Source organism: Cinclus cinclus, chromosome 29 (assembly GCF_963662255.1).
Source record: "Cinclus cinclus chromosome 29, bCinCin1.1, whole genome shotgun sequence".
Taxonomy (NCBI): domain Eukaryota; kingdom Metazoa; phylum Chordata; class Aves; order Passeriformes; family Cinclidae; genus Cinclus; species Cinclus cinclus.
The window spans coordinates 2318437-2390086 of NC_085074.1; the positions used below are offsets into that span (position 1 = coordinate 2318437).

Below are 71650 nucleotides of genomic sequence, written 5' to 3' on the forward strand. Positions count from 1 at the left end.
AGGAATTAAAGCTGGATTTAAACACGGGTATCTGGTGCCCTCCTGTGGAATTGAGAGGGGAAAAAAAATCCCATCTTTTGCTCTGGGGCCAGGCTGGGAGAGCTGGGGGTGCTCACCTGGAGAGGGGAAGGATCCAGGGAGAGCTCAGAGCCCCTTCCAGAGCCTGAAGGGGCTCCAGGAGAGCTGGGGAGGGACTGGGGACAAGGGATGGAGGGACAGGACACAGGGAATGGCTTCCACTGCCACAGGGCAGGGTTAGGTGGGATATTGGGAATTCCTGGTTGTGAGGGTGGGGAGAGGCTGGGATGGAATTCCCAGAGGAGCTGTGGCTGCCCCTGGATCCCTGGCAGTGGCCAAAGCCAGGTTGGAGCACCTGGGACAGTGGGAGGTGTCCCTGCCATGGCAGGGCTGGCACTGGAGGGGTTCTGAGGTTCCTTCCAAGCCAAAGCAGTCCATGGTTCCCTGGTCTCAGTTGCAGATGTGCTGTTCTCATCCCATGGGAACAGCCCCAGGAGGTGGGGGAAGGATGGCTCCAGAGATGAGCCCCCAGGTTCCAAGAGATCCCAGAGAACAGCCCCAACAGATCCCACAGAACAGCCCCACACATCCCACAGAACAGCCCCACACATCCCAGAGAACAGCCCCACACACCCCACAGAACAGCCCCAACAGATCCCACAGAACAGCCCCACACATCCCAGAGAACAGCCCCACACACCCCACAGAACAGCCCCACACATCCCAGAGAACAGCCCCACACACCCCACAGAACAGCCCCACACACCCCACAGAACAGCCCCAACAGATCCCAGAGAACAGCCCCACACACCCCACGGATCTTCCTTTTCTTGTGGGAATGCACAATGAGAACTGATGGCGAGAGATGCCAGCCAGGCCAGTTCAGATCAGAAGCAGGGAGAAAAATGAGCCATGAAGATGATTAATCTGTGCAATAAATTACCAAGGGATTTCCCACCATTTGAGGCTTCTCAAGTCACCACTGGAAGGGACTTGCCAAGCTTTAGTGGTTAATGGTAAAAAAAAAAAAAATAAATGCTTGTAGAAAAAACAACACATTCAAGCACAGAGCGAAATCCACAGCTGGAGTGCCAAAGCTGGAAGTCAGTGAGAGTTCACAGGAATTAGCAGAGGCCACCTCCTCTGGCCTGGGTTATAGAAGAGGAAAAATCTGCCCTTATCCCAGGCTGCTCCAAGCCCCGTCCAGCCTGGCCCTGGACACTTCCCGGGCTGAGGCAGCCACAGCTCCTCTGGGAATTCCATCCCTCACCACCCTCACAAGGAGGAAATTCTTCCCAATGTCCCATCTGACCCTTCCCTCTGGCAGTGGGAAGCCATTCCCCCTTGTCCTGGCACTCCAGGCCCTTGTCAAAAATCCTTCTCCAGCTCTCTTGAAAGTCTGGGGGTTCTTTGATGTAATAAATTGATGGGTAAAGTTTGTTACTCGCACTGTATTGATTTGAGACAGATCAGATGAGCTTTTTTGAGCCTTGTCAGGCTTTAACAAGAAGAGAACAAACTCAGGTGATTGATATCTCTTAAATATTAAAATACCCTCCAGTATATCAATGGCACCGACAGGATGTGTGTGGGTGTCACGTCACAGTAATCATGAGCCCTGTGCATGTTCCACATTTATTGCATCCTAAATCATTCCCGAGATGATCCATGTGCCTCAAGGGAGCTGGGCTTTTACATTTCCCCATGTCCTGCTGCCACCTGATGGCACTCAGCAAAACCGGCAAATCTGGGGCTAAAAAAAAAATAAATAAACTAAAAGGAGCGAAATGGATTCTAAAGCTTCTATAGTACAGTGACATTCATGCTCTGCCACCAAGGGATAAATCAGGCTGCACTGTCCCCGTCTCTGATAACCCCCTCTCCTCAGAGCTGCCAGCTCCTGTTCCAGGTCAGAGCCGCATTCATCACCGACTGCATTTCTTCTCCTTCCAGCCACAGAATACTCCACCGATGTTCAGGTCAGATTAAATCTAATTCGGGCTTTACACGAAGGGCACACAGAGAACCAGATTAGCACCTAATAACGAGCTGTGGGCTGCCAGATCAGGAATTGCCTGGGCTGAGCAAGTAAAACCATTCCTGTGCTCCTGTGCAGCACCAAAGCAGGGCTGCCCCACTGACCCCAATATCCTGCTGAGCTTTCTCCTGCCCTGCTCCCTCAGCACATGCCAGGTTTAGATCTGGCTGTTGGCAATTCTTCCTGACCTCAAAACCTTCTCCACTGTGCCAGTTTGAACAGCTTCCCTGAGTCCCTGACGTTCATTTCCTCGGGAACAGGTTTCTTTCGTTCCAATTCAGGTGCTGGAGGGAAATAATAATGATAGAATAAAAGCAAATGGAGATTCTGCAGATGTGTGTTAACTGGGTACCCGTGCTCCAGGCTGAATGCATCTTTCACTGGGATATTATCGTTGGGATTAGCTGGTAAATCTTATATACAGCTACCCACCAACCCTGCTCCATGGGATTATTAGCACAGATGCTAATATTTAATTTAAACTGCCAGTAGCCAAATAACTGCATGTCACTGGTGCCAGAGCCAGGATCCTCATGTTAACCAGAGGTCTCTCTGCCAGGGGATGACCACTGACCCCTTCTCAGCAGACAAAAAGGAAAAATCCTCTTAAAACTTCCCATGCTGTGGGGTGCCAGGTTTAAAACTGTGTAGAAGAAGCTCAATGTATTTCACAGAGCACTCCAACATCTGAGTTTGTTCAGATGAAAATCAAGAGCTAAAACTCTTCACAAAGTCAGTCACAAACTTCAGCTGTGCTCAGATTTGGGGGAAGATCCCCCAGAGGGCTCAGCTGGTGGGTGTAGGGATGCAGCATCCAGCACTGAGCAGCTGACAGGGATGCCTGTCCCTGTGACACTGCACCCCAAGCTCCACTGGTTTCCACCGGTGTTTTTCCTGTAAATCCCAACCACCACCACCCCAAGTTCCACTGGAGCTGTTCCAGCCAGCTCCAGCTCTCCCCAGTCAGGTGCTGCCTGTGGCTCCTATTAACAACTGTGGTTTTCTCCCCATTCCTTGGCTGGCAGAGGGTCCAAGCAGAACCTCACTGGGGGGCTGAGAGCTATGCCAATACTTCTGGGGCTTTTGCTCACATTCTGTCAGTGATCCAGTGCAGAGCCAGGAGTTTTCAGGCAACTGTCTGCTTTGTCAAGTGCTGTTTTAACCGAAGTGCCCTCAGTCACAGCTCGATTTTCTCCAGAGGAAATGACTCTGTGGCTCATCAATTCCTCTTTACCATCACCCCAGATGTTCCAGTCCAGCTGTGCCCCTGCACTCCTCAGCTCCCCCCAGATGTTCCAGTCCAGCTGTGCCCCTGCACTCCTCAGCTCCCCCCAGATGTTCCAGTCCAGCTGTGCCCCTGCACTCCTCAGCTCCCCCCAGATGTTCCAGTCCAGTCCAGCTGTGCCCCTGCACTCCTTAGCCCACCCCAGATGTTCCAGTCCAGCTGTGCCCCTGCACTCCTCAGCTCCCCCCAGATGTTCCAGTCCAGCTGTGCCCCTGCACTCCTCAGCTCCCCCCAGATGTTCCAGTCCAGCTGTGCCCCTGCACTCCTCAGCTCCCCCCAGATGTTCCAGTCCAGTCCAGCTGTGCCCCTGCACTCCTCAGCTCCCCCCAGATGTTCCAGTCCAGCTGTGCCCCTGCACTCCTCAGCTCCCCCCAGATGTTCCAGTCCAGCTGTGCCCCTGCACTCCTCAGCTCCCCCCAGATGTTCCAGTCCAGCTGTGCCCCTGCACTCCTCAGCTCCCCCCAGATGTTCCAGTCCAGCTGTGCCCCTGCACACCTCAGCCCACCCCAGGCTGGGTTTCAGGGCTGGCTGTCCCTGCTGAACACGGTGCCACACAACACGCAGCGCCTCGAGACACAGGTGCACCCACTGAAACAACAACATCTTGTCTTTATTAGGAGTTCCCATGGTAATATAACACAGAGTTCTTAAGGAATAAAACACAAGACTTGGGGTTGGGATGGGGGGGTGTTTTTGCCATTGAGACAATGGTCAAATATCAGTACTCCTCTTTGTCTACACACATGATCAGCTTTAGCACTTACAGCTCCTCCACTCATGGTTCACAATCACAAATCCAAGGGTTAAATCCAGCTAGTATTAAATCCTACTTTTTCTTTTATTATTTTTAGAGCTTCAAGTCACTGCGGTTAATTAATTAATTAAGTCTTTTTTTTTAAGCATTTACATATGACATTCATTAAACAGACACAAAGCGGACGAGCTCTCACAGAAAAAACATGCTTACATAGCCTGCAAAAATCTTTTTTTTTATGATTTTTTTTTCTTTCCTTTTAGAGAACAAATTAAAACTTTAGAAGTCATCATGAGTCAGTGAAAGAAAAAAAAGGAAGACTTAAGTGAATACTGAAGAGCCGCAAGTGTTTCGTAGAATTGAAACGGATCCACAATTCTTTTTTTTTTTCTTCCCAACTCGTTCAAATTGATTTTAACATACAGGTGACAAAGAAAAAAAAACTTTTTTAAAAAATGAAAATAGCTGCAATATATATATTAAGTTCACGGATTACTTAACAAACAAAGTGCAAACTCTTTATGCAAAACTAAAAGACCCAGGAGTTGAACCTAAATGCAAAATGCGTGGCAGAATATGGCAAAGTTTTTGTTAACTTTTGTGTTCACTGGGGCCTAAAGAATTTAGGTGCTGCAGCTGGGAGGGTTTGGGTAGCTAAGGAGCTCCCAGACACTTGCAAATACCAGTGCTGATACCTCGTAACAACAAATTTGGTACTTGTCTCTTGAAAGCCTTCACATATATATACACATACATATATATATATATGGATATGGTTTTTTCCTAAAAGAACCTGTAAACACCTTTTAAGAAAATACAGCTATGGAAAAACAAGGTTGATGGAGATGGCAAAGCACAAAGAGAAGAGGGAGCAGAAGATGCAGCCGAGTGCCAGGGCAGGCAGTGGAGGCAACGCCGTGGTAATAAAAGCTCTTTGTGCTAAGGCAAGTCCTTGGGACTGCTGAGCCCCCCAGCTACACCTCAGTGGGTGCCTGATGGTGCAGGTTTACCCTCCATGCTCCAAAAACAAGAAGCTCCAGTGCCAGAGCTAGCAGACCTTCAATCCCACAGGATGGTTGAACACCCAGACTGGCTGCCCCAAAGCTGGGGCTCCTCAGTTCCTTTAAGGACCACTGATGGTGTCTCAAATGCCAGGCATGTGAGGCTGGCTGGGGAACAGCCAGGTGCTCCCATGGGTGTGTGCAGCATTCCTGCAGGGCTGGGCAGCTGTGACATTCTGAACAAGGGATTCTCAGCTGCTGGAGACCCAGCCAGCTCCCAGTTACAGCAGCTGGGCCTGGGCTGGAACTGCCACAGCACACACTCCCTGACTGCCCTTTGAGAGCTAAAGATAAACCTTCAAAGCTTTAAATAACCTCTCCTTGATGGCCAAAGAGGGGGTTTCTGCTACAGAAACCTTTCAAGCAGCGTGCTGCCTTTTACCCACAGCTCCCTCCCCATCCATACCCACCTTCAGGGACAGAAGAAAAACTAACTGCTGCAAACTCTTCCAGACACTCCATCCCAGCAGCTCAGGTGGTGTCCAGCTCCTCTGTTTGCACCAGCTCAAGACCTGATGGATTGAAGATCCTTATGGAACTGCTCCATGCCCTTACTGCAGCTACGTGGCAAGAAATGGCTGGGAAATGCTGGGAAGTACCAGGGTGGCAGTGGCAGTGACACTGGTGGGACTCTGTGACTTGGATGAGGTTCAGAAGAACAGGGAGATTCCCAGTTCTCAGATAAGGCTTTGTAAACACAATGATACAAACATATTAAAAACACACACACAAACATTAAAAAAAAAAAAACTCAAAACTTTTCCTCAAGGACCTAATTTGCAGCAAAATACAGAAGAAAAAAGAAACCAAGGTAAAACCAACTCAAGAGAATGGAAGTCCCCAAGGAGTCTGGCTCAGCCGGTGGCTGGGGTGATGTTCTCTGTCATTCCTAGTGCTGGGTCCTGTTTCTCTCTCCTGGCAGCATCTAGTGACATAAGAGCTGGTGCTGGAGAATGGCCATAGACAGGCTGGGAGTCCTGTCCCTCTGTGCTTGCCTAGCTAATTCTGCTGGAACACAGAACCCTACAGAATATCCAATTTAAAACCCTTGAACTACTCTTCTGCTTGACATTAAAAAAAAAAAAAAGCTTTTTTGTATGTTTATTTTTATTTCTTTCTTTCTCTGTGTGTGTGTGTGTGTGTATGTCTTAAAGGCAGCTCCCGGGAAATTCACTTTATCCTTCCTTTATTAAAAGAAAGATGCTGAATAGGACAGAGACCACATATCTCAAACACCCTCTTTACATTTACTCTTTCATGTCAGAGGTGCCAAAACAGGGTTTATTTCTTTAAATGTGTAAGGGGCTGAGGGGGGGGAGAGGAGGAAGTGCGAGGGGTTGGTGAAGATGAGGAGGGAACCTGAGGGGACTGAAAGAGGCGCTTTGACTTCAGCCCCCCCCCGACAATGGGTGCCCGCAGTAACTGTCACAGGCTCTAAAAGAATCAAACAAGGGTCTCCGGGAGCCCCAGACCCCCAGGGGTACCCAGAGGGCACGGCAGGGCTCGGGCCTTAGCCCAAGCTGGTGATGTTGGCACGGCCGCCCGGCGGGGCCACGATGCGCTGGGTCGTGCGGCGTGGGATGTTGTCATCGATCTGTGCCCCTGTGGGAGAGAGAGGAGGAGTCACCAACCCTGCCAGCTTCTAAATCCTCCGTGCCTGGGGCACTTTGGTGCTGCCTTGATGGCTGGATTTGTCCTTAGAGAGCTCTTCCAGCATAAACCGTTTCTGGCATTCTGTAATTGGAGGAAATTACGCTGGCCCCCACTGCCTTATTAATTCTGCTGAAACCTGGTCTGCATTAACAATATCTCTGCCTTGAGCTCCTGAAGCACCCAGCCCTGCACAGGTAGGAGTTGGATCAATGATTATCCCTTAGCCAGCCTTCCTATCCCTTTCTATAGTCTGCCCTTCTTGCACTGGAGCACCAGCTGAGAAATCAAATCATCCACATCCTACACCCACAGCTGGTCTCAGCTGGCAAAATTCTCCTGAGGTTTGTGCCATCTTAAAAAAAAGATGCTTTCTTGCTATAGCCTCTTAAAATTCCCACTTCTAAACACATTTGGAATGGTCTTAAGCTGAAGGAGGGCAGGGTTATGAGATACGGGATATCGGGAGGAAATTCCTCTTTGTGAGGGTGGGGAGGGGCTGGGATGGAATTCCCAGAGAAGCTGTGGCTGTTCCATCCCTGGCAGCATCCAAGGCAACCTGGGATAGTGGAAGGTGTCCCTGCCCATGGCAGGGGGTGGCACTGGACAGGCTCTAATGTCTCTTTCCACCCAAACCATTCCAGAATTCCATGATCTGCCCTCTCCAGACACCCAGCCGAGCCCAGAACACACTGGAGTGCTCAGCATTCTGTTGGAATCGTGACAAGAAGCAGGAATTTAGGACAGCTCCTGTACTACTCTTCTTCCTCCCTAAAGGGAAAACTTCCCAGCTAACCCCCCCAGCCTCTCATCCCTCCCCCAGCAGAATGAACTCAGAGCACAGGAGCACAAACCAGCCGTGGTTTCAGTGCCAAAAAATCTCTCAGCAATAAATCATTCCCAAAATCACTTACCAGACAAGCTGAACCCAGACTGGTGCAGGTTCCTCACGGGGGGTGCCTGCTGTTTGGCAGGAGAGGTCTTGGCTGAGGATGCTGGTGTGACAGTTTTGGGTGTCACCGACACCTCGCAGACGGGGCCATCGTAGAGACCTCGGGGGACACCCCGCAGCTCAGCCAGCTGCAGGGAGAGAGGGAACAGAGCCTTAAAACACAGCCACAGAGCCTTAAAACACAGCCTTAAAACACAGCCACACAGCCTTAAAACACAGCCTTAAAATACAGCCACAACAGCCTTCAAACACAGCCACAGAGCCTTAAAACACAGCCTTAAAATACAGCTACAGAGCCTTAAAACACAGCCTTAAAATACAGCCACAACAGCCTTCAAACACAGCCACACAGCCTTCAAACACAGCCTTAAAATACAGCTACAGAGCCTTAAAACACAGCCTTAAAATACAGCCTTAAAATACAGCTAAAGAGCCTTAAAACACAGCCACACAGCCTTAAAACACAGCCTTAAAACACAGCTACAGAGCCTTAAAACACAGCCTTAAAATACAGCTACAGAGCCTTAAAACACAGCCACAGAGCCTTAAAACACAGCCTTAAAATACAGCCACAACAGCCTTCAAACACAGCCACAGAGCCTTAAAACACAGCCTTAAAATACAGCTACAGAGCCTTAAAACACAGCCACAGAGCCTTAAAACACAGCCTTAAAATACAGCCACAACAGCCTTCAAACACAGCCACAGAGCCTTAAAACACAGCCTTAAAATACAGCTACAGAGCCTTAAAACACAGCCACAGAGCCTTAAAACACAGCCTTAAAATACAGCCACACAGCCTTAAAACACAGCCTTAAAATACAGCTACAGAGCCTTAAAACACAGCCTTAAAATACAGATACAGAGCCTTAAAACACAGCCTTAAAACACAGCCACACAGCCTTAAAACACAGCCTTAAAATACAGCCACAACCGCCTTAAAACACAGCCACAGAGCCTTAAAACACAGCCTTAAAATACAGATACAGAGCCTTAAAACACAGCCTTAAAATACAGCCACACAGCCTTCAAACACAGCCTTAAAATACAGCTAAAGAGCCTTAAAACACAGCCACAGAGCCTTAAAACACAGCCTTAAAACACAGCCACACAGCCTTCAAACACAGCCTTAAAATACAGCCACAACAGCCTTAAAACACAGCCACAGAGCCTTAAAACACAGCCTTAAAATACAGCCACACAGCCTTAAAACACAGCCTTAAAATACAGATACAGAGCCTTAAAACACAGCCTTAAAATACAGCCACACAGCCTTCAAACACAGCCTTAAAATACAGCTAAAGAGCCTTAAAACACAGCCACAGAGCCTTAAAACACAGCCTTAAAATACAGCCACAACAGCCTTCAAACACAGTCACACAGCCTTCAAACACAGCCTTAAAATACAGCTACAGAGCCTTAAAACACAGCCTTAAAATACAGCCTTAAAATACAGCTAAAGAGCCTTAAAACACAGCCACACAGCCTTAAAACACAGCCTTAAAACACAGCTACAGAGCCTTAAAACACAGCCTTAAAATACAGCTACAGAGCCTTAAAACACAGCTACAGAGCCTTAAAACACAGCCTTAAAATACAGCTACAGAGCCTTAAAACACAGCCTTAAAACACAGCCACACAGCCTTAAAACACAGCCTTAAAACACAGCTACAGAGCCTTAAAACACAGCCTTAAAACACTGCCACAACAGCCTTAAAACACAGCCACAGAGCCTTAAAACAGCCACAACACAGCCTTAAAACACAGCCTTTAAACACTGCCTTACAACAGCCTTAAAACACTGCTTTAAAACACAGCCACACTGCTTTAAAACACAGCCACCACAGCCTTAAAACAGCCACAACACCCTCAAAACACAGCCTTAAAAACACAGCCACAGCACAGCCCAACAGCTGCCCAGATGTGGCTCAGCCAGTGACACACTTTTCAGGTTTGGTTGTTGGTTAAGAGGATTTAAAGCACACAGCATCTCCTCTGTGCTTGTCCCTGGGGAGCTGCTATCTGTACTTATTTTATATCTATATCTAGATTTTATCTGCATCTGTGTTACATCTATTTTATATCCATATCTGTATCTTTATATCTGTATCTAGATTTTATCTGTATTATACCTATATCTCTATCATGTCTATTTCTATTTAATACCTAGTTCTATATTTGTATTATACCTATTTTATATATCTATCTATATCATATCCATATCTATATATCTATATATCTATCTATATATCTATATATATATATATATATGTATCTATATAGAAATATATCTATACAGAAATATAGAAATATAGAAATATCTGTATTGCATCTACATGCAATATATAGATATAAATAGCAATATAGATATGGATATAAAATATTTCATTTAATACCCATATCTATATAAAACATGTCTGTGTCTTTGTCCAACCCAACCACTTTTGCATCAAACAAGGTAAATCTGCACTATTTTCCTGCAAGTTAAAACCAGTGTTTGTGCAGCTCAACACCTTCCACCATGGAGAGCTGAGGGGCTCTGAGTCCATGGGTGCCCCAAGACTCCCTGGTTGCTCTGCATTCCCAAAAACCCCACTGCTGGATCATCTTTACTGAGCTGGGACCAGGGTACATCCCTATTTTGGCTCTAGATTTTTGTGCAGGACAAGATGCCTACTAATTAATACGTGACATGGAATGTGCTGTGGCTCCAGCCAGTCTGTCCCTGCCCCAAAGGTGCTGTCCTTTAATGATCCCAACCGGCCTGCCACCGGATTAAAGGCTCCTGGCAGGTCTCAAATGCACTTTATTACTCATCCCCAAAAAGCCAAGCAGCGCAGAGACCAGCAGGGCAGCCCAGAGGAGCCAGCCCTGGAGCTGCAGATTGGGATAAATGCAATTATTCCAGTTGAGATGCTGCCCAATTGGATTTATAGGTCAGACTTGTATTTCTGTGGGAGGACACAGCAGAAACCAGCGACCTGTTCTCCATGGGGCTAAATTATACCAGGTTGTAATTTTGATAACTTGCAATTTCTTTAAAAAAAAAAAAAAAATCAAAGAAAGATGATTTGCATGGAGTGGGAGGATCACTTGTGGCCAGCAGAACCAAAAGCTCAGGAGTCGTCCAGGAGAGGGCAACTTCAAACAGCAAAATAATTTCTCCTCAGAAATTGTTTAATCTATAAATAAACTTCTTCAATTCTCAGCAACTGAGTTCAGTGTCATCTCTCCTGTCAGGCAAATTCAGGTGTATCAGAAGACGAGTTTGGTTTTGAATGGGTGTATTTTACAGAATCACTTTCCAACTGTTTTAGCATCTTAAAAATAGAACATTGTCCCTTTTAAGCAGTCTGTAGGCTGTGCCTGTGACTCACCAGTCACCAGACAAGAGCACCTGATCGGATCTGGCAGAAGGGAAAGCAGCATAACATAGCTGTAACAATAAATTACAATTCTAAATTGCTGCTGAGAGCTTTGATATATACATGCTAATGATAACTTCTCCTGGGACCTCTGTGACACGAGAAACCCGGTGGGTTTTATTCATGGCCAAACTGGAAGGTTCCTGGACACACTTTCTGTTTGGCTGTCCTCAGACAGAGAAAAACAAAAGACCTTAAAAATAAAACCTGCAGAAAACCCAAGCTCAACCCAAAGCGTATTCCCGCAGCGCCTTGAGCGAAGAGCAGCAATGCAAGAGGAATGAGACAAACGTGGCTCCATCCAGGGAACAGCAGCGTGGCCTGAGCCAGGGGACACCATCTGCTTTCCAGCCACTTAAACTCGAGCTTGGGAGAGAACAAAAGTGCAGCCAGCCAGTGGCACTCACCCTGCTCCTGGCTTTGATGCGCTTGTAAACGAAGTCAGGGAAGGGTTTCCTGGGGATGTACCTGCCCGAGCCCTCCGTGACGTGCAGGTTCCCATCCTCCAGCACGATCTTGCCCTGGCTGATCACCACCAGGGGAGAGCCACGGCACTCCATGCCCTCGAAGATATTGTACTCCAGAGACTGCAGAGAGCAAAACCAGCAGGTGAGGCAAGCACGTCCACCCAGCAGAGCCTGCTGGGCTTCAGTCGCCAATCGCCGGCCATGCTAATTGCCAGAACTGTAAGGACACGTGGCAGCAAACTCAACAGTGTTTACCTGAGCTGTGATTTCATTTAATAAAGCTGCTCTTCATTATCAGTCTAAGTTTAGCGGTTTGTTAATGCAAAATTTCCACTGAAATAAGGTTCATAAAGAATCCCAGAATGGTTTGGGCTGTGAGGGACCTTAAAGTTCATCCCATTCCACCTCCTGCCATGGGTCGGGACACCTTCCACTAGACCCAGTCACTCCAAGCCCATTCCAACCTGGCCTTGGACATTTCCAGGGATGGAGCAGCCACAGCTTCTCTGAGCAAGAGAAAAAACACTTTCAGATGAGAATATCTCAGAGCCTCCCTGTTTAAATACATTTAGGCACCTATCTCTGCTGAGCTGGGGGCAGATTTAGGAGCCACAGAGTTTCCCACTAAAAATAATAATTCTGAAAAATCTTTATTTCAAACCAGTGTTTTGGTTGATGGGTCAGGGACCAGGCCATTCTTATTTTATTCTAATGGGATTGCTCATCCTCAATTAACAGGATTGGAAATATCACACCATGGAAAAAAGACAAGTTTGAAAGAAATCACTGCAAATGTGAAACATCCTGGAATGAGATGCACTGTAACCATGTTATTTGGGGACTGTTACTCTAGTGACCATATCTGAGTCAAATGCAGATTTTTTTTACTGAGTTAATGATGGAGTTTGCCCTTGAAGTGTGTTATAAGTATGGGCAGGCCTGAGAGCAGCTTTGCAATTAGCCAGACCAGTGGTTAAACAGAGTCTGAACCAGGTCCAGCCTGAAAAAAACTGTGGTGGCAAAAGAGGAGGCTGGGTCAGGAGCTTATGGATTAAGCTGCTTCCAAGAACAACACCACCTCCCTGTCCAGCTCCTGATGCTTCCTCGCCAGAGAGCAGCAAAAGCAGTGTGAATTCTTGGAAAATATCTGTAAGTTGCTTGAACGTTTCAAAAAGTAACAATCATCCAAGGCCACATAATCAGAGGGTGTCCCTGTGCCTGACTGTCAAGGGGCCTTTTGTTTTCTGCTTGGCCAAACCAGGATGCCTGGATTCCAAGGGCATCACTTGCATCAGTTTCTCCTCTAACACAAGGCATCTTGCAGTGTGAGACCCAAAAAAATACAGAATTTCAGAATCATTAAGGTTGGAAAAGAGCTCCAAGGCCACTGAGTCCAAGCTGTGCCTGATTCCCACCTTGTCACTGGCCCAGAGCACTGAGAGCCATGTCCAGGCCACCTTCCCTGGACATCTCCAGGGATGGGGACTCCAAATCTCCCTGGGCAGCCCCTTCCCATGTCTAATCACCCTTTCCATGGAGAAATTCCTCCTGAGGTAGCTCCAGGTGTGACAGCAGGTACAGCAGGCGAAGCGATGACAAGGGAAGGAGGTCAGAGATGTGTTTGTAAGCAAACAAAAGCTGTGACTGCTCAGCTTTTCAGCTCTTGGGAATGGAGAGCCCTTCATCCTCCATGCTCTTGGCACAGATTAAGGATGCAGTTTCAGCCACAGCTGAGGCCTCTTACACAGTGTCAGGGTTTCAGGGGATCTGCAGTTCTCAGCACACAAAAATACTTCTGAATGGAGCTGGTTCTCCTTTGCCTTGCCCAGATCCATGGCAAAATCACAAAGCCACTCCTCACTGCACTGGGGCATATCCACAAAAGAGAAAGTCTCGGAGATCTGTGTCAGGAAACTGAAAGAGCCCAGTTCATTTCCCAAAGACAACAGCCACTAAAGAGCAATGACTTTCAAGCACTCCACCCAAACTACTTCCAGCCCTCTGAGCTATTCATAAGCACAAGCCACGGTTCAGATCACAAAATCTGGCACCTAAAAGCTGTGAGCCCCTGGGTTTCCTCTTCTTAAGTCATTCCTCCCCAGACTAGAAGGAGTCTGGAAGTACCTCAAAGGTGACTGAAGTGACCAGACTCCTGGAATTCCTCTGTCAGAAGCCTAAGCAGAGGCAGGATGAAGCCAGGCCATCTGCGACCAATTCTGACCAAGAGTTAAGTCACAGGGAAGTGAACCAAACCTTTTTAAAAAAAAGGAAGTTTCTTTGTGAGTGTGCCCTCAGATCCAAGTGTGGAACAAAATTTTGCTCCTTCAGCTCCAGAGTGAATGAAAGCATTCACGGGAAAAAAGGAACATGCAGTTTTTTTCCAGGGAAAGATTCCATAGGTTCGTGGCCAGCAGCGAAACAAGTCGTCAACAAACGCAAACAGTGGCTGCTTTCTCTGAGCCAGGGCTCAAATGTCACAGGAGACTCCAACCAGGCCCCTGCACTGGAACCATTCTGCAGATTCCAACAGGCTGGGACAGCTTGGTCACTGCAGGGGCCAGGTGTAAGGCATGGCACTGAGCAGAAGTGTCCCTAGGAGTGCCACCACAAAGCTGCAGAAGAGCTAAGGGGAAGGGCTGGACAGATCAGTAGGTGGTGTAAATCCACTCAGACCCTGGATCTGGGCAAGATTTCCAGAAAAAGTGTCCCTGAGCTGGTAACACTTCAGTGAAAAGGGGCAGTTCCCATTCCCACCACCGGCAAGCCTGGATGCCATAAATAACACATTGTCCTGAGAGGCCTTTGGATATTTTAGAGCATTTTAAAGAGCTTTGTGTGCTCAGATCCCAGCACCCAGGAAGAGCAGACAAACTCCCTGCTCTGGGGGGAATCCACGTGATTTCAGGTGGACTCATCCTTCTCACACAGCTGAGCTCCAGAGTGAGCCCAGAGAGGACTTCAGGCAATGAGCCCTGAGCTGTCACACTGCTGGCAGCACAGCCTGGCACTGAGGAAGAGAGGGGGAAAGGAAGTAGGGAGTGGTAGGGAACATCCTTACTATGTTGTGAGTCTTGGCAGAGATTGTCTTGACGCTGTCAGGATCCCAGATCACCAGGTCAGCGTCGGAGCCCACGGCGATGCGGCCCTTCCGTGGGTACAGGTTGAAGATTTTGGCAGCGTTTGTGCTGGTCACAGCTACAAACTGGTTCTCATCCATCTTGCCAGTCACCTGTGGGGACACCACAGGAGTCACTGCCAGAGCCAGCAGTACAGCAGATTCCCAAGGACCTCCACAGGGGTAAAACCACCAAGTGGAAGGATCATGACAAGAAAGTAACACATTCCTGAAGCTCCTTCCCCTGAACGTCCAGGTGTGACCTACCACAGCCTTATCCCAGATGATGGACATCCTCTCCTCAGTGCCATTGGTTCCTTCAGGGATCAGGGTGAAGTTGTCCTTCCCAACAGCTTTCTGAGCAGTGTTGAAGGTGCAGTGGGCACTGCCGGTCACTTGGAGGTCTCCACTGGGAGAAAAACAAAAGGTATTTAAGGTATTTTACTGGTACAGCTCTCTGCTTGCTGGCAGGAACATCCCCTATTTAATCACCCACTTTCTCATGATGAATCACACGCTGTTTGAACACAGAGGGTTCCACTCACCAGGACAGTAGTGAGTTGAGAAAATCAGGAGTGGTCGGGTCAGGACTCAGTGGTGGGGATGTAACAAAAGCTGCTGCCTTTGCCCAGTTCTTGCTCCAGTAATGGGATCCATCGGTGCCCAGGCTGGCTGTAATGGGCTCTCCATACACCACGGTGCCTGTGGGACAGGGACACACACAGACCCTCTGTGAGCATCAAGGAATGTGCACTTCCAGCCTGGCCTCCTGGCAGAAAGCATCCTCCTGGGAAAGGATACACACTGCAGGGCTGCCTGATACTTCCTCTGAAGTACTAAATAAAGATATTGCTACTGACCAGAGCTGAGAGCAGCAAAATGTGCACAATCCTTTACACAACTGTTACTGTAAAGATTCATTTTATTGTTTATATTCATTTTAATGTTTATTTAACCTGGACCAAGAACTCTGTGGAAGAGGCTGAGGGCAACTGTAAAGGCATGAGGAGATTCAGTCTGATCTAAAAGAGATGTGGAAGAAAAAGAACGAAAAAAAAAGAGTTTTTATAAATTAGAATGAATTAAAGACCTTCTAACAAGGCCAGGTTTCTTGGAGCAGGGTCTGTGCATAGACCACGTGGGAAAGAGCTCCTACCAGGAAAGTTTTTCTGCATACCACAGGGGAAATGTCAGAGCTCCTGGTGCACAAATGCAGCTCAGGGGAACTCTGTGATCCCCCAACAAGGCACTCAGCAAATCTGTGGCAGAACTGGGAAATGGAACTGCATCTCCTGACTCTGTCCAGTGTGCTCACCACCAGTGTATCCTTCCTCCTCATTAACATTTTTGGAACCACATGAAGGAAGAGCAGATCCTTCAGGCCAGGATACTCTGCAAGCTGGAAAGCACCAGCACCATCTGCACACCAAGCAGATGCTGCAACTTCAAAAGCAGCACGAGCTGGCAGCCCCAGGGATCTGCTCACCAAATGCAACCTCACCAAAACGTGCTCTGTGCCCACCCACCTGCCTCCCCAGCCCAGGCACTTCATGGGTTTGGAACTGCCTGCCAAAGATGTGGGCGGCTGAGATACCAGCCCTAAACATTTCTGTCAGGAAAGACGGGCAGAGGGACAACCAGAGCTGCTCAGCGGGGTCTCACACCTCACCCTGCAGAGTGAAAAGACAGAATATTTCTTTCACTACATTGCCAGAGCTACTGTTATGTCTCTGGGGTCTCCAGACAGCTGGGAAAGAGCCCACTAGCTGAGGCAGGACAATGATTAACTGGCTCCATGCTGCTGACACAGGAGCTGCAGGAACAGCCTTTGCCAGAGAGGTTCCAGGAGCAGAGGAAAAGGCTCCCTGACATCACTGGCCACAAATAGTGTTCTGAAATCAAAACAAGGCCAAACACACGCTGGTTATTAACGGGAGGCCTCTTGTGGTCCAGCACACTGGGGGGATTGTTCTGCAGGGAGTGATGTTTTTGGGTCCCAGATCTGCCAGCGACAGTCTGCAGGGAATCTCCTCCACACATGAGGCACTGGGAACATCTGGCTTTAAATAACCATTTAAATAGTCTGTTCTTTTCCATTTAGCAAATCAGTCCTGGATTGTTTTTGCCTTGGATAGTCTTCAGTTATGCTTCCTCTGTCGTTTGGGAGGGCAAGACCAGTGTGTGTGGCCCTCCTTGGTTACTGCACAGCATTTAACTTGAGTTACTTGAATAAAGGAACAGAGCATGGGGCACCATTTATACCCCAAATTCTCCTTATAAGGAGAAAATGCATCTTGAATGAAAACTGCATGTTCCAGCTCGCTCAGGAGGCTGAGTGCAGTGAGCCCTGTGGATCATTCACCTGGGACAGTCCCTGCACCTTTCACAGGCAGGGTAACATCCACCCAAGCCAAGTTGTGTTTTATGGCTTTCTGTGATCCAAGTGTGTGGTCCCTCATCCCAACACCCCAGTCCAGCTTCAGCTGGCGGCCTCAGGACACTGAGTGTAGCAAGAAGGTGTTTCTGTGGATGCTCCACCTTTGTGGGGCACGTGCCTCCAGTATTTTATCTGGAAAAGGGAAGAGAGGCTTCCCTGCCTCTCAGGATACAGCTGCACCACAACATCAAGTTCTTTCCTGGGGGGATGCAACATGGCAGCCACACTGCTAGGTCAACGTATCTTCCTTCAGGGTGATCCATTCCCTCTGATGGAGCTGGGAGACAAAGATTTATTCCAAATGGCTTGAGCTGCTTCAGTCCTCCTCACCAACTCCTTCAACAGGAATCACGGGACCAAAACACTCCTGAGCTGATGCACCAACACCAATCTGTCTGCTGGAAATCAGCTCTTCTTGCACCAAACACCCAGATGGAAAGTGATGTCATTTCTATACCCATCCACGCTTATTTAGGCTGCAGAAAATTAGATCCATGCCTTGTGAGGAAAGAAGGGGGAAATCATCTCTCCTGGCTACTCACCCAACCGGAGCAGCCTCAAATAGAAAGTGAGGGGTTTAGTCACAGGATAAAGCAGCAGACAGCACCCACCCTGTGGGCAATCCTGACTCCTTGGAGGGCCAGACAGCAAGGGCAGGGCTTGGGGGAAGCTCCTGCATCCCTCAGAGCAGTTGAGCTCCCTCACAGGCCTCAGTCAGAGAGGACAGACACAGGCAGAAACACCCACAGCAGGTCTGAGTCTTGCTTCTTGCAGCATCCCCAAGCAAAGTTATCAGAGGCAGTCACAATTCCCAAACCTAACCCAGGCTGCTGATTCCAACCCCTGCAGGGATGTCAGGCTGTGGGTTACACCACATGGAGAGCTGCTATTCCACAAGCAAGAAGCACAGCAGGCAGCTGGAACTGGTGGGCCTCTTTGGCTACTCCAGCTAAACACAACAGGGCTTGTGAGTCAAGAACTCTGTCAGGAATCACTGCCGACCCCAGGAAGCTCAGCAGAAAGCACCAAGGGAAAACCACTGGAAAGGACCCAGCTGCAGTGTCCAGGGGGATTCACTACATGGAGAGAGCATGGAATGACTCTGTGATATCACGACGGCACATGGCTCGCTGGGGGAGGAGGAGTGGGAACAGACAAAGCTCAGGACTGAGCAGAACAAGCAGCTCCTGGCTCTGACACAACCACTGAACCTTGTCTGTGGGAGATGAGGCACAAGGAGTTGCTTGGGACTTTTTTTTAGAAAAAAAGCCTGGACAGTAACAATGGAAAAAGAAACCTTTCCTGTAGGGATGAAGCTGATGTTGGCAGGAGCTGAAGTGCATGAGCTAAAGAGGAAATAACTTACCCTTTTTCCTGGCTTGAGCAATGACATCAGCAGCACTTTTGCTCATCACCTTGGTGATGTACAGGGGGCAGTTGGTCTGGTTGGCAATGGTTATTGCCCGGTTCACAGCCTCTGCCTCCACCTGAGGAACAGAGGCAGGTCAGGGACACCCAACAGCACCCCAGGCACCCTCAGAAGTCACAGCCCCTGCTCTCCCACAGAACAGGAGTGACGAGGCATTTCCCACCTCTGAGGCTGAAAAGTCACAGTGTTATCATAGCAATTAAATGACATCGAGCTGCAGGCCCCTCTCATTACCACCTTTTCTCCCAGGCTGCTTCAGAGCCTCTCTGCCCAAACTAAAACAACACTCCAGGTGCTCAGGGTCACAATGATTAAGCCCCTTCTTTAACCTAGACAAAAATAAGCAACTAAATGTTGACTCAACAAAACTGCTCCTGCTCCAGCCCACGCAGAAGGGAGATGCTGCACCACATACTCTGGCAAGCCACGTTTGCAAACAAGTTTTCTAAATTGTACCCTCCACTACAATCTCTGGCTTGGGATCTGACAGAGTGTGACCCACCCCATAAATCAACTGCTTTTCCTTGCATGTGCACAGAGAATTAACCTCAGCCAAACCGAGGGTCAGGCTGTAACTGCAGCCTCGGGATGATGGGCATCACTGACTTTATGGATCACACGTCCTGTCAAAGGATCCAGACACAGACTGAACTCTGGGTGATGCTCACAGTGCCTGCTGCCACAGACGTTTTCCAAGACAACAGAGGAAACAAACCCAGAGCAATCCCCCACCAGATCACCCAACGTAAAAGGCTCCCAGAGCCTTTCCCATGGACTCTGGCGGGGCTGGCACACACTCAGCACTTGTGGAAATCTGCTCTGCAGTGACTGATCACAGCCCAAGTGCCACAAACCATCATCCCCTACCTGCCCCAGAATACACTGCCCACACAGGTTGTGTCTAATCCCCAGAAGTCTCCAGGGCCAGGTCAGACAGGGCTTGGAGCATCCTGGAATAGTGGAAGGTGTCCCTGCCCATGGGACTGAGTGGCCTTTGAGGAATCTGGGATTTTGTGACTGCTGCCTCTCTGCACTGTGCTTGGAGGAAAAGAACCTGCAGCTAAGGGAACAGTGGCCAGGCTGATGTCCCAAGTGTCCTGAACAGCTTTGCTCATGCCAATGAAGCCAGCACTTGCACCCATGCCCTGTTTGCAGCCAGAACGCTCCAGGAAAACGACAGCCAGGAGATTTTACAGCAAGCCAGAGCCAGCAGGGGGGGTCTCTGGGGCCCAAAGGGTTACAGGGGATGCTCACAAGGGGGTGTTCTCTGGCCCAGCTGCCCGAGGCAAATGGAAAAGGCTGTGAGGGAGGGTTTTGTTCCAGATGTTAGACCCGAAGTGTCGCAGCCAGCAGCACTCCCAAGGGCTGGAAGAGCCAAGAAAAGCCCAGCTGTCCCTTCTGAGAGACAAGGGGAGGACTCGGGCAGGCCAGAGCTCCCAGGCCATGGCCTCCCTTGGCAAACTCCCCACTAGAGCAGCTCTGTGCAGGGCTCTGCCTCTGCAGCTCCTAGCACCACATTTCCACCCTGTGCCTCAGTTTCCCTGCAGGCAAAGCAGGGAAAAAACAACACCCCCCCTCCCAGACTTCTGGGGAGAAGGTGTTTGTGCAACTGAGAAGCAGCAGGAGAACGAGGCTGCTGAATTCCTGCCTTGTGCCCAGATGCTATGGTGACAGGCACATAACAATAACCCGACAAGTAGTCCAAAGGGGAATGCTTGCAATTACCAGGATGCATCAGAAGCCCTAGCACAGCAGTTCTCTTGGAAAAAAAAACAAAATAAAACAAAAAAAAAATAAGACAGACGTTTCCTGGAGCACTTGGACTGCTTGTGCTTCCAGCGTTTTTGTGGCTGAAATAAAAACAAAAAATGATGGATCATTCTGAAAAGTCATCACAGAATGAACTGAGCTGGGAGGGGGAGAGCTTTCCAGAAAGTGATGGGTGAGGCTGACTTGGGACGGTGCTGTCTTAACTCAGGCCCTGTTTTCTGTCTGGAGTAACGCGTTGAACACTGTCACCTTGGCTCAGCCCAGGTGACAGAGGTGAGCAGAGCTAGACCCCTGAGTCAGCAGTGAAACTTCAGCTTCAATTCGAGCCTCCAGCCAGCCTGGGAATTCAGATGTGTGCACTCCAAGACACAAGTGCACGTGGCCAGCCCCTGACTGCTTCACTCTGATGTAATTCTCCCTGAAATAAGTCGTTTTGAGTTAATGTTTTAGACTTGCTCAGCAACTCCTGCTGGCTTGCTGTAGATGAAGGTCTGAATCAAGGAGCTCTCCAGTCAGATGCCACCCGTCCTTAGGACGGGCTTTGCATTCCCGAAGGGACTGCAGGAAAAGCCAATTCTGGTGTCAACAGCACCCCAGAGGGATACAACAAACATCCACTTCTGCTGAAGTCAACAGGAATTAGGGATCTGCTGCCACCCTTGGAATGTGGGCTCTAGCAGCAGGCAGCCCACGGGGAGCTGGATGTTTTCAAAAGCACAGTCACTCCCGCGCTGCGGAGAGGGAGGGAGGGAGCGAGGGGAGGCAGCCAGATGACATCGTTTCCTGCTCTGTTTCCTATGACTTCCAAGGAGGAGAATGTTGGACCAAACCCTTCCCAAGCTGGGCAGAGCACAGCTGAGCTCAGCTGCACAGAGGCTGTCCCGTGAGACAGCAGGGACAGGCTCCACTGAGCCTCATCCACAGCCACGCGTCCTCAGGCTGCCTTTCTCCTCCCTACACTGATCCAGAGGACAGTCCTGCACAGATTAACAACCCCTCCACGCCTGGGAACCTCACAACTCACACTTTAAAGCTCCTGCTCCGTGAAGGATGAGCTCTTAAACAGCCAGACATAACTTGGCTGGTTTGATGTTCAGATCCTTTAAGGTAAGAGCAGCCTTCCTTTGAAAACAACACAAACTGAACTCCCTAAAGTGTCACACCAGCATCTGTTCTCACTCTCCTGGTGCAGGCCAAATAATATGTTGAAAAAACACAAATTGGACGGGAGACTGGAAAGCTCAGTGAAAAGTGTTTGCTCACAATTTCAAGAAGCAAAAGATCCCAGCTCCAGGAGCCACACGCAGATTCTGTGAGGATTCACTTACTGTCCAAGTGGAGCAATTTTTTTTTTTTCCTGGGCAAGAGAATGATTTATGCTCCTACTGAAATGCCTGTGGATGCTGCTTGTCTGAAGCAAGGGGAGGAAATGGAGAGTGAGCATGAGGGGCACGAGTGGATGATCTCACAGCCCCAGCTCCCAGCTGCCACATCTGGCAGGCAGCAAAGCCCTGGGATTCTGGAGGAACAAAAAGAGCTGCTTGTACAGAACAGATGAACCCCACAAACCTGGAATGCCACGGTGAGGTGTTTGGCTTAGAGACTGGGAAGGACTGTGAGTGAAAAATGCAATGGGAACCAACCTCAAAGGCAAAGGTTTAAGGCTCTTTCATACTTCTGGGATTTATTTCAAAGGCTTAGAGGGACTGGGGTGCTCGTCCCTGGAGAAATCCACGGGGAAATATGAAGGGTAACAATATTAAAAGTAAAAGTTCAGGCTAAGGCCTGAGCATGGCCTCCCCTCTCTGGTACATATTTTCTGTGCCTTCAGCAAACCACTTAATCCACTGCTGTAAAAAAAAAAACAAAACACCCCATTGGTAAAATTTCATCCAAATATCAAATATGACAGTAATGGAAGCTATGGAAGTACCTAAAACAACGCCAGGATTTAGGCATATCTTTAAAAATTCTGCTAATTCACTGGAAGTCTGATAAAATAATGACCAAGAGAGAAGGCCAAGACACTGGATCTGGAAAGGACAGTAGCAGAATCCCACCAGCATAATCCCAAATGCAGGAAACTCCTGTTTCCAGCCACATTCATCCCAACATGAAGTACTTGATGGCAATGCAGAGATGTTGTAAATGTAAAGGCAGGGGATTTCTCACCTCTTCAGGTCTGCTCAACACATGCCCTTCAGGGCCTGTGATTCCCAGCTCCAGAATCCTTTGCTGCTCCTAAGGCAGAGGAGAAAAAAGAGCAGGGATGAGATTTAAAGCAACAGGGAATTTTCCTTGCAGCACACACAGCTATGGGGAAGGGGCAGGAGTGAGATCCTGAGCACCTGTGCTGGCCCTGCAAGAGACTTCTGTTCAACTCCCCTTGCTCAGAATAACCAGAGCTCACAAAACCTTGCTGATTTGTTCACAGGAGGTCAAGGAATCCTTTTATTTGGATTTGCTTCACACTGGGTTCATAGCCCCTTGACTTTCAGCACGCACTCGTGTCGATAAAATCATCTCTAAGACGTGGCAAAATGACAACACCTGGAAAAAAATCATCCTGCAACTGGGCTCAGGGACTGGGGTGGGCTTTTGCCCAGCCAGAGAACACAGAAATCCTCCAAGTGCTTGAGACACGGTGTACAAAATGAGCTGGAGATAAGATTAAATTGGATACATTATTAACATTTTTCCCTTGCTGCTGTTTGAAGGATAAACATCAGCACCCCATGTACTGTATGAAGCTACACCCCTTCCCACTCCCCCTTTTCTTATTTCCTGCAGAACATTTTGCTGCACACAGCGACAGCCACACCCAGCTTTTCACTTTTGGGGACAGAGGCCCAATATCCACCCCAAACTGAAAGCTGCCACAAAAACCTGTTTTATCAGTGTCAAAGGGGATAAAATCTCCTGTACAGCCCTGCTCACACCCTCGACAAAGCCATGCCACAGCTCTCAAAAGCCTGGTTGGCTCTCAGTTTGCAAAGGAGTCAGAATTTAAAGCCCTCCCAGTATTTGAGGGCAATAGCTGAGAGAACACACAGCCCATACCTCAGCAATGATGTCACCGTTCTCAGCGTGCACCTGGGCTGTGGCACCGATGTCCCGGATCACACTGAGGACCTCGTAAATCTGGGGGGCAGATAACATCCATCACAACAGGAACACACCTGCCACGCCCCAGACCCCATCAAAATCACAATTTTGCAGAAGGGAAAACAGAAAGAGAAGCATTAAGCAATGTAAGATGTAAGATTTTCATGCCTGTCACTGAATTTCCCAGTTTTACTGCTGGGTGCTGCTGGGATGGCAAAGAAGGATTGTCCAGTGGGAGCATGGGAGGAAGAAACAGCAACAACTCAGGCCCCACAGCTGGATGATCCTAAAGGACTTGCAGAGCTGTACCTGTTTGATGTCTCACTTACTGGTGCCTGGCACGAAAAACATCCCTTATATGTGAGTGCTGGGGGCAGGTTCTCCATGAAATCCAGTGTCTGGAGGTGGGAGCAGTGTGATTTCCCACTCCAGCAGCCACTCTGAGAGGGCTCAGGTCCAGTGGCACCACCAATGTCCCTCATCAAAATGTTTCCAGAGCCCTCAGAGATAACTCACACACCAACACTGCCAGGCATTCCTCTCCTCCCACACGTTCAGAAACACAAACTGAACAGTCTGTGTCCCTCTGAGCAGTTAAATGTGCCCACCAGAACAGCCAACAGGAGGGCAATTAACTCCTTTCTAAGGTCCCAGCGATTCTACCACCAAAAAACACCTCTGGACCAGGATCAGTTTTAGCTTCTAACCAGAATAATTATAATTAGCCAGAGACTTCCCTGTCCTGCCCTGTGCAAAGGCATAAAGCAGCAACTCAGAACTGCCACTGTTTCTACCCCAGAAGAGCTGGAATAAAACCTCCAATCTCTCAAAATGCAAGGTTTACCATTGCTTCCCTCAACCAAGCCTTTCAGGGTTGGCTGTTGGTTGGGTTTTATTTTTAATTAAAAATATAATCTTCAACCAGAGCTGTGGGTGCTGCTCTTGCCAATCTTAGGTACTGCTACACTCATCAAGATTGGAACCAGGAGAGAGTGTCAGATCCCAGGATATTGAATTTAAACACTTATTTGTGACAAATTGGACACAAAGCCTTCCTTCCTACCTGAGAATCACTGAGCTGAAAGCGATCTTTGAAAGCCATGTACACCAAGAAGGAATTCACACCTGGGGGAAAGAGAGCACACTGCAGGTAAAGCCATGCAATACAACCCCTAAATCAGCTCCCAGCAATAATTCCACGGATGCAGCACTGTAGGAGGTTGAGTAACAAAATAAAAACAAAATTGCATCTCACACAAAAGCAGAGACCGGGCCTGCCTGGCTGATCCCCCTCACCCTGCAGGGAGAACAATGGGAAATCTGTGTCTGTGACATGTCCAAAATGACCCACTGTCCTGAGCTGGCTTTCCCTCTACAGCCTTTGGAACCAGTAAAAATTCTCACCCAGCATGTGTGGGAAGCTCCCATTAGGGCATAAATTGCTGGGTTTTGAACCTACAAACAGGATGGAAAATTACTTCCAGCCTGAGGATGAAACACCAAGGAATTAAAGAGGGGGGAAACCTATGAGGTCATTTCACTCAGCTTTTCACTTTTAGCACCAGAGCTGGTTTAGTCCTCCTGGGGCTCCCATTTCCCTCCTTTACAGCACTTCAATGGCTGCAGGTATCATCAGGGGCACTGATGACCACAGTGGGCCTTCACTGGACACAGGAGCTGCTCTGCATGGCAGAAGCAGGAGATTCACCCCTGGTAAATCAGTGCTGCAACACCAGTGTGCCCCAAACCCCGAGCCCTCTGCAATCCCAAGTGCCCAAACCTTCTGAAGGAGCCAGAATGAGCCCAAAACAGCTTTACTGGGATATAAAAGTAAAACTCTGCATGAGAGACAGCCCTAAACAATAGGGCATCCTGAAAAACAAGGAGGGGCAAGGCTTCCCTGATCTTACCATGGTCTTTAACCAGAGCTTCCATCTCCTCCTGGACACCTTTATGCCACTCAGTGATGTCCACGTGCAGGGAGTAGTCACAGCAGGATTTGCTGTCTGCCCACTCTCGCCACTGGTCGAACGCCGTCAGCAAACTGGTCCCAGGCTCAGGAACCACGTGGTCAACTGGGAATGACAACCAAAGCACTGGTAAATGGCTGCTGCAGAAGCTTTCCTGGGCACCCAGGACAGTAAGCACAGCTGTGCAGAGGCTGCTGCAAAAACAAGGCAGAATCAAGGCAAAAAAACAAGGCAAAATCAATCCTCTTTCCCCTTTAAAATATTTCTAAGTTTGAAACTTCTCAGTGGTTTCTAGAGAATGCAGGAAGGGAAGTCGATTATGGAGCAGCAGCTGAAGGAAAACGAGTTGTTACTACAACCTGTTTACTACAACTGCTGGTGCTACACATCCCAAGCAGGAGCATCTTCCAGAGGACTGCAGGAAGCAGGACCAACAATTTGTGGTTGGAGAGATCTCTGTGACACTGAGAAGGTCCTGCTGCCTCTGGCACCTGCTCAGCTTGATCCTCACACCAAATCCAGCAGCAAATGGATTCACAGGCAGCTGCAGCTGCAGGGCAGCCTCAAAGGGTGACACAAGGGAGCTGGATCTGAAGATTCAGTGCTCCTGGTTCTTATTTGAGCACACGGAGTCTCTGAGATCTTCAAAAGACACAGTGAAATGAAAGAAGCAATTCAGCACCTCCAGTACTGAACTGAGAGAGTAGGAAAAGCCTGGGTGATTTTGGGGGTCACAAATTGGGCAGGCACTGCTGGGGAGGAAGAGAGGGCCTGGATTGCTTCTAGATTAAAACACACAGAAAAAAAACCCCGTTGCTTCAGTTATCAGCAGAGAAATCCCAGCAGTTTATTTTTAACTTTATGGAGGATCAGAGCTGCTCTAAGTCACAGCTGGGATGAGACAGAGCCCGTGGGTTCCACTCACCCTCAGGGCAGAACAAAGCTTTGCTTCTCCCCCACGCAGACACAGGAGCCAAGATTTACTGGTTTTGCACTGCCTGAAGAACCAGATCCACACTGGGAAAGGCAGCCCAGCTCTCCTGAGCAGCCACGAGCCCCTCGAGTCAGCAGAGACATCTCAGCTGCCTGAGACGTGCACACCCTGCAGAAAGCCAAGGGCTCACCCAAACCAACCTCCCTCCCCTCTGCAAAGGGAGACAGCTTAGAATATTTGTGCTTTTCCAAAAGGCTTTTCCCCTGGAAGCATCACAGCAAGGGAAGAACAGGACCTGCACATCCTTAGTGCCTCAGCAGCTGCAGCTTTGAGCAGCTCAGCACTCCAGGAGTGGCTGGTGGTCTGGGTGTCTGCTCCCTCCCCACCCATCACAGACATCCATGCTAGGAGTGAAAACTTGGAAATCTGCCTCCTGTCTGGCACCACATCAAGGATGTGCTTTTCACCACCGCTGGGAAAAGCAACCCAAATATAACCAGACAATAAACTGACCTGTTTTTATAAAAATTGTCCCATTTCTGTTCCATGATCTGCTCCTCCCCAGTGGTCAGAAACCTTCTGCTAACTTCCAGCCTGAATTGTTTCTTGGCTAGTACAGAGCCCCTGTAGCTCTGCTGAAGTTAATCTTTATCTTAAGTGGAATGAACAACAAGGAGAAAAATAACATTCCCTTTGTTTTTCCAATGGGAGATGGAGAAAGCCCAGGTTTACAAAAATGTCTAATTAAAAAAAAAAAAAAGAGACCATTTAATCTTTAACACATCACAGCAATAAATCCATCTCCACTTGAGACTAAAGGTGCCCTCAGAGCTCTGTCAGCCCCAAGATGATGGATGGCCTGTGGGCATTGGGAATTCATACTTGAAGGCACCAAGGGGTTAACACAGAGTCCTCAGAGCCCAGCACGGAGAGCTGGGCTCTGGAGCCCCCAGGAATGACTGTGGTGTCTGGGATCAGAGCTTTATCACCAGCTCACTTCCTGCACTGCCCAAGGATGGCTCCTGGGAGCTTGTGGGGGCAGTGGGACCAGGGCTAAGGGAGCTCTGTCACTGACAAAGCCAAACCACGGCTGGAGTCAGGGTCAGGGATGCAGGTGGTGCTGGAAGTGTGCAGGGAAGTCAGCTCCAGGGGCTGGGAGTATCTCCCGTGGCAGCTCCCGACAGCCGAATCGCCCTCTAGCCCCTACAAAACACAGCCCACTTCATGTCCACAGCTGTGCCAGGAAACACCAGTGAACAACCACTGCCCCACATGCACATGGAAGAGAGAGTGCAAGCTAAGCAACACCTGGGCATCCTGGCACTGAAGCGGTCTGGAGAGAAAGGACCCAGCAGAGCACCCCAGGAGACAGCCACGGTGACAGGGACATCCCTGGAGAGGGCCCAGGGGCTGGGCTCCTGTACCTGACCCTGGGGCAGGGTGGAAGCTCTGCTGCCGCAGCGGAGAGCAGAGCAGTGGATGCTGCACAAAAGGCTTGGAGAAGGTGGATGGAATCCCAAATCCTGCTCTGGAGGTGATTCAGACACAAATGGCAGCCTCCTCGATTCTTCCATCCTCTGTGCAATGGGAGGGGTCAAACACACAGAGGTCACAGCCTGCATCCCTCCCTGGGAGGGTGGGGTTTTGGGGACACCAAATTAATAAAAACGAGCCCAGATCCAGGAAAGGAGAGCAGTCAAGGCTGACTCTTCATCTGCTCTTGAAAGCTCTGAAAGTGCTCCTGCCTGTTGAGATGGCCAGGAATTGCCCACATGCAGCTCAGAGAAGCTTCTTCCAGCCCCAGGCACAGCTCAGAGTAAAACAAAAAGCTTTTTCTTTCAGGTCCCTGTGCTCCAGAGCAGCACAAGCAGCTGACAGGCTCCATCCCACGAGTTCCCACAGCCCCAGGCTCCCAGGATGACCCCTGGGGATGATCTGTCCCAGCACCACGAGGGCTGACCCACCCCAGCTCACAGCAAAATCCTTCTGTGGAGAATTTCCAGGAGGTTTCCCAGGGGAAAAGCTGTCCTGCAGTGTCCCCCAGAGCTCCTTGTCCCTGGAATCCATCCCACTGTCCCCATCCTTCCTTCCATCACCCCGAGAAGCAGCAAAGTTCAATCTCCCCATGCCTGCAGGGCACACTCAGGACAAAGTGTTGTGACACAGGTCACTGCCACCCCTTTATTCTTTATTCCCTCCATCACCACAGCCTTGATCTGCTCTGCTCCCCATGCTACCCAGCCCAGATGTTTTCATCCTTCTGTTGATTTTTAGGTTTTTTTTTTCAGCTTGAGGTCTGAGAAGGAAGTTGCCAGCTCATGTTTAAACTCAAAGCTTGTTCCAAAAACAGAAACACAACCAGAGAGGGAAGGAAAAAAAAAAAAAAAAAAATAATTTAAGAATCATTTCATCAGTGCTGAAATCTTCAAAGGAGGAATTAAATAGCTTTGAGGGCCTTGTAGTGGCTCCCTGAATGTGAGTGAAATTCAGGCCTAATCCTAGTATTTCTCTTTATTTAACACACTCCCAGCAAGGCACAGGGCAAAGCCAAGCTCGTGTTACACTGGTTTCTCAGCTATGAGCAGAAAACATTCTGTAGATTATCTTTTAACTTTTTGAGCTGCAGAACCCAAAATGCAGCAGGCCAGGGCTGGGGGAAAATAAGGCTGTTACACCAGCAAAGGAACCTATTTAAAAAAAATATATGGGAAAAACTACTTTGTACATTAAAAATAATCAAATCTTTTCCTTGTTAAACAGTGACAGGATTCCAAAAGACCTAGATAAATCAGAATCCAAGCTCTCTGAGGCTGGTGGGATTTGAGCACCTGTGGACCCACATGCTCCAGCCCTAATCACCCAGACTCTTAATTACCCTTCCTTCCCGTGCCTGGTTTGGCTCTGCTGTCATTGCACACAGGTTGACAAGGTGCATCTGCTCCTGCTTCCCAGAGCTCCAGCTCCCAGCCAGGGCTGCTTTCCTTCCTGCCTCTCTGAGCTCAGGATTCCTCTCTCCTCCTCCTCGGGCAGATTAATCAGCTCAGGATTAAAGGCAGACAATGAGCTGAAGTGAGACAACAACACTGGCTGATCCATGTGGCTCTTCTGCACCAGAGCTGGCACCCAGCCATGCTGGAATATTCTCTGTCTCATGGGCCAAAGTGGTTGGATGCTGGTGGGGTGATATTTGGGTGTGAAATGGAAGGGGAAGGCAAAAACTTAAGGGAATGGATTAAATGCTCCATGGGGAAAATAAAGCACTGTTATTTTAACACAAGCATAGAAAAATCTACACAAGGTAGAAGTGCTAGAAGCACTTTATAGAGCACTAGCATCAGCAATTATTAACACATCCTTGTCTTACATTAACATAAAAGCTGAACTAAAATCAGATCCCAGCACAATCCCATTACACACACGAGTAATTTTGAATTTTGAATTACACAATTCATAGAATCATGGAATACCCTGAGCTGGAAGGGACCCACACAGGTCAAGTCCAACCTCAGTCAAGTCCAACAACTGATTCCACAAAGAGCAGCCTAAAAGCTGAACCACAGTTAGGGCTGGCCTGAAACATCTCCTTGTCTTCATCCAGCTGCTCCCAGCCGTTAACACCACTTCCACAGCCCACTGAAAATGGTACCAATCTCAGCTTTAAATTGTGGCTTTAGGAAATGTTACATCACATCTTGGCTCCCTTTTCCAGACTCGGGGGCTTTGTGCTCCTGAAGAGCTTTCCTGGAGCAGGGTGGTAGCTGCACCCTGAGCAAGAAGGGAGATGGGCACGAGGGATCCAGCACACAAGGCTGGGGAACACCCAACAGCCTGCAGGATGCTCTGAGACCACAGCCAGAAAAATCCCATATGATCTCTTTCTGGCACTTGGCATCTCTCTCAAATTAAAAAAAAAAAATATTCAGATGCAAGAGCAATGCTTTTATGGTTTTGACCCCTTGCTAAGCTCCAGAGAAATTCTTGCTTCAGAGGAAGAGCTGGATCCAGCTATTTGCCTTGCCTTGAAAACAAAACTCTGCTTTTGGGATGGATGTGCTCATGGGTGGGGATTAATGGGTTTTATAGCTTCCTGGCATTGTGGCATGTGCATTTTTGGTTTTTTTTGCATCCTGCCTCAGTTGAGCAGGCCTTGGCTTGCAAACAGCCCCTTCCTGGAGCTTCTATTAATAGCCCTTGCTTCCAGCTTTCCCCTGGAAAGGATTTTTTTTTTTAACTGGTTTAATTAAGTGTCATCCAAAGCATGCATGAAATTTTTCTGGGGCTTCAGCTCATGAATGCCACTACCAGGAAAGAGAAAAACTGTTTGAAATGGACAATATAAACACGAATTAGGGTCAGATGTTACCAAAACTGTGTATGTAATAAAAACCATGTATTCAGGGTTCCAGTTGCTATTACTGACTGCAGTTTTACACATTATTTCCTGCTCCTACCAGCATTAAATGTGCCTATTGTTTAAGAGGAGTTTATAAGGTGAAAATCCTTAACATTGAAGCTTAACTGTTAGCAGGCAGATCTCCCCTACCCAAAACTTTTAATAGCAGCTTGATCACTATAAACACATCTGCCTGTTTAATACTACTTAATCCCCACAGCAACTGTGTGTGATGAAATCTGCTGAATTTATTGAGTTGTACATTCTGTCACAGGCCGTTTTATTGAGAGGTTGTAATTAAATTCAGCCCTGGTAATTGCACAGGTCCCTACTTGGAAGTCTGGAGTTGTCAGGCTGTGGCTGCAGGAATATTCTCCTGGCACTGGTGTAAAGTGGGAGTAATTCTGTGAAAGCAAGAGGAATCAAATCAATCTCTGTGAACTGAAAGTCAGGCCCTCGACTGACCCATAGAAGATTATCCCATAATCACAGACCTTATTTCATCCAGAGGCTTCAAATTCTCAGCTGGTAAAATATCACAATCCCTTCTACCTTTATGTGTCACAACATTTTCATGTGTCAAGGAACTGAGCTACCAAAAGCTGCCTCGTCCAGTAACAAAGCTGTTCTCAGCAGCAAAAATTCTGATTTAATTATTAAACCCCAACTGCCAGCTCAGCAGCCCTGCACCCATCCAGAGATACCAGCCCTTCTCTGAGCTCAAAAATTTCATATCAAGCGATCCAAATCTTCCCACCTCCCTTTTTTTTCTGATTCCATCCCAATTCTTCCTTCAAACCATGCTCTGGCTCATGGGTTTGATCTGGGAAAAGGAAGGACAGCAACAAAATCGCTTTGAAGGAAACTGCTCGTGGACCTGATGCCCCTCAGCAGATGAGAAATCAAACAAAAGATTTTTTTCACATCCTGGCTCCAGTAAACAGATTTCAGCTCTGGGTATTTGTGGGGATTTATTCCCACAGTATTTTATTCTTGTTCCTCCACCCCCCCTAAGAAAAGATACTGGAATAAAGAGATTATTCTGAAGAGTGACAGCCCTGCACAGAACAGCATTTATGGTGCTAATACAGCTTCCCAAGGACTCTTCTCCTGTACATGCCTGCCAAACTCATAGTAAAGGCAGCCCAAATGACATCACATGTTGTTTTCTGTCAGTTCTGATCCAGTTTATAAGACCTGATGCACAGAAATCAGAACTGGACCAGGCTCAGAAGAATCAGACACATCCGTGCTCCACTGATTACATTTTCAGACTGCAATGTTCCCTTATTCCCTCACTGATGTCATACAGATATTTCACTTGCCCTTTTGGCTGATTATATCCAAAATACAATTAACAATTTGAGGCCGGCTGGACACAAACATAAAGAATTCAAACAATAATTAATAACCCTCCCTAGCAGCTGGAATGGCAACATATTAAGGTCATATTATTAAAAAAAATTTAAAAAAAGAAAAGAAAAAAGGTTCCATCCCTTCCCAGTACAGGTTTATTGTGCTTTTATTGTAACTCAGGAGGTCACCATGGCAGAGAGGGAGGGGAACCAAGTTCAAAAGAGACATTTAAGTGGTTCCAAGATTTATTCTTTCTTTTAGGCATTACTCCACACTTGCCGGCCATGAAAGGAGCACACAGGACTTCAAAGGCTTCCATATGAATTGGTCTGTAAACCTTGAGGGACTGGGATGGAGAAAAACCTCAGTCTGTAGCCATGGCTTTCCAGTCAAGACAAAACACAAGAATTAACAACACATCCAAGGGGCAAGAGCTGATCAGACACAGGACAAGAGAGCACGTGTGGTGAGTGAGCTCTGTCCCTCTCAGGTCACTGGAGATGTGTCCTGCCCCTCAGGCTTTTTCCACTCACTGGGGAGATGGAACAGCTCTGGATTTGCATTGTTATCACCAAGTTTTGGATTCTCACTTGCATTTCACGGCCTGGGGTCGTCTCAGGGGTGTTGGAGATGAACAGGAACATGACTACAGTTTTTACAATGGAAATTTGTGGTGCTTCTTAGAGGGCTTTGTGTGTTTGGGATTAGAAAAGTTGGTTTTTCCCCACCAAAAAAAAATAAACTGTGAAGAACTCTGATTCTATACAAGCACTTTTATAATACAGCTTGGGGAAAAGAAAAAAAAACTGTATTTGTCAAACAAACATCTCCCCTGGCTGGATGAGGACCAGACACTTCCTCTCCTCCTGTAACAAGGTGACATCACACTCCAAGGAGGAAGCTGTCATCCATCACCACCAAACCACTGCCACTTCTCCTCCAACAGCAGGAGTCCCCATCCTGCACATCCTGCTCCCTGACAACTCTCACACACACCTGCAGGCAAGGAAGTGAGGCCGAGTCACACCTAAATACAGAGCAAACACGGCAGGGTGTGCAGCAGAACCTGTCTGCTGTGGAAGGACAAGGATCAAGCAGCACATCTGCCCCTCACAGAGCCACTCCTGACCACAGCTGCCCTGTGCTGGTGCTCTCTCCAGTGCCTGCAGATCAGCTCCTGTCCTTGCTGAAACCATTAACCTGTAGGAGGTCCTAACTAGATTATCTCCAGTTTAAACAGAGACTCCTGTGGCACGTTCCCCAGCTGCTGAACGCCCTCCTCCAGCTCCGAGCCAGCCCAGCCTGGCCTCACAAGCTGGCTGGTGAAGAACTCAAGCTCTGGGGCACAAAGCACCACTCCTGAGCTGCCCACCCAAAGAGAGACGCCCAGCCTGTGGCAAACTGGTTTGGGAAACGCCTACACACAAAAATCTAACTTTACTTTTTTCCGTGCACCAAGTCTTTAGGGGCAATGCTGTGTTCTGCAGCTCAGCCTCAAAGGTGCTAGTAGAAGGAAATTCTTTATTGTAAGGGTGGGGAGGTGCTGGCACAGGTGGCCCAGAGATGCTGTGGCTGCCCCATCCCTGTCCAAGGCCAGCCTGGACAGGGGTTGGAGCAGCCTGGGATCGTGGGAGGTGTCTCTGCCCATGGCAGGGGATGGGACTGGATGGGCTTTAAGGTCCCTTCCAACCCAAATCATCCTGGGATTCCATGAACAGCCAGAGCTGCCCTGGACGTGGGCAGGATGGCTCAGTGGGAGTTTTGTTCCACCCAGCTGCCACCTTCCCCTCCATTACAGAGTGTTTGCACTGCAGAAGGACTGACTGCTTCAGAGCCCTGAACTCTGCTCCTGCTTCCACCGCCTAATTCTACTTCTAACAACCCCTGCACATCTGCATTTTTGTCAGTTGAGCTACAAAGAGACTTTCCAAAACTTTTTCCACTCACAGTGGATAAAAAGAGTCTCTGCCCATCTGAAAAGTCCTTTGTAGCCCATCAGTAGCCAAACTCTTCTCTTGGGACACTGGTACTAATCCTGAGAAATCTCAGCTGAAGGACAGAAAAAGAGTGCTGGGAAGCATCATTAACTGACACCCTCGCTGGAATGAGATTTCTTTTTTAAGCAATATTGGAATATTTGAACAGAGACTCCTGTGCCACAGCCCCTGTCTGCTGAACTGGCCCTGCCTGGCTTTTCAAGGAGTCTGGAATCTTGCCAGGCCCATGAAAAACCCCAATTTGGAGGCACAAACCCCTCAGTGTGCTGCAGTTTGGGAAATTCCCCCCGCTGCCAGCACCAACTGAGCACTGTGCAATATTCTGGGAGGGTTCTTCAGGAACTCCTTCCCCAGCTCCTGCTGCCTGGAGGCTTTGCCAGGGAATCTCATTCACATGTAAAACACCACCACCAGTCCCCCAGATTCCAAAAATATCCAGCTACACATATGTAGCTGCTTCTAGGAACAAAAGCAATGTGGTGGGAACACACACGGACAAGTGGCTAAATGGGAAGCTTCCAAAAGCTGAGCCCTTTTTGGTGGGCTCTGAAACCCAACCAAAGCATTTCCCACTTAATATTTCCACGTGAATCTTCAAGTTCCTTCTTTTACTTAAAATAGGAAGCCAAAAGCACTCTCCTCTGGATCTGCAGATGCCAAGTGGGAGGGACAGGGATTATCTCCTTGCTTGCAGTGCTGCCCACATCAGCTTTTCAGGTAGCTCTTCATAAAAATAATCACCTTTTACTTCAAAACCTCTAAAACTCTAGGTGAGCTTAATTAATCTGAATTAAAACCATAAGCCCCCTCAGCAACAAAGCCACCTCCCATTACAGCTAGCCAGCAACCAGCATGGAAAAATGGAATGACATTTCCATTGTCACAGAGTGGGTCCCGACACCAACTGCAGTGTACCAAGGGAAGAAAAAAGAGTTCTCCCAGAAGCCATAATTCCTAAATGTCCATCCCTGCATTCCTTGCAAATGCACAGGGCCTCCATGGGAGTGAGGGCTGTGAAAAGATTGCAGGCACAGCCCCAAGCTGCTAACAACTGGCAGCTCCTGAGTGGGATTAAAGTGTGCCAGACAGGAGAAGCTCATTTGTATTCCTCAAACATTTCTCCCTCTCACCAGAAAGATTAAAAAAAAAAAAATCCAGTTTCTAAGAAACAGATGGGATCTATGAACTCTGAAGGCACAGGGGCTGAGGGAAAGAGGGGAAAAAAGGCTCTGCTGATCGAAGACATCAAACCCCACTCCACAGGCAGCACTCCAAATCCATCCCAAGTGGGGAATCCTGCAGTTGGTTACAGCCTTTGCCTCTTCCAGGCTCCATTTGCTCGCCTTCCATGGCACACAGAGCTCATTTCCAGCGTGGAGAGCTGAAAGGTCCTGCTTGACCAGGGCACCTTCTGCTGAGTCAAACTCACAGCCAAGGGTTGAACACAGGTGGGGAGGCAAAAATTCCCTGCCCAGAAAAACAGGCCAAGAAAAAAGCTGGAGGCACCAATTCCTGCTGCTTCTTTGAAGACTTTGTTAAGACTTGAAGGTGATTAAGACACTTTATCAAGCCAGGCTTAACACACATGCCCTGAAAACCCAGCACAGGCAGCTAATGATGTTATATGAAGCGAGGTGGATAACTGCATTTGATTTTTTAGGATTTTTTTTCTTCCATCCACAGCAGACCTGGAGGAGACAATTTTTACACCTGTCCCCACAAAAACATCATGTACATTTTCCATTGATGGAAGGAGCTGGGTGAGACACAGCACATCAGAGAGATTCACTCATCTCTAAGGCCTGGAATTTGGGAATGAGAGCACTGGACACAAAAAAACCTAGAATTTAGGGATTTTTTGGGACTTTTAACAAGGGCATGTAGTCATAGGATAACAGAGGTGGCCTAAAACTGAAGGAGGGCAGGTTTAAATGAGGTATTAGAATGAAATTCTTTTTTATAAGGGTGATGAGGCCCTGGCTCAGGTTCCCCATCCCTGGAAGTGTTTAAGGACAGGCTGGACAGGGCTTGGAAAAACCTGGGATAGTGGAAGGTATCCCTGCCCATGGCAGGAGGTAGAACAAGATTACCTTTAAGGTCCCCTCCAGCCCAAACCATTCTGTGATTCTGTAAGAAAATCACTTCAAAGCAGCTCTTCAAACAAAAGAACTCATCCCCACGCAGTGGGGAAGCAACACTGCTGATCCCCAGCATTAAATGGAATAAAAGGCATTAAATGCTATTGCATCAACAGACAACATGGGTTAATTTCTCCTGAAATCTCTCTTTGGACACATGGAAAAATCTGGGTCAGTGACATCTGCACTGTCAGAACTGCTGCCACTCCAGCACTCGTGTGCTCAGACCTAAACCAAGCTCCAGGACGTGTGGAATTGCTTCTATCCCCTCCTTCCTGCACAGGGAGGGGCTGGAACAGAACAGGTCAAAAACAGAGAAAGGGACCCTTCACCTGCTCTTTAAAAACATCAGTGCTGCCAAAAGGCAGAAGGGATGGGGGGAGCAACAAGGGGCAGGATCCCCAGCAGTTCCAGTGAAGGAAAACATGGGAAAATAGGGAAAAATCTCCTGACTGACTCAAAACCAAGCCAGGCTGGACTGCAGAGGTTTCACAGGACTCCAGCCCAACACCAGGGCCAGTGATTTCACCTCTCAGCACTGAGGGGGGATGACAGCCCAGCTGAGTATGTGACAGCCAGCATTAAACACCTCAGCACACACAGGCCACCTGCATCACCCCGGACACAGCTCCCAGTCCTTGAGAGCTCCTCACAGGAGCCTGCTCCCCAGCACACAGAGGTGGCAAACAATAACTGCAGCCCAAAGGGTTAAAAAAAAAAAAACAAAAAACCCTCAGCACACAGAAACACGGAGCACATCTGAGCTCTGCACAGGTGTTTCCTCCCGTGCTCTCTGGCAAGGGACAGCAGGGGCTTGGCAGATCCCCACGAGCCCTCCTGGAATCCCCACCAGAACAATGGGGGAGCCCATCCAGCAGTGCTGGGATGCTGGGAGCAGAGCAAGCCCCAGCACAGAGGCTGCACCACCCGCTGCAGGCACAGCCTAATGGACTTAGAGGGGTTTAAAAGCTCGGGAAGAGGAGCTCACACCAGGGAACTGCCCAGCTCTGCTCACAGCCACACTTTCACATTAAGGATTTTAAACCTGCCCTGAATGAAAGGTACAAACACAGCAGCAGGGAGCTGGTGAAGAGATTTAAGGTGAATCAGGGCCAAGACTGGTTTTTGGGGTGTAAAAAGGACCAAAGGGAGCTGGAGATAGGAGGGACTCTGCAGCCCTGATGTTATTACTCCAGCCACAGAGAGCAAGGATTCCCACTCACAGAAATCCCCAATAATGTGTGGACATTTTCACTACGTTTCTAAAGAATTAAATGTTTCTTTGGGGCAACAGAACCACTGCCAGGAAGAGAAACAAGCTCCAGAGCCAGGGCAGCCCGTCTGCAGGGCTGGTCCCAGTGCACAGTTCCTCTTTTATCTCTGGGTGCAAAGAGAAACAAAACTGGGGCTGGTGCCTGTGGAACAATGCAGTGCTGTGTACACACAGCCAGGGACCTGGGGAGACACTGCAGCTCTGTGGTCGCTGCTCTTGGATGCAAAACACTTGGTTTTTTAATTCCAGCTCAGCCACAAGTCCCTGCCTGACCACTGCTGTCACTTCCTTCTGTCTCCCTTCCTCCTCCTCTCACTGTTTAGACTCCAGACCAGCACAGGACTAACCCTGATAATATAAAATAAATGCACCCAGTTGGGTAGAATAGGATCTAATCTCCTCTGCTGGGTTTAAATACCACCCCACACCCTCATCCTGTCTAAACCCCACTTTAAGCCGAGACTATCACACAGTCTGATCTCCTTTGGGGCAGCTCCATTCTGTGTCACGCTCAGATCAAAACCCCAAAGGAGAGGAATCATTCCTGACTGGAAACATCTCCTCCCAGCAAGGTGGTGATCTTCAGGACGACCTGGGAGACCTGGTGTCACCTCCCTTTGAGTTTGATTGCAGCTGGGCAGCCCAAACCCAGCTCAACCCTGCCATGCTGCCCTGGGGAAGCTCTTTAACAGCAGGGTCAGGAATTAGGGAGCCAAGAGCAGCTCATGTGAGGCTCCCCTTCATCTCCTGAACTTCCCAAGATACACAGGCTCCCCTCCCCAGCCTTCCCTCCCCATGTCATTAGGATAACTGCTGCTCAAGTTCAAAAGGCTGCTGGCTTCCAAGCCACGAGGCCAGAAAAAGCTATCATTTCTCTCACTGTAATTTCCCTCTATGATTATAACAGTGGTTGACTGAGTCAAGAGAGGCAATGCCAGCAAGAGATTTCACCCAAGGACAGCAGATACCAGAGAAGAAGCAGAGTCTGGGAGGAGGGGTTCAAATGTGTGTGGGAGCTGGCCTGGATGGATGGAGTTCTCACTGGGACATTAAACAGGCTCAGGGATCAGAGAGCCAGTAAATATACAGAGCTTAACTTCTTCACCCCTTCTGCAGGGCTGGGAGCAGAGAGGCACTCCTGCCCCTGCTCAAATCAGGGGGAGTTTTTCCACTGATTCTGATGGGGATTTCACCCATCACAGTTAATCAACAACCAAACCATCAACAGACTCTGAGAGGCCACGCTGTTCCTAGCAGATGTTCTTCCTCCTCTACCAGCTGCAGGGACTGGGTTACACCTGGGGTATCCACCTAGCTCAGGTTGGGAAAACAGGGGCTCAAACTTAGGTGTGTCCTGAGCAGAGCCAGGCGTTGGGCTTTGACAATACCTGGGGGACCCTCCCAGGTCAGGGTGGCTTGTGAGGGAGGCTATGAAAAATGCCATTTTTAGCTCACCAAAATTTTAGCCTCTTGTAAAGGGCAACTTCAGACAGAGTCCTTTCCAAAACTCTGGGAGGACTATTCTATTTCCATGGAATACAGGGGAGTTTAGGGAAGTGACCAGAACAGGCTGGAGCATATCTCATACTCCTCTCTCCTTCAAAATTCTCTGCAGAGCATTCTGGAATTCTCCTTTCAACTTAATGCCCAAACACTGCATTCTGACATTTCAAAAGGGCGAGAATCCAAGTTTTTTTCCTGGAGCAACGTTATCCTAAAACCCACAGGGAGGGCTGTTCAGCTGACATACCCACACCAATATTATTTTAAGGTGGGGACTGAGAAAAGGACTGTGCAAATTGTCACTGCAGAAAAACAAAGATATCACAATACGTCATTTCAGGCAAAACCAACTCTGTTTGTTCCTTCCCTAGCAAAGTCAGCTGGAGCCTTGCCTTTGGCACTGCAGAGGGGAGAGACAGAAGGATCATAGCTGGAATTCCTGCTCAGATGGCCTCAGGGGAGCCAGCAGAAAAAGAAATCAGCCCAAACTCCTGAGTGGAACAACCTAGGGAAGGCTCAGGAAAGCAAAGCACTGAGAAACAAAAGGGCAGATTTGAATCCTCACCCCCAATCCCTTTTCCCTGGGGGGCTGGGAAGCCCTGGACTGGAGCTAGAGCTGCTTCCCACCAGCATAAATCTCTCCTGGTGCCACAAAAAACCCCACAATTGTTCCATTTGACACCAGGACCCATCTGATTCCCCCTCCCTGAGGCTGCAGGGATGAATTTAGAGGGGAACAGGCAAATGAGGACAGGGCTTGGAAACAAGAGGTTACATTCCTGTGCTTCCCTTGGATGTGTCTGCCATGAGAATTAAAGGGGCAACATTGGATTTGATGAGAGTTGAAAATGAGGTTCACCAAAGCAGATCCTCCAGGTGAATTCCTGGCACTGCAGATCGATGCCAAAACTCACCAAAGTCAGAATTTTACCCACAATTTCCATCAGTGGAAACCTATCCAAGGTTCTTGGTTCAATCTCACTGAAAACTGCATGCAAAATAAATACTTCCCTAAAATGAATGGAAAGTGAACAGCCTTAGAGAGCCCTTCTGCACAAAATTGTGAAACAAATTGAAGCATGAAGCTGAGGAAGCTGTTTGTGTGCCCAAAGTGAGGGTTATGCATAATGCAGAGAAACAGATGGAGTAAAGGTATTTGCAAATTAATCCTACAAAGTTTGCTTAAAGCACTAATGAGGAAATTGAGTGTTTTTTTCCCACAAATCTCACACCCAAAAGAGGTGTTTTTTCCTAAAAAATCCTGAAGTACACAGACACAGCTGGATACAAGCTCCACAGAAGGAGCAGATTCCCTTTGCAAAACCCCAGCATTTAAAACATACAATGAGATAAGAGTGCCATTTTTCAGGCTGCAATTTGTGATATCATTAATCCAGTTCACTAAATATTCTCCTGTTCATCACAAGAGGAAAAATGGTGCAATCCACCACAACTCTGGGGAAGCCCAAGGGCCACCCACCAAGTGTTCACTGTGGAGAAACTTGTGCAAATGCTGCAATCTTGCTCAGAGAAACAGCTGAGCTGACACAGGACAGAGGCTCCAAAGGTTTCAGGTCTACTCTGGATCATTCATCCTGCTTTCCACTGCTCCAGCTGCTGATTCCCACCCATCAGAAATGTCTCTCCATCATCCTATTTAATTACTTAGTCCTCACTGCAGCCTTAGGAAGATTTTCTTTTGTTGTTGTTCAGAGATGATTTTGTATTTTGGTGTCATAATCTGAGATACTCAGGTGGTCAAGTTGAATCACCAGCCTTCTCCAAATGGTCTGCCCATGGTCATAATCCAAATTATGCTCATTTTCACAGCTGTGAAAGGAGAAATTGCAAAACGGGGTACTCACCTCCCACCTCCCTAAATCAGAAAAGTGTTATTTTACCATTAGTGAGATATTCAGGTACTACAGCCATAAGGGCAATAAATATTTGCACACATAAAGGATTTCTGAAGCAGGAGGCTCTGCAGAGGTAAAATTAGGCATGCAAAGTAAAGGGCTACTCCAAAATAAATTTGCCAAACCAATTTCTACTTTCAGAAAGCGCCACTGAGGGGAACAGTGCTGCTGAAAGGTCACGTGCAGATGACAGAGAACGTTATTTTCATCTAATTCAACTTAACAAGGAAGAACAAAACAATAATTCAAGTGTGAACCAGGTATAGTCCTAAAAAGGGAACAACCAACCAAACAGAATCAATGAACTGGGGCTGAAAATTTTAAAAAATCATTTCAGTGCTATTGATTTAAACTGACAGCAAGGATTTGAAGAACTGGGCATTGGTGCACAAAGGGATCCACATCCACAGCCACACCCCTGGCTGGGTGAGGTTATCTTCAGACACAAACCTCACACTCTGAAGCCATGATTGATGTTATGAAAAATAATTTCCTGAATTATTTTAAGATTATTTCTTTGAAGCATCAGACCAAGACCTACTTCCAGCCTCTTGTCACTCAATTCAAGTCCACCCACCAGGCCAGGGATCAAGGACTGCTCCCAGCCAAGATCTGGGAGGTGAGGATGTTCACTCCACACAGAGCTTGCTTTGAACTGAGGAGAGTTAAGCTGGTTCCTGGCTGTGCCTAAGATCTCTTTACACTCATGGACTGGACAGGAGACACTGATACCTGTTCTGAACCAGCTTTTTATTCCTCTGTACCTGAGCTCTCCTCCTGTGGAATGGCAGCACCTGAGAGTACATCAAAGACTGTGAGATGCTCAGATTTTGGATCACTTCACACCTTTATCCCTCATTCCCACATGCAGCAACAGAGCCTGGGACACCATGGTAGATTTTTCCACCTGATCAGCTGCCCTGCAATAGAGGGTTGTGGGGTTTTTTTTGCCTCTGGCTGAAACAAGGTTACAAGGTTATGACCTGCTTGTAGAGTTTTAAGATCCTGGTCAATATAAGCAGGGGCAGATAGCCTGCAATTAATTCCTGAGGCAGTTTAGAGGCAGAAGAGAACACCAAGAGTGTCTAATCCTGCTGCCAGCACAACAGTCAGTCTCTCTTATTTTTATTTTGAGCATTTTCACTTGACAATTCCTCTCTCTCTCCAAAGGAGGAGATGAGCACAAACAGAGCTACCTGAACAAAAATCCTGGTGGTGAAAGCACATCCTGAAGGAAGCGGCCCAGTTTTCAAAGACACACCAAACACTGGCATGGGGCTTCTGGGTGTGAGAAATACAACAGCTATCCCTCCACAGACAAGGGACCAAGGCACAGGAACGTGGGGGATCTGCTCCTCACTCTGGAGCCAGAGGTCACAGTGACACCGGCTCCAGCAGGAGCAAACCCAAAACCCTGCTGAAGTCACACCGCCAGCAAGGGAAGATAAATGAAATGAGTGACAACAGCAGGATGGGGAGATCCTGGGGTCCTGCTTTTCCAGCCCTATTCCCACAAGCTTTTCCCAGCAACCTGGCCAGACATCACTCAGTGGTCCAGAACAAGGTGACTCCCACAGCTCCCGCTCTCATCTGGGAAAGAGAAAAGCCCAGCTTTGCTGGAAGAGGAAAGCAAGCACTTACTGATCATGGTGGTGCCCCCAGCCAACGCAGCCTTAGTCCCTTGGAAGAAATCATCAGCAGATGTCATTCCCTGCTCTGGCATCTGGAAGCGGGTGTGGACGTCGATCCCTCCAGGAATCACCATCCTGCCGTGGGCCTCGATGGTCTTCACTCCCCCTGGCACGATCAGGTTCTCCCCTATTTGCCTGGGGAAAGAGGTTTGGAGGAGCAGGTCAGGCACCCCCAGGTGAGCAGCCTGTAAACAAACACCTCTGTGCTACTTAGCCCAGCTGCTGTCGTCTTTTTCCATCTCAAGCAGGGCACTGGACCAGCAGCACATACAGGGATGAGGGTGTTTTATTCTTCCCGTGGAAGCAGTTGCATAATGGTGAGTGAAGGGTGCAATTCCTTCAGGACTTTGGGGCAACATTAAAGAAAGGAAAACAAGGAGCCCCTCTAGTAAGGGCTGTGCAGTTCATGGATGATCACTGCACCAAACACAGCTTTGCTGGGGCTGGACTTCTTTAAGCAGCAGCTCAACACTTGATTCCAGCTCTCTAACAGCAATTTCAATGTCACCATGGGTTTGGGAGCACTGGAAGAATTTTTGCTTCTATATTTTCTACCTTCCTCTCTTGTGTAAGTATTACAGAGTCCCTACATAAACATAAATTCAAGCAGATATTGGTTACCAAATTCCTGGTGAGACCCTCAGAGGTCTCTCCAGTCCAGCTCTTCACAGACCTATTTTTTAGCAGTGCAGTAGTGGATGCAATTAATTAGCTGTCTCTGGCTGGCTCCTGTAACTTTTAACCTTAATTTAAAAAGCACATGTGCTGGCTGTTTAGCCAGAACTGGAAAATTCCTTGTTTGTAACCTCTGGCGTGTCCATTTTTTCCTAGGAGTAATTTTCCAAAGAAATCTGTAACACATTTAATGTGCCAGGAACACATGTTTCAGGCCTGAAAACACAGAAAGAGGTCAGAACCTCCTCCACTACAGGGTCCTTTTTTACTTGAAGAGGGGGTTGGAGTGACCCTTGCATCGCAGACCCAGAGAAGTCAGCACTGCAAGAGACTTCCAGAGGTCACCTAAGTCCAGCCTCCAAGCCTAAAAGAGAATTAACTGCGTTAGGACACTGAACTCTGGATTCAAAATATCTGAAGTCATAACTCAGTGAAACTTTACAGCACAGATAACTTCAAACACATGTGTCATCTCAGCATGGGGCTGCTCACATGGCTAAAATTAAGCACATGTAAGTACCTCCTTGGAGCCAGCAGGGTTTGGGCCCAGTTGTTTATTTATTCAACACCCAGCTTTTAAAGGTCCTTCATTAAACACCGGGATAGATGTGGAAATATTCATTTTTCACTGCAATTTAATAGAGCTGTCTGAGATTAAGCTATTCCAGCCAATCTGCAGTGCATTTCTGTACATCCCCAATCCCACCATGAGGCTTCACTTACTTTATCAACCCATCCTCCATGTAAATGTCTGCATAGAAGGACTGGTCGTCATTAACTATTTTACCACCTTTGATCAAAAGACGATCGCTCTACAACAAAAGAAGCACAACACAAGACATAATTATTCAGTGGGAGAGCTGACAGTCTGCAGTGTCACTCCAGAGATGAAAGAGAAGGGAAAGCAACAACCTCTGCATTATTCACCAGCACACATCAAAACACGAGTCAACTTCTGCACTCTCAACTGCAAAGATAAAATTCTTTATTTCATCTGCAAGGCCTTTCATCACTGATGATCAAAAAAAAAAAAAAAAATCAGAATGAGGAAAGAAGTGTGCTGCAGTGGTTGTCTACTCTGGCAGCTTCACTCCTACCTGAAGCCAGCCACCATCACCTGCAGCAGCAGCACTAAATAACACTTGGAGGGATGTGTTAGAACCACAGCTCTTATTTTGTTCTGCCTCGGTTGTACGCAGAATTTCCTACATGCACCCACACAGGGGAGTCACTGCTTGGCTCAACGTGAGTCAACTGCTGTCAGGGAAATGGCCCAAAAGTCTGTTGCCAGTGGTTACACAACACAAACAAACTCCTCTGGTCCAATTCAGTGATGTTTTGATGCAGTGGATCAACAGCACCACTGCAGAACCAGATGGAAATATGCATGCGTTTAGAAAATTAGGGTTAAGGGAAGGATATACAAAATGGTTATTAAAATGTCCTCAAGTTAGAAGACAGTTTGGTAGGAACAGGAAGGTAATTATAAAAAGGCAGCTATCAGGCAATGTGATTTTATCCTAGCCCAGGTCACAGCTGGCTTCTGCAAGATTTTAGGTCAAAAATGAATGTTGGGTTTTGGTTGGCTTTTTTCTTTGTTTTTTTCTTTGCAGTAGTCATAAACGAGAGTGAAACCCACTGCAGAGCTCGTGATGGAGAGGACAGTTAGAAGTGGCTGCTACATCCACCTGGTTCCTTCATTCCCCACATCACAGATGCATTTTTAGAGCAGATGAATATTTAAACAAAGCACATACATGCTGCGAGTCTTCGGTTTAAACCACACCTTTGGCCCTCAGATCTGCACTTGTACTTACTTGGATTTTTCTTTTTCCCTCCTCACAAAAGCACCTTTGGAAGAGAACAAAGCGATACCAAGGCTGGGGAAATCAAAAGCTGGACTTTAAACTCAGAGGTACCACGGACTTATAGAAAAATATATGTGAGAACTCATAGGAAAACACATGTAAAGCAGTGACAGGGTGCTCAGGGCCCTGATTTTGAGGTGCCAACTCCACTGGTCAAACAGAAGGAACAATCAGGCATTTTCCCAAACTCCTCATAATAAAGCTGAAGAGTTGAAGCACCCAATTCTGAAGTGACACAGCTCTTTAACACCAAAAGGGCTCCATGAATTACATCAGATACTGATTTATACCATTATATCCATCTTTTATATCACTGCTTAATGTCTAGGAGATATGAAACCCATCTCCCTCCTTTTCTCCTTCTCCTTCCTCCTCCTGCTGCAATGGTGAGTTTCCCTGGATAACGGCACGGACTTCAAATACAAAGAAACTCCCAAAATTTCAATTTAGGAGCTGCTGCAAATGCCAATAAGCCTGAGTGAATTAACGTGGGGTGTGAAAAACCCACTTGTCTTTCAATACCAGCCTCTCCAACAAACTGTCCTACACGTTCACCATTTCCAGAAGCACTGCAGTGTTGATGCCCACCTCCAGTGCAGGCTCCTTGTGCCATTAAAATGGGAAAGCCTGGCCATGGATGCCACCAACAGCCCAAGTCTTCACACACTGGGCATCAATTAGGGAAGAAGAGGGAAAAAAATACATGGAAAGTGGCCACAAAAACACAGCCTGACGCATTTTAATGATGCTTCTGGCAGTAACCAGGGCTGCTGCTGGGCTCTTGAGAGGGCTCTGAGATCAGGAGGAATCCTCCTGCTCATCTCAACCACCTCGGAGACAAAAGCACACGCAGCTCGCATCCCTGCGAGGGCCTGCCACCAAATCTGTGTCTGTTCAGCAGCAAAATCAGGGCAGACACACATCCATTAGCCTCCTTTTTTCCAGCATTAGCCTCGGCTGATCATCGCAGGTTTGCACAACAGCAAACAGGAGCAGAATCTCATTTTTCCTACCCCTTTGCAGGAGAATTGGGTGCACAGAACATAAATCAGAGCGTTCAGCCAGAAGAAAAATGCGTCATGCTACTCCTGGCCTGTGACAGGGATTCAGCAGGAACCCCCATCGCCCTTTAAACACAGGCAGCTTTTTTAACTCTCTGCCTTTGGATTCTCAGAGGAAAACTGATTCCCCTCCTCAGAGAAAAAATAATTTAAAAACAGAAGGATGCCCCATTTACCGATAACCATTTTGCACAACCCCTGCCTTCCCTAAGCACTGAAATTGTACAATCCAGCGACTCCTGCCCAAACCCGACACGTCCAAGCCCCGTTTCAAAGCTCCTTTTCCTGCCCCCGAGGATGAGGAAGGAGGACGGGGAAGGGTGTGTCCGTGGGGAAGGTGAGGAACCGCTGCCAAGGATTAAAAACTCCTGCGTCCAAAAAAATCAGCGGCTCCAAGAGCCCGTTAGTCAAAGGTACCTTACGTAACCAAAAGTTGGTACCCTCGGATCTGCAGAACCTGCCCTAAATCGGCTCCCACAACAAGGAGACCGAGGGAGGGGTTTTATATAACGGCTCCTTCCCCGCTCCCCCAGGATCGCACCCAAACCCGCGCCTTGCCAGAAGCTTCCCGGCGAAGAAAAGGCGATCCTGGAAAATCCCCAGCGCCAGCCCGGCGGGGATCGGGGTCGGGAGCCGATCCCCCCCGCCCGGAGCCGCCCTTCGCCGGGCTGGGGATGGAGCCCCCGGGTATGCACCGAGCCCCTCCCAGGCAGGCACACCCCAAGGGCAGGGAGAGCCCCTCCGGGCAGTCCGGGGACAGGGACCCCTCCCGGGCACAGCCCGGGTACACCGAGCTGTCCTCCCGGGGCGATGCCGGGGATGTGCGGGGCGATGCCGGGGATGTGCGGGGCTCGGCTCCGCCGATCGACCCCCGGCCCCCCCCGGCGCTGCAGCACAGGAAGCGCCGCATTATCCCTGATCCCATTATCCTGCCCCAGCCCGCATCGCTCCGGCACACAAAGGGCTCCATCCCCGCGCACCCCTCCCCCTTCCCCGCCGCTATTCCCCTGCGCTCCACTCACCGTGATCCGCGGAATGTTTTTCTTCCCCTGATAAGACATCTTGGGAAAACAACCCCCGATATATTTATTCAATAATGTTATATATATATATATAGATATTTTAAGAGAAGCGCGGCTGCTGCACCGCTATTGTCTCCCGCGCAGCGACTGCTCCGCAACCTTCCCTTCACCAGCGTGTAGATAAAAAAATAAAAAATTAAAAACCCACTTAAAAAAAAAAATGAAAATAAAACAACAACAACCAGAACAAAAATAAATCCCCCGAGGCCAAATCACTGCGATCCGAGGGAAGGGGAGCGGGGGAGGGGGCGCGGGAGGCGATCGGTGCTCTCCGCAATGGCAGCAACGGGAGCAGCAGCCAGCCCTGCGCGTCTCCCTTTCTTCCCTGCGCCCGGAGCCCGGCCCAGCCCGGCCCAGCCCAGCCCCGGCCAAGCCCGGCCCAGCCCGGCCCAGCCAAGCCCGGCCCAGCGCTCAGGGCCGGGAGCCGCGCATGCGGGCCCCGCCCGCCCGGCGCGCCGCGCCATTGGCTGAGCGCCCGCGGGGATGCAAATCAACGGCGGCCTCCGCCCAATGGGAGAGCGGGGGACGCGCCGCAATGCAAATGAGCGGTGGGAGGGGCGCGCGGTCCCGGCGGCGGGGCGCGGACCGGGGATGGGGATAGAGCGGGAGATATCGGGATATAAAGGGATATATCGGGATATATACTCCAGCCACCGCCCACGCGGCCTCCCGCTCCCACCGAAACGCTTTCCGGGGCCCCCGGGTTAGTGAAGCTGCAGCGCTGGGCGGGGCTCTGCGAAATTACTCCTTCGGGGGATGTGAACAACCCGCTTTATTCCTCGCCGGGGCTGCGAGATCCCCCGGGAGGAGCGGGAATGATCCCTCTGTCCCTGGGGGTGCGGACACGCCATTGGCATCCCCCTCCGGGGCTGCACCCCGGTAGGAGAAGGAACGAGCCCGCAGTGCCCGGGTGTGTGCGGACACCCCCATGCATTCATTCCCTGCTGGAGCTGCACCCCGGTAGGAGAAGGAACGAGCCCGCAGTGCCTGGGTGTGTGCGGACACCCCCATGCATTCATTCCCTGCTGGAGCTGCACCCCGGTAGGAGAAGGAACGAGCCCGCAGTGCCTGGGTGTGTGCGGACACCCCCATGCATTCATTCCCTACTGGAGCTTCACCCCATCGCGGGAGCAGCGGGAACGATCCCCCCCCCCCATTCCTGACTCCCTCATCAAGAGCAGATGATGCCCGGCGGGGAACTCGATGCTTTCGATCTTCTTTGTCCTACCCCACCCACCCTGGCGCTCCCAATTAGCAAATTTGGGGGGGGGTGGGATGAAGATTTGAAGCCGCTCCTGACCCTTTGTTTTCCCAGCCTGCCTTCTCTTCTCCCGCACCTCGTCCAGAAAATGCAGCCCGGATCCAGCCCGCCCCCCCAGACAGCTGTGGTCACTAACCTGAAGCTTTAGTGCCAGGGAAATGTGGGTTCAGAGCTACGCACCCGGGCGTGGGGGTCCTCTCCGCTCCCTCGGGCCATTCCTTACTACTTCAGTGCTGCCAACTCCGTGTTCCATGTTTCAGTCACACTTGGAATCAAATTTCTCAGTCCCTGAACTCCATAAGCTGGTACTTCAAGGAAAGAAATGCATTAAATGGCATAAATATCTCCTCGTTGTTTTCAGCGCACCTGTCCCAGTGCAGGGAAGGGAGGTGGGATCTGCGGCCAGGCAGGTTCCTCTGACATCAGCTGGGCTGGGCTAAGGTACAACACACTTTTTGGAGAACTCAATGCCCCAAATTCACTTCTGCTTGAAGGTTGTAACTGGTAATTAATAATCAAAGACTTACCTTCTTCCCTGACTCATGACGAATTTCACATCACACAAACTGCATCTGTGCCTGCACTGAGCTGTGATCTCTACATAACCAAACACACCGAGCACAGCCACTAAGAAATGAAACCTTTGGTCTGGGAGAGCAATAACTCATTATCAAGACAACATCCATTCAAACATGCCCCTCTCAGGACCTTTTATGTTCATTTCTTTACAGGAAGCTCTAAGGAAAATAGTGCAGTTTTTCCAGGGTATAGGTGGGACATCACACAACACTTAAAGAACTGATATGTCAATCAGTTAATATCCAATTAGCAACAAATGAAAAAGTGGTTTGTTATGACAGTGGTAAAACGATTAATTTGTCTCCCTTGTAGGGTTTAATTTGATTTAATGGTTAGAATAGACAACCCTGAATGAGTTACCCTGAGCCTCTGATGTGGGCTTGAAGAAGTTTTGAAACCTTAGCATATTTGTGCTTAGAACATGGCAGCAAGAATCTACATCAGGTCTCTAAATTTAGACAGTGCAACTGTTCCTTTTTTTTTTTTTTTCTCTTTGATGCTTGGTTTCCTCCTCAGTTTCATATCTGAAAGGTTCCACGCCTTTGTTTTGCAGGCAGGAGAGTATCAGAGAGGAATCACACACTGCCCAAGGTTGAGAGCTGGCTCACCAACACACCCAGAGCCCATCTCAGCTGCCCAGACACACCTAGTTCAATTCTTTTTTTTATTTTATTTTAAAAAGGCTTCCTATTCCTCATGGGCTTAATTCAGAGCAGGAGTTCTTGAACTCTGATTATCCCATAATCATATATTACACAACTTGGATCCAGCTGTGACTAGGGTCAGAAAGCAATAACCAATCTTCTGGTGACACTTAGCTTGTCTTTCTCATCACCAAAGATGAGAATCTAGGTGACTTCTAAGAATCTAAGTAGTACAGAATGAAATAAATTCAGAGATTAAAGGGCTGGAAAACCACAGTTGTTGAAGATGCAACATCTTTGCAGCACCAAACTCTTAAAAACTTCCATGAATTAGGGACCAGAATTGAGCTCCCAAGCATGTCCCTTAGCTCCATTTCACCATAGCAATATTCCCCGATTTTCTTTGTTTTTAGCAATGGGCTAAAAGGTTATCAAAAAATATGTAATTTTAAAATTACTGTAGTTGCAAACTGGCTTATTTAGCCTTGCTAAACAAAGGTGAGGAATGAAAATTTCTTGTTGTATAATCTCACATGAGGGGAGGTGATCAGGAAGGGAGGAGGAGAGCTAATGGACAATGTTGGGATGAGAACAAGTGGGGAACAGCCTGGAATTACTGAGGTGCATCTTCTTGGTTGGTTCTGATAGAACGTGGAGTAATCCGGTCCAATGGAAGATTTCCTGCCCATGGCAGGGGGTGGAACTGGGTGAGCTTTAAGGCTCTTTCCACCCCAAAACCATTCCATGATTGTCTGAGTAATTCCTCTGGTAAATCTCCAGTTTCTGCATAAATTCCCCCACAAGTTAAATGAAGAAAAGTAACTGCTTATGAAACGTCAGGACAGGATTTGGATCCTTTGTTAAAAGAAGAAAATCGAATTTCCTCCTTAAATCCTGGCAGGGCTGCTACAGCAGTGCTCAGATGTTGTGGGAATTCATGGGATTCCTGGAAAATGCTGATGCCCTTTGTCTTCCACAGGTTATTAATGCACACAAGGGGCTGAACAGGCTAAAATTAAAGGTGTCACATTATTGAGTACTGCCTAATCAATGCTAATAAAGGGAAGGACAGGAGTGTCCCTGACCCATCCTCAGGCTTCAGGTATTTGGGGAATATTGGCCAGGATCATCATCAGCCCTTCCTGCCCAGCTGCTGCAGCACTTCTTGTGGGGCTCTCGGCAGCTAAAACTTATTCCATGTTAAAGGAACATATATATATATATACCTAAATTTATATCCTGCAAAGGTCTAGAGGGAAAATGGCACAGGAATATGAGAATCTCCGTGCAGTGATAATCTATGCTAAAATCAAAATAAATCTATGATGAAATAAATCAGCACAGGCATCAGTGGAAATCAGTTTGCATCAACTCTGAATCTTAACTCACAGATTCTGTGAAATACCATAAAGGGCTTGGAAAAGAATTTTATTCCCACTGTGGAGTCACTGGATGCTTGGGAAAAGATGTACTAAAAAGAGTTTCTTCTTCTGTGGAATTTTAGTGTAATGGCAACAAAGCCCACAGAATTTCAGCAACACCCAAATTGCTTCTACTCCTACTGAATACTTAAAGGTGTGTCCACAATGGCATTTTGCCATGAAATTAAAAAACCTGCAAATGGAAATATCCATTTTAAAGCTGGATGAAAAGAGGGACCAGAAATGGATTTAAATAAACTGGGCCAAAAGAGCTTTCAGGAGTTCCCCCCATCAGGCCCTAATATTCTGTCATGGTCCTGCCAATGCCAATTGTTGCATCAGCTCTGGCTCAATGATTTTAAAGTTTTCCTCTCTGGAGGAGTTTTCTGCTTCCAAGATCCAAGAACCTCCTGCATCCTACAAAGTGTAAGGAGGATTAAATCTGGGCTGATACATGGCAGGGGAGTAACATTTGTCCTTCCCAAAAGATGATGAAAGAACTGTCCTTTATTCATCACTGTAAATTCAATTACTGAGGGAAGTTGTACCTGACAACAGGCATGTCTTGTTTTATTATCCTACAGGAGAAAACTAAAATTAAGAATCATGGCTTAGAAATGACCATGAGGGTTAAACATGTTGCTATGAGGAGGTAAAAATCATACAGCTTCTCAGAGAAACAGCCTGATTTTTTTTTTTTTTTTTTGCACACAGACTATCATATTTTATGAGGGTCAGATTAATTTTCTAGCCTCACAAACATGTTAATCAAAATGTGCATTCGATCTGCAAATTAAAAAATTAACCTTCCAAATTATTTTCTTTTTTTTTTTTTAATATCCAGAGAACCCTTCAGGAGGCTCAAAAATACCATTTTCAGAAGGCTCTTAGTGTTGGAGCATGTTTCTTAGAGGAAATGTCCTGAGCACCATGATGTGAATTGTCCTTAAACAATCCCAGCAGAGTTAATTCCCCATCATGTGCCCAGGAATGAGCCAGGCTCTCTTCAGGGTTCTAGGCAGGGATTGCTCTGTCAAAAAAAAAAAACCATTAAAAAGTGCTATCCTTTCCAAAGTGCTCACAGCCACATCCTGCCTGACCTGCACCACAGCTAAATGCAGAATTTCTGGAACAAAGGCATGGGACATTCAGGCCTGGCTGTCCCTGCCTCTCCCTTTCACCTTCTGGCACCTCCAGGCCCGTGGGAGCCATGGGTAGGGGCTGTTTTCAGTGACTGTACAGGTTTTTACCATTCGAATCCCTTCTCCTTCCCCAAAAACCTACAGGGCAGAGCATCAGGCTCTCGGGCTCTGCTGTCCCTGCTTGTGCCAGCCGGCTTTGCCTTCCTCTGAGGTGAAGGATGATCGTGACTCAGGGAAAAAATGGAATTCTGACCTCTATTCTCCCACCCTGAGATTCACTCCTGCTCACTGGGAGGGGGTCACAGAACAGGATGATGGCACAGAAATGCAAAGGGGTTTGGGTTTTGGTGCTTTTCTGCTCCCAGCTGCTGTTCTTTTATCAGCTAAGAGAGTTCATGAGAACACACACCCCCAACCTCACCTGGACTTTGTTGACAACATCATTTCCCAGCTTTACAACAACACCCCAGGAGATACACCTGGATTTGATGTGCCACAAGACAGATGGGTGACACAGGGAGTCAGACACAGCCCTGGAGGGAAAAAACCTCAGGGAAACACTAAATAACTGCTCAGCACCTCCTAAAACCAGATGGGGCCTGTTAAATGATGCCCAGGGTGGCACAAGGGTAGCACACCAAACTGCCACTCCCATGTGCCACTAATTGCATTTATCCCTAAGGATAAAACCTAAGGATGAGAATTGAGCAGGGAGATCTGGCTCCAAGTGTTTAAATTTTTCCCATCAAATCTTTAGCCCAAATAATACATTGGCCCCATATTAAAGCCCTCTGCTCATTCCTGCATGAAAGTGTGGTATTAGTAAATTCTGCATACAAAACCACTCCACAAGACACCCATCGGAGGTATGGAACAACAGCAGTGCAGAATTATGGCTCTGAGAAAAGTCGAGAGCACTTTGGCATTTTTGCTCCTCACTGTTAATTTTTTCCCACAAACCATCCTGACCCACTGGAAGAACGTGCAAGTCATCCTCCCTGATGATTATATTGCAAGCAATGATCGTCAAAACAAGGCTAGCAAAATTGCAGGCATTGCAACAAATTAAACTCAGGGCTGCATTTCCAGCTGTCTGGAACAGCTCCTTTGTTTTAGACAACAGTTCCATTAATGTTCCAGAGTCTGTGATTATTTGAGCTCTCAACAACATCCTGTTATTCATTATTTCTCTCCAGGAATGAACAACCATGATCCTGAGAGCTTTGAGGTTTTAGGAAGAAGTCCAGTCATGTTGTAAGCTTCATGAAAGTGTTTTGCAAGCAACTTCTCTCCTATCAATTCTAAAATAAAAACATTTTCCTACTGCCTGTTTTTTCATTGTTATTATTTGTTACAATAGGCTTTGTTGGTTTAGACCAGCAGTTTACACACAGTGCTCTGTGCTTCCCAAAGGGCCAGGAACTGTTTTAAGGGATGCAAAAAAGGAATGTAAAGGTGGAATGCACAGGGGAAACACCTGAACCACTGGAGTAACAACAGGATGGCAAGTGAGGAGGGATCTGGGATCCCAGGTCCTGTGCTGGTGTTGAAGGGTCTGAGCAGCTACTCAGGCTCTCTCTGCAAACCAGATTAAAGTCCTTGTGACCTCTCTTGCAATTAAACCTTGCTTTTCTCTCTAGATGTTCCCTAAAATACTGTCTCTGTCCCAAAAATGTCAACAGGTGAGAAAGACAGAAGGAATAGCAATTACAGATATGGGAAATCTGAGAAATACACTAGGGAGAAATGACCCAGCTCAAGCAATCAATGGCCAAAGTTTTTCAAACCCCAGGTTAATTCCCTTCTCTCAAGACTGGTCATGTAAGGAAAAGGAGAATATTGCCCTGGGATGCCATTCCAGCAGTCCCTGCTCTGGGACCAGGAACCTTCCAGCTTCTGCTGGAAAGGCAGAGCTGATGGGCAGCAGAGCTGGGGAAGGGGCTGGAGCCCCAGGAGGGGCTGAGGGAGCTGGGAAGGGGCTGAGCCCGGAGAAAAGGGGGATCAGGAGGGACCTTGTGGCTCTGCACAACTCCCTGACAGGAGGGGACAGCCGGGGGGATTTGGGATCTGCTCCAGGGAACAGGGACAGGAGCAGAGGGAACGGCCTCGGGCCATGCAGGGGAGGTCAGGGTGGAACAGCAGCAGGAATTTCTCCATGGAAAGGGGGCTCAGGGATTGGAACTGCCCGGGGGGGGTTGGATCCCCATCCCTGGGGGTGTCCCAGGAACTCCTGGAGGTGACACTGAGAGCTCTGGGCTGGGGACAAGTTGAGGATTTGGCACGGGTTAGACCTGATGCTCATGGATGGTTTTTCCAAACTGGATCATCCTGTGGGTAAATCCCACTGCAGAAAATGATCTTGCAGGTGCACAGCAGCTCCTGAGAGCCAGGCCAAAGACCTCTTGCCTCATTTAAGGAATCCCACATCTGAAGATGATGTTCTTGGCATATCCCAGTGTAGGGGTCAGGGCCCAGACTGAAGCAGCAGCTCCAGAAACAGAAAGAGCCCAAAGAGGCAGGATGAGAAAGTTCAGATGGCAAACAGAAGCACAGTGACTTCTCCAAGGCCTGGCAGCTGGAAGCAGCAGAGCTTGGCTCCGAGCTGAGCTGCAGACCTGTTGAATTGGCCACCAGAGATGGAGCTGCAAACACTGCTGGAACTGAGGCCGAGCCTTCCTGGTGCCTCCAGATGATCTTAACCCTGAATTATGAGGCAGCAGAGCCCAGGAGCAATTCATAATGGATGGCTACAGAATGTCCCAGGCAGGAGAGACACTGAGAGGTTTGATTGCCCTTATCTTGCCCCACAGAACAATATATTGTAATTTAATGTGGAATAATTACATCCCCTTTTTTATCCTCTTGACAGTTGATACCGCAGAGAGAAATATAAAAAATAGCTTGTCCATGTTGCTTTGTTAACTATTTCAAGGGGGATTAAGACAAGATCTATCTACAAGTGACAGAAAGGATGACTGAGTTTTAAACCCATAAAGCCAATTTTACTTGCTGGGGATTTAACCATTGATTCAAGTGATGGGTGCAGTCAGTTGGAAAACCAAAGCTAAAACATTCCTGCAATAATTTCCCAACCCATAGCAGGACATTTATCCCAAGAGACTGCACTTACCCAGAACTCACCACCCCCCACAACACAATCCATTGGCATCAGTGTTTAGTAAAGCTAATGAGAAAAACTCAAATGTTTTGTACCATCCCATTATTTCATCCCTTCAGTTAACATTTAGACAATACTATTTAAAAATAGAACCAAAAAATACACTTTAAAAATTATTAATATTCTCAGTGGATTCTGATTTTGCACAATGTTGTACTTAAGTTTTTATTATACTGGTACCATTTAATCAGAAAATAATTGATTTTTTCAGAGTTAATGTATATCCTGCTTATACTTATGTCCCACAGGACGACTAAAATTAGCTCTTAAAATGTCATTAATTGCAGAACCTTTGACTCCCCAAGATGAAAAAGCCCTTTATTCTTGAAATAGACCTTGATTCATCCAACAAAACTAATTAATCATGGGAAGTTACTCCATTAATAGAGACTCCAGCATGATCAGGGCAAACCTCAGGCATCTGTATTGGCAAATTTTTGTCTGGGTTTGGAAAACCAGGTTTGGAGCAGTGTGGAGCACATCCTCCTCCCTGGGGCTGGTGTGTGGGAATTCTGAAAATCTGTGCTCTTTGTAACAGCAGTGGTTCACATATGGAAATATGGCTGGATGGAGCCCTTAGGTCACTGCAGCAGGGGCTGATTTGGGGAGGATGAGTCTCTAGTTTATATTTTATAACTACTATATTTTATTAATTTTTTTTTTGTATTACCTCCAGTAATACTTCATGTTTCTGAAAGCAGGAGAAAGTGGTGAATAAGGTCATATTCTGAATTCCAGGCAGACACAATCCATATGAGAATTAAAAACCAGAAGGCACATCCTAAGAACAACTTCCAGAAGAAAGGACTGCTCTAAACCCACTGGGAAACTGCTCAGAGAAACTCCTGCCCTACGTCAGGAGTTTAGCAGGCTGCTGGTGGGTACTTCATCCATCCATCCATCCATCCATCCATCCATCCATCCATCCATCCATCCATCCATCCATTCATTCCTGCTCTTCCAGCCTCTGCCAGCATTGTCAGAAGTGTGCACTGAGTGTTTCCTGGCTCTCGGCTGAGTAAAGCTGGTTTAAATCGATCTATTGAGGAAAGCAGATGGACATAGTCAGGCAGATCTATGGGTTCAGTGGGTTTTGTCTCTGGAAGAGGATGGGCTTTATTACACCCTGACAAATCCAGAGAACGAGAAGTATCTGCAGCAGTCTTAAAATCCTGGGAGGAGTTCTGGGTTGCTACGAGGATGCCACATTCCTGTGAAAGTCCCAGATCTTCCCGAGTCAAAAATTCCCACTGTAGCCAGCAGCCCTGCTGAAAATGAGCAGTGAAATGCAGCTCCCGGGGGTCGCTCCGGAGGGGTAGGAGTCCCCCCTGGAAGAAGCCTGCAGGGATTTGATCCCGGTAGGTGGAGGCTCACTGATGCTCTTTCGCTCACAATCACGTTTCTGTTCCGTGAGCTGCATTCCCTGTCTGGGTGGGGCATTTCCCTACCTTCGTGCTGGGGGAATCGGCTAAGAAACAACAAAAGTCGCCGTTTCTCCCCAGACAGGAGGGCAGGGCGGGGTGTTCGTGGGTGCGGGGGGCTCTTCTTTCTTCTTGTGCCCCCCTCTCGCACAGCTGCAGAGAGCACAGGGCCAGCGAGCGAGCTCTGGAGGAGAGGCTTTGCGAGGGATGCTGCTGCCCGGGGGGAGGAAGGCTCGGGCTGCCATACGGATGCAGGGATATAAAAGCCAGCGGCTGCAGGTGGAGAGGACCCGTCCTCTCCGCAGCCTATCGCGTGCTCGAGTTCACCCCACAAATATATATATATATATATATAAATATATCTCTATATATATGCACCCACCTTGTCATTCAGGTTCTGCAGCGCCTCCTTCCCCGTGGCACTCCTGATCTCCACCTTTCTCCCGAATTCAACAGATGGTTCCCCTCCCTTCCCGCTCTGCTTGGAATAGACGGACGGAGCATCCGGACCCAGGTGGGCAACATCCTTCTGCTTGGCCACCACTTTGTTACACCCGCGGCCCACCGACAGCGAGTCGAAGTCGATGGTCTTGTTCTCCAGGGAGCCTTCCACCGGGCAGAACATGCCACAGAATTTCTGCCGGGGCTTGGGACTGCCCGAGCCCAGGTTTTTGAAGAAGGCTGGCACTTCTTCTTCCTCGCCCTGCCGCCCGTTCTGCTTCCTCTCAGCCATGGCTGGGGTGGTCTGCCTGCTCAGGGGGAATAACAACAGCGGTAACCAGGAGGCTCCCGCACGCACACACACACACACACACACACACACACACACACACACACACACACGGAGAGAGAGGTGGGGGGAAGAGGAAAGCGATGGGAAAGAGACGGATCTGGGTCCTAGAGATACGGCAACATCAGCTGCAAAAAAGGGCTGTGCCCGGCAGGTCCCCTGTCCCCATCGGCACCAGCCCGCCTGCGGCTCGCTCTCTCTTTGATGCAGCGCAAAGTTGAGGCAAGGATGGGGCAGATCCTGCTGCAATAAAGGGAGGAGGCTTCAAGTTCCCAGCATCCAGATGGGGAGGGAGGGAAAAGGAGAGAGAGGAGGCAAAAAAAAAAAAAAAAAAAAAAAAAAAAAAAAAAAAAAAAAGCTCACTCTGCAGCAGAAACTGAGGACTGCTCCGGAAGTGATGCGAGCGGTGAACTGGCAAATGGACTCGATCAGGTTGTAGCAGCAGCCCCCATCACACCCACCCTCTCCCCCTCCCCTTCCCGGCGTGCGGATCTCGCTGATGGGGCCGGGCACCTCCTCCCCTCCGGCTGCTCCCCTTGCCCGGGCAGGGCAGAACGGGGCTGTGCCTCTGTCCCTCCCTCCCTCCCACCAGCCTGGTCCCTGCCTCCCCGAGCCCAGCAATGGTGGAGTGCTCCGGGAATCCCATTGTTCCTCACTTTTCCCGGAGGGCGGGAGCGGCTGGGATCGCAGCTGGGTCACTGGGGCTGCAGGAGCAGAACGCTGACTCAGCTTCCTGGGCTTGCGGGCGTCGCTGGTGCAGACCTTCTTCAGGGGGAAAAGGGCTGATGGGGGCACTGGAGGGAGGATCAGAAAGAGAGGCGGATGGGAGAGGGGTGTGGGAACCGGGGCAGAGAGGAAAACGAGCTGGCAGCCGGGACTTACCTCCAGGAGCAGAAATTAGTGACCTTGCGAGTCAATGAAGCCTCTGCAGTGCCAGGAGACCCCGGTTCCTCCCTGCGGGAGATCAGGGGAGGCAGCCAAAGGCGGCTACGGCTGAGGGCAGGTTTCTAGAGGAGGGGACAGAGCAGCCCCGCACAGAGCGCTCCTGCCCCTGGTGACAGTGACCCTGCGAGGGGAGGTGGGGGACGCGGGGCAAAGGGGGGGATGGGGGCAGAGGGGAGATGGGGGACATGGGGTAGACAGAAGATGGAGGACGGGAGGAGATGGGCAAAGGGGAGATGGGGGGCAAGGGGCAAATGGGGGATGGAGAGAAGATGGGGGCAGAGCGAGGGTGGGGAGCAGAGCGGAGATAGAGGGCGAGGAGAGAAATGCGGGGCAAAGGAGATGGGGAAGAGGGAACAGGAGGTCAACGGAGAGGCGGGGGCCCCGGGCTGTCCCGGCTCGGTGGCCCGGGCTGTCCCGGTTCGGTGGCCCGGGCTGTCCCGGTTCGGTGGCCCCGGCGCTGTCCCGGTTCGGTGGCCCGGGCTGTCCCGGTTCGGTGGCCCCGGCGCTGTCCCGGTTCGGTGGCCCGGGCTGTCCCGGTTCCGTGGCCCGGGCTGTCCCGGCTCGGTGGCCCGGGCTGTCCCGGTTCGGTGGCCCCGGCGCTGTCCCGGTTCGGTGGCCCCGGCGCTGTCCCGGTTCGGTGGCCCGGGCTGTCCCGGTTCGGTGGCCCCGGCGCTGTCCCGGTTCGGTGGCCCGGGCTGTCCCGGTTCCGTGGCCCGGGCTGTCCCGGCTCGGTGGCCCGGGCTGTCCCGGTTCGGTGGCCCCGGCGCTGTCCCGGTTCGGTGGCCCCGGCGCTGTCCCGGTTCGGTGGCCCGGGCTGTCCCGGTTCGGTGGCCCCGGCGCTGTCCCGGCTCGGTGGCCCCGGGCTGTCCCGGCTCGGTGGCCCGGGCTGTCCCGGTTCGGTGGCCCCGGCGCTGTCCGTTCAGCACCACCCGCTCCCGCCGGCCTCTCGCCGTCCCTTCGCTGCTGGGCTCCAGCCCAGCGCCTGCTACACGTGCCTGGCATCCTCTGGGACTTGTTGCCCGAGGTTTGTGGCTAAACGAGCCGCTCCAGGCGGAGGGAGGGCTGGGGTCGATCCCAAAGGGCTGGTTCGGGCAGAGTCCCGCAGACCCTGTGAGCCTGGGAGTCCCTGGGGACGCGGAGCAGAGCCGGCCTGGTCACAAAGGTGAGAAGTGCAGCGCACAGTAGGTGGAGCTTGGCTGTCTCCACCTGTTAATACGTTTTCCATGTGTGATTTGGGGCCCTCAGGATAATCCATATGCAATATTTGTGTGGGCCAAACCCAATGGCCAGGCTACTTATTCCCATGCATTATTCATTATAGGCATCTTTGCACATGCATGCATTAATTGTTAATAATGTTAAATATGTTAATATTTAATGTTAATAATGTTATAAATGTTAATAATGTTAAAGCATCTGTGTCCAAATGGCTACCAAGCACCTTTTCAAGGTTTAAAGAAAAAAAAAAAAAGGCACTAAAAGAAATAAATTGAGATGTATTTCAAAAATAATAATCCCAGAGCCATCTCTCCCAGCAAACCACACCCCAAACAAGGCATTTGTATCCAAAAGGTGGAAAACCACCAATGCCAAGGTCACAACCAAGCAAAGCCCAGTAATAAATGCACAGCGCAGTGATAAAAGACTCCAGACTAAAAGGAAAAAAAAATTAGCCTGCAGCTTGGCCCTGAAGGATGAGGATGATGTGCTCTGGTAACTAATGAAGGACGGAGCAATCCAAAACCAGGGGCTCTCCAGGGAAGCAGCCCCACCTCCTTCCCCTCCTGGGATCATCCCCGAGGACCCAGCGGGGTTACAGCCACGCTGATCTCAGGTGCATGGTGGGGACTGGAGGCCAGCAGATGGTCTCTCAGGTACACACAAGTGCTGTTTTATTTAAGGTTTATAAATATTAATTGTCACAGCACTGCCGATCAGGCAGCACCGAAGCTGTGACGAGTGTTGGCAAGAGGAAAGCCTTGGAGTGATTGTGTTGACACGTTCTGTAGTTTGCTGGGATGAAGGCAGTGGCTTTCAGGGACAGCCTGGAATCCGGAATCCAGCTCTTTCATCCCTTGGCACAGCCCTGGAGATGCTCAGAGGGCCACAGGCACAGGCTCTGTGCAGGGGGGGAAGGATCTGCCAGGAAAGCCGGAGCCTGTGCAGGGATCCAGACAGAAATGAAACCCTGAAGACAGGACTAAACCTCCAAATGCCTGAGCTGGTAAAGGTCACTCCCAAAAGCCGAGTTTTCCTGCTGTGCAGATCTGACTTTTACAACAACCCCACAAAACGCAGACAACCTCACACTGAACATCCTTCTCCAAATGCTTCCCCTTCCCACAGGCACTCAAGGACACCCTCCAGCAGTATTTCTGTTTTTTGGGGTTTGTGTTCCCAGTTGGGCTCATGGGAAGTGTGTCAAAGATCTCATCTGTGTCTGCTGATCTGCTGAGACTCTGGCTGATCTCTCGTACCAAACCAAAGATGATTTCAATCACCCAGAGGAAATTCAGGTGTTCCAAAAAATGACTGAGCTGCTGAAAGACATCCCCCTTTGGCTGCATTCTCCTTTTTGGGTAATTCACAGTGTCTGTCTACTAATTCTGTTTTTATGGTCCTTCCATAGAAAAAAAAAAAAGGAGGCAATTTGAAGAAGTTTTTATTTCCACCTATGTAACCAAAAATATCAGACCTTGCAAAACTCCCAACTGCAGAAAATTCTGTTTATTCTGTTACACTTGAACTGAAACACTTAAATGTGCCTGCACGATTCCACAGCTTTATTCCTCAAATATTTCTTCCTCCAGGAACAGTCTTAGCATGAGTAAAGATGCACCAGCCAGTGCAGTGAGAACTCGGACCCTCAAAATCACTCTGAGTTTGGGACCAGACATAGAAATTTATTTCCTACATGAGTCCCATTAAACATCTGTAATGCCTGACACACAAGCCTTGTTTAAGATTCCAGAATTTCCAGTCAGGTATATCAGATTTCCATCCATTTTGTTATCATAAAGAGAATAGGGGATGATGGAATTTATATTTCATTTTGAGTTCACAGCTACATAGCACAGAATAACTCCTGAGTGTAAGATATTAAGCCAGCAACTAGCTATGTCCATGCTCTAAGCATGGATATAATACAATTTTACTGAAAAATCGCTAGGATCTGATAATCCACGGGTTTAATAATCCCATGGGGTTTCTATTTTCACTGAGAACCACATAAATTACTTTGAGAATGACACTGGCCCTCATCTGAATTTCATAAACCCAGCATCAATATGAAAATTCCTCAGAAAACTGCTCTTACTTGGCCCTACAAAGGTGGGGGAACACTGGAGAAACCTAAAACCAAGCTTGGAAATGAATCAGGGCAGTTGGAATCACACTGGGAGCTTCAGTCTCCATGCAGCACCTTTATATTCTGCTCCTGTAATGAGTATTAATCAGTTCTTGCTGTATCAGTTATAGGAGTGTGCAGAATAAGTTTATTTGCAGATAAACCATTTAGCAAGACAAGAAAATGGGTTAAATTTATAATATGGTGTGTGGACAATATTAATTGGCAAAAGAAACAAAAGAATGGAAACTAAGCAGGAACACAACTTCAGATTTTCTTAACATCCTAACTCTCTGGACACCTTGGAGCAAGTGATTTGCACCAGGAATAACACCCCAGGAAAGTGATGAGTAGAGAGCTCACCTGAAACCGCAGAGGAAATGGCAGAATTTGCCCAATTTAAGATCCTTTTGTGCTCCTGCACAGAGTCCTGAGTGCCATAAGCACCCCCTGCCTTCAGCACCCAGCAGCCCATGAGACAAAATCTTTGCTGGCATTGAGAGACAAGGAGAAGGATGGCGTGAAGAGCCCGGATTGCACAATTTTCCTTTGCAAAAATAACTTTACGCCGATAGAAAGGAAATGTGAGCGCAAAGATGGGCAGTGGGCTGGCTCCTTGTCAAACAAGGGGAAAATTGGGTCTCTTTACTCTCATACTGAGACCCCCTTCGTGTACAGATCCCTGGAACTGGAATTTTCCTTGACTGGAAAAAGTCAGGAGCACAGGATTGACCCGTGTGTCACACCAATGGTGATCAGATTTCTGATTTCCTGTTCCATCTATGTTCCATCATTCCAAGGAATCCCAGTTTTACAAGAGCCTGGAGTGACAAGACAGAGGGGAAATGGTTTTAAACTGACAGAGAGCAGTTTTAGACTGGATATTAGGAAAAAATTCCTTTCTTTGAGGGTGGTGAGGGAGTGGATGGAGTTCCAGAGCAGCTGTGGCTGCCCAAGGATCCCTGGCAGTGCCCAAGGCCAGGTTGGAGCACCTGGGACAGTGGGAGGTGTCCCTGCCATGGCAGGGGGTGGCACTGGGTGGGATTGAAGGTCCCTTCCCACCCAAACTGTTTTGGGATTCTCTGATTCCTCTCCTCATAAATGAAATATCTAATGGTGCTTTGTTCCATTTCATTCTTACTGCCAAGGCTGAACAATCAAACTTCATTTGAATTAGAAACAAGGCATATTATATATATATATATATATATAAACTCTATGTTGCTTTATTTGCCTTCCATCCTTAGGTGATAAGGTGATAACAGCTGCAAATTCAGAATTTCCTTCATTATTTAACATTTAAGAACCCTGGCAGAAATTACAGCACTATATTCCACCATTAAATTGCCATTATTAAACTAAATGACAGCAACTACTTCCAAATCTGGGGCCCTTCCTATTGCAAGTAATCAATTATTAATACTTCCAGTGGGTGCAAGATTTATCATGCAAGGCAGGATCCCAGTGAAATTTGGGTATTTACAGAGGCAGAACTCCACTGAGTCAATTCTCCAGTGAAAATGGGCAAAGAAAGCCTGGCACAAGCCACTGGGCCAGTGCAAGGGCTGGCTTAGAGACCTCCAGCCTGGATCTCTGTAGGGCATGACCTGTAAGGTCCCTTCCAACCCAAACCTGATTCTCAAAGAGAAGCTGAACAAAGCTTGAATATAAATCAACAACAGTTTAGGGATGCTCAGAGCAAGGATCTGTTTTAGGCTGTGCTGAACTTTGCAACCAGAGCTGCTTACAAAATGATGCAGCCCTTAAAAACATCAACTTGTTGCACGTGCCACTGCAATAATCTTAATTTCCCTGCCTGGCCAGAAGCTGGGAAAGCCACCTTCACTCTTTCTGTGTGTCCTCACCCATTGCTGCTCCCTGCATCCCACCCTGGGATTTGAATTTTCTAAGGCATAGGCTCAGGAGCAGGCACTGAATAACTTCCATTTCCAGAATATTCCTTCAGTATTTAGAATCCAACCAAATCCTAAAATGCTTCATTGGGTTGGAAATTGTTCTGGCAGAGCACAAAAAGTGAAAGACCAAGTTGTCCACAGAGAAATCATTAACCAGCTTCCCTCTGGGATATGATAATTGCTGGAGTGGCTGACAGCTTTTCTTGGCGGCGAGCACTCAGAGACGAGACACATTATTTCAGGAACATTAAAGACCAGCAGAAAGTCTTTTGATAAATGAATACAGTCCATTCAAATGCTGAGACAAAGATCATTTTTTCTTTCCCATGGTCCTTTTGATTTCTGTTTATCCTATGCCTCACTTTTCCTTTATGTTTTTTTCCTCAGCGACCTCAGCTAACATAAAGTAGCCCTAGAAAATTTCTCTCAGATTTTGTTAACAGTGGGTTTCAGTCCATGCAAACAGTTTTAGTCTGTGCAAACACCCTGCCCACAGCCAGTAATACAAATACTGAGTCGATTACCAGAGGATTTTGCAAAGGCCCTAATGGAAATGAGGCCCACAGTTCCCAGTGACTTCTAGAGGGAGTGGAGACCCTCACTGCTATCAAAATCTCTCCTCACTAATCCAGTGTGTGACAGGCACCAGCCTGCCCTAAAATCAGAGTTTTCTCAGCTATTCCCAGGATGATCATGGACAGAAGCAACAGGAATCTCTCAGAAGTGTTCAGTATTTAAGACAGAATTTCCAAAATTGTTCATTTCCTTGTGATCCAATAGTGTCCTGTGACATTTGGAGGCGCTAGCACTGAATTGAGATACGCTTCTTCCAGACAGTGTCATTAAGAGAACTCACCCATCTAACCACAAAAAGGCAGCATTAAATATTAACATTTCCTCTGAACTCCTCTCTCAGAATACAACAGCTCCTGGCTCACCACCACTGACATCCATGTGGAGCTGGGACTGGGCAGGGAATAGCCATTGATTTGGGGACTGGATATTATCTAAAGTTTTGCCAGCATTGTCTCAAAAGGACCCAGAGTGAATAATGGCAACCTTTACTGTTGGAACATGGCTTAAAATCTGACTTTCCAATGCAGGGAGCTCTGGCCAAAAAGCAAAGAAGAATGAGTGAATATCAGTTTATATCCTGCCACTGGGATCTCCTGGCTGCTCCCCACCTCCCCAGATAAAATCTTCCCATTGCAGACACGCAGAGCTGTGAACCATGGGACTTCACACAACTTCCAAGTGCTATGCTAATAAATAATGATGTCCAAAATAATAGCAAGGGTCATAAAGCACAGCTTAACCTGTGAGCGATTCACCTGCTTGACTTTGAGGGCTGCAGCTCCCTGGGTTCCTCTGAGACAGGGCACAACAGTGCTGAAAGTAAAAATCAGCTGTAAAATCGACATGAGAGGGAACCCAGGCTTATGAAAAACAATTTCTTCTGGGATTAACGTGCTGGAACTGCATTGGGGTGAAGCTTCACCTTTCTTTTCAGCTGCTCTAGAATTGCTCTCTCCTGTCCCTGCTCTTCCCTAGCAATTCTTACAGCACTGCCCATTCAGTGAAACCACCTCTCCTTCTACTGAAATGAAAATATTTAACTATAACATGATACCCAGGGACACCAGGTGCCATGTGACACTGACAGTACAGGACGTGGGCTCAGGGAAGGCTTCCTTGGGCACTGGAGCCAGTTTTGAGCACCCAGAGTGAGCGACGGAATCCTCACTTGGATCACAGCTGAGAATATTCATCACACATTTACACAGGAACATCCCACAGAAATCCTTCCCCTCTCCCTCGTCAGAAGCTCACTGTGGATATCTGAGTTCCAGAAGCTGAAGGAAAAGAGGGGGAGGGCCCAGCAGGCCCCAGGGGAGGAAGGGATGCTGGGTGAAAATGCCCAGGTGAGTTCAGAAGGATGGTTCTGTTTACCAGCTCCACTGGCTGGAATCTCTACCAGTTCATAGCACTAAAACATCTTACCATTAATCTGCATTAAGCAGCTTCACCTCGTGCTTGGGGATGGCTTTAGAACCTATTTTAAACACAGGGCACCTGTCCGCACAGGTAGGCTCTGAAAAACAGCTCTGAATGCCCTGCTGGTTTACATGCACACAATAACTGACCTGGTGAACCCAGGAGAAGGAGAGGGAAAATGTCTTGAGTCCACTGATAGAGGTAAACAGACTGTCCTGCTTCATTCTGCAATAAAAATGCCAAGCAGAGACAGCAACAGAGAGGAGAGAGCTGCTACACTGGAAATCCAATGGCTGTGGCTAATCTGGGCCATAGTGCTAGCTTGGTACCATTTCCAGCTGGAAAAAAAATGGGAAATAAACACACAAAACAGATTTCCAAGCAGTGCAACACTTTCAAGTGAAACAGAAAGAACTTAGGCTTCATATATGCTTCACATTATTATTGCAGCAGGTCATGAGCTGTATAATATAATAAAGATACACAGAAGCAGCAGCCTTTTCCAAAGGTTTCAGGCAAAGATTTTTTTCTTGATGATCAGTGTTCCCAGGGAACTGAGATTTGGTTCAATATCAGAAAGAAGAACAGGGAGGACAAACAGTTAAGCAAAAATCTTCTGAAATGCTGAAAATTTCATGCTGAAAATATCAAAGCAAAAAAATCAAGTCATCAAAGCCCATGGAAGGAAAACTTCCCTTTTCTCTCTTGTTTTCACAAAGGTTTCTCTCCTCTCCACATGTGATGTCTGGGAGAGGCAGTGCTAACTGGGAAAACACATTGGTGTGGCTGAATTTTAACATAAAGCTAAGAAGAAGCTTCAAGCTTCAGTTTCAAGGAGTGATGTGCCCTGGTCTGTCTCTGCTCTGCTCAGGTTCTTCCTTTTGCTGACACAGCTTGAAAAGCCAACCAGGCCACTCTGCCCAGCAGGAGAGCCCAGGCCCCTGTGCAGAGCCTTCATCCCAGCACACGCACACGGCCCTGAAATCCATTTGTCATTCCTGAAAATCTCATCTCATTACATTTTAAACAGTCCCACAGACAAAGGCAGCATTATTGGCCTCACTGTACACATGGGAAATGAGGCATAGAAATTCAAATTCACCTCCGACCACAGCAACAGCCTGGGACAGAGCAGGACACTGAGCCAGGCTCCTGTTGTGTGCAGCCAGCCCTGTTTGGGGATCCTCCTCCAGTGCTGCTCTGGCCTCAGCGTTTCCATTCCCTATTTCCAGGCAGGAACAGCATCAGTGGTAAGAAAAGGGACTAAATAGAACAACAGCCCTGAAGCCTCAGATCTCTTCGTGCTGCTCTGCACAAAGTCTGGGGCGTTGCTGCTGCTGCTGCCATGAACCAACGTCCTCATGGTGCACTTATTAAATAAATCTAATCTTATTATACTGCATTACAAGCTTTTATTTCATAAATCTGTTTGCCTCACAGATCACCCAGAGAGTTAACTCCTGCCTGGACTCTGCCTTTCCCCTCCAGAACCTGGCAGAAGGCACTCCTGACAAAGCAGACATCCCTGTGATCACATTGCTGCCAAGCTGGAGCCCTTGGAATGGTCACAGGGAGGATGGGAGCACCCAGGACGCTGCTTTAGCATCCCATAAACTTGGTACCAGTGTTCCAAAAGGTTGCATTCCCTTCCATATGCGCTCTATACATGGAAATATTTTCTTAAAATCACCCAAAACCCTGTTGGAATGAAAACACAGGGTATCATTAACTCTTGGAGGGAAGCAGTACCAGGAGGTGCAGAATTTCTGTTACATTCTGTGCAAAATAGCCTTTCCTGACCTGGTGTGCTGGGATTTTGTTTTCAAGATCAGAGGTCAACACTAAACAATTTGTTGAATAAAACTGAGTGAATCAAAATGTAATGTTTCAGGTTTCTATCTGATAGGGAACATCTCCTCTGGCTGAGTTATACTTTTGTAGGATCAAAGGAAATGTTTGCAGAGAAAGTTCTGACTTCAAAATTAAGAGCTGTGGTTTAAGAATCACTTAATTACCTGCAAAGATAATTTGAAGAAATATTTTATAAATATTTGGATAACTTGAGGAAATTGATACATAGATCTTTTAATTCATTAATTCTTTAGTGGTTAGAAAATTAAATGTGGGGATTAAAGACAAAAAGACATAATAACAAAACAAATTACTTCAGATGTCTACTGCATTAGGCCCTAATTTATCAGCACCTCAAAAATCAGGTGTAAGAAATATTAGTGTTAAGGCAAAGAGTTATTTACTAATAAGAATGTGTACACAACTCAGCACCACCAGAATTACCTGAAACATGATCAACATCAGAAAATCCATGAAAGTCCAGTCAATTTGGTGGAGCAGGACTTTAAAGCACATAATTTTCAATATATCTCTCTTGTCCAACTCAAGGACACGTTTCCTGAGCCCAAAATGTACTCCCACTCTCTAACTTTAACAAACAGCAGCAGAAACTAAGTTAAAGCAAATACTGAAGAATGTTTCAGCAGCACCTGGGGGGAATAAATGATCAGGTCTGATGGAAAAGATGCTCTGAGTGAGGATAGAGTGGAGCGTGCTGGGAGGAGACAGCCACCACCACCTCCAGGAATAATTAAGTTGGGAATCTGGGTATGATTCCTTATGAGAACACGAGAAACGCTGTCACTGTGAACCTGTCCCCTCCTTGGAGATGATTCAGTCTCTCTCACCTGTGACTTTCTCTCCCACCCTGGTTCTTCTGGGAGTCCCTGTGCCTGAGCAGCCTCTAGCACTGGGTCATTTTCGAGGTTATTGAGTTCTGTCCTAAACAAAAACCATTAATGTGACAGCGGCGACCGATTCCTGAGCTCCTTGCCCATTCTGGGGGAGTCTCTCCTCCTTCAACCCGAGCAAGCCTCGTCCCTTGGGTGGGACACGTCTGAAAAATGGCACGGATAACATCGGATAAAAAAAATTTTAAAAAACCCAAACCCACGGGTTTTGGACTCTCTGCTCCCCCGGGTACAGGACAGAGCCATCCCTGCTCTCTGATGTTTTCCATGGCAGCAGCAGCTCCCAGAGGGAGAGCAGAGCTGGCAGAAGGAAAAGAGCTGCATTGTGTCTGGAGAGGTGATAAAGGAGCACAAAGCCAGCCTTCAGAGCTGCTCAACCTACCGGCTCTGCTTCATCCTGCAAAAAAACACCGCTGTAAGCTGCTGCCTGCCCAGAATGCCCACCAGCATTCCCTCCAACTGCACAAAGCTCCCAAATTCCCCCTCTTTGTGTGCCACGGACATATGGCTCATTGTGGAGTGCGCCGAGACAAAGGAAGAAAGCGCAAGCTCACAAAGGAACCCCCGGCTAAAGAGCGCCGTGCATTGAGGGGTTAAAAAGGAAAGCGAGCTGTGAGGATGTTTGGAACAGCAGGGCATCAGCTGGAGCCGGCACCGAGGCTTTCCCACCGCCATTCATAACAAAATCAGGAGGCAGAAAGTTCCTATAGCAATGGCAGCAGAATGCAGCTGAGCAGAGAGCAGAGAGCTCCCGCGGGCACCGGGGCTCCTGTCCCCGTCCCGGGGCTGCTCCCGTCGCTCCCCTGCACCAGCATCCCCTCCTCGCCTGGAATTCTCGCTGGGGAGCACCGAACTGGAGCTCAAACCACACTGAAACGAGGCCCAGCTGAAGACAAAGCACAACCATCCACCCCCTCGCTCTCTCCAGGTGCCGAAAGCAGCCAAGGAGTCACCCCTGGCTGCACAATAAAAAGATTGGGCTCACTTTATATGACAAAAAGCAGTAAACCCATCTGTGGTACAGACCCCTCCACTAATGCCCTTTCCCAGGTAGGTTATCAGCTGTGGATTTCTCCACCTGCAGAAGGTGAAAGCTGTGCTGGTGGGGTGCGATCCCGCCGGCCAGCAGTGGGACAAGGCTGGGACAAGGCATTCCCAGCTCCAAACCTGGCCCTGAGGCCCCTGCAGGGCTGGTCTCTGACTCTGCCTCAGTGCCTGGGTTAGACACAGCTGCAGCACCTGAATGGAGCCGGTGTGAAATGAATTCAGCGCTGCTGGCTCAGCTCCAGGGGTCACAGCTCCCATATGTGCTGAGCCCATCTCCCCCCAGATCCCATTGTCCCACAAAACACGGGAAAGCCCTGGGGAATGCTGATCCAGAAGGAGTGACTGGGACAGAGAGCAACCCCCTGCAATTGTAAGAAACCCCAAAGCTGAGGTCGGGTTCAGATCCATCCATACAAGATCCTCTCCCTGCTCCACAGACCTTTCAAGGCTGAAATCACCACTTCTGTATTGGCCAGGAGAGATGCTGAAGGATATTCAGTGAAAAGAAAGATGTGATCAGCCGAAGAACGTCACAGTGTGAACGTAAATTAAAGCAGCCACAATACCTGTTCACCCCTAGGGCTTTTAACAGATGATGGGAACACAAAAATGCCTTAAAACACTCATTGTGTCTCCCTCCTGATTATCCCCATGTCCAATCGAGCGATCAAAGTCAGACCCAGAGGAATTCTCCCATTCAGGGAAGGCTTTGGGCTACATTTCCCCCCTCTATTAATAAACAGTTGCTGTCTGAATTCTGGCAGAGATTCAGAGTGTAAAAATGGAGCAGACTGGGACCGCTTTTGCCAAAAATCTTGCAATCTCTCTTTTCATTTCTGGATTAGCAGAACCAGTCTCTTGCACCACTTGTGAGCCAATGACCCCACCAGCAGTGACCATCCATGCCCACCTGGTCCAGCTTCCACACAGCACCACTGACACCCTGCCTGATGATTTTGTCTGCCCCAGATACCTCACCTTGTCTTCCCTAAATTTTAACCATTCTGCACATGAAATGGGGGGGCTGCTGCAAGCACTGATTTCAAAAGAGGCCACATTGCCTTGGTTACCCATTGCCAAGCCTCTCCTGAAATGTGCCTTTGCCTTGGATTTGCCCTGTTTTCCATGTTAGTGGGGAATTTCCTCTCTTAGACAGCTGGACTTAAACAAATCGATTAAATACATTTTTAAAAACTGAGAGAAATGCCCTTGGATGTGGATGATTTGTGAAGTATTGTACAAATCCCCATCAGAAAGAACAAAACCAGCAGCAGAGGATGCCCTGCTGTGTCAGTTTGGCCACCAAGTAGGTTCCAGAGCACTCTGGGCTCAGCCTATGTTCCAAGGACACAACTCTTCTGTCCACTCGTGGTGAGACAGAACCAAAACTGGGGCATCACTGCTGCTTCCTGTGCCCAAAGCCCTTGGCTGCCCCAAAGCCCAAATCTCCACAGTCCAAAGAAGAAGAGGGAGGAAAGGAATCCCTTTGTGCTGGTTTTACAGAGGGGGAGCAGCAGGATTTTCAGGATTTTCAGATCTGAGGGTTACAAACAGGCCTCTGGCAAGGCGTGGGGGCTGTTTGGGACAGGGACTCACACCAGGGTGGGTTCAGGGTGCTGAACACTCACCAACACAGCACAGACCAAAATTCCTCCCAGGGATTCATCAGGAGCTGCTTTTGATGAGCAGACACGTTGAGAAAAACTTGCAATGTGTCAGTGGGTAAATCCAAAGAAGGAGACGAAGCCAAATCCAACAAAAGCAGTGCTCACAGTTTCTGTTCACTATCCTTCTGTTCCTAGAAATTAGCTATTTTCTGTAGCCACAGTTAAAAATAACA

At 48.3% G+C, this 71650-nt stretch overlaps 1 protein-coding gene across 2 annotated transcripts; it reads right to left on the reverse strand.

Moving 5' to 3' along the window:
• Positions 1–6666: 6666 nt before the first annotated feature.
• On the reverse strand, positions 6667–57742 carry DPYSL2 (dihydropyrimidinase like 2). 2 transcript variants are annotated; one of them, XM_062510766.1, is made up of 14 exons: positions 57392–57742; positions 44076–44164; positions 42628–42812; positions 25417–25581; positions 24570–24631; positions 23462–23542; positions 22574–22642; positions 18569–18689; positions 15311–15467; positions 15033–15174; positions 14709–14879; positions 11591–11770; positions 7721–7886; positions 6667–6758 (listed from the first exon to the last, which is right to left on the reverse strand). In XM_062510766.1, the coding sequence occupies exons 1-14, from the start codon at positions 57740–57742 to the stop codon at positions 6667–6669; spliced, it is 2031 nt and encodes a 676-aa protein (XP_062366750.1). The 2 variants fall into 2 exon arrangements, with proteins under 2 accessions (XP_062366750.1, XP_062366751.1); XM_062510767.1 differs by lacking the exon at positions 57392–57742 and adding an exon at positions 47304–47903.
• Between the last annotated feature and the right edge of the window lie 13908 nt (positions 57743–71650).

Coding starts and splice junctions, on each gene's coding strand:
- DPYSL2 (XM_062510766.1), bottom strand. CDS start 57,742: ATGGCTGAGAGGAAGCAGAACGGGCGGCAGGGCGAGGAAGAAGAAGTG. Junction 42,813..44,075: donor ATGGAGGATGGGTTGATAAA/GTAAGTGAAGCC, acceptor CTCTTTCCCCAG/GCAAATAGGGGAGAACCTGA. Junction 15,468..18,568: donor TGCTCAAGCCAGGAAAAAGG/GTAAGTTATTTC, acceptor CCTGTCCCACAG/GCACCGTGGTGTATGGAGAG.